Source organism: Salmo salar, chromosome 10, assembly GCF_965601325.2.
Source record: "Salmo salar chromosome 10, fSalSal1, whole genome shotgun sequence".
Lineage (NCBI taxonomy): Eukaryota > Metazoa > Chordata > Actinopteri > Salmoniformes > Salmonidae > Salmo > Salmo salar.
The window spans coordinates 76,467,102-76,539,190 of NC_138300.1; the positions used below are offsets into that span (position 1 = coordinate 76,467,102).

Consider the following 72,089-nt stretch of genomic DNA (forward strand, 5'->3'; position numbering starts at 1 on the left):
GGCGCGCTTCTTCACAAAAGTGGACCTCAGGAGCGCGTACAACCTGGTGTGTATCCGGGGAGGGGATGAGTGGAAGACGGCATTTAGCACCACTTCTGGGCACTATGAGTACCTCGTCATGCCGTATGGGTTAATGAATGCTCCATCCGTCTTCCAATACTTTGTGGATGAGATCTTCAGGGACCTGCACAGACGAGGTGTAGTGGTGTATATAGATGACATTCTAATATACTCCACTACCCTCGCTGAGCATGTGTCCCTTGTACGCATGGTGCTTGGTCGACTGTTGGAGCATGACCTTTACGTCAAGGCGGAGAAATGTCTGTTCTTTCAACAGTCCGTCTCCTTCCTAGGGTACCGTTTTTCCGCGTCAGGGGTGGAGATGGAGAATCACCGCATTTCAGCCGTGCGTAATTGGCCGACTCCAACCACGGTAAAGGAGGTGCAGCGGTTTTTAGGGTTTGCCAACTACTACCGGAGGTTTATCCGGGGTTTTGGGCAGGTGGCGGCTTCCATTACCTCCTTGCTGAAGGGGGGACCGGTGCGACTGCAGTGGTCGGCTGAGGCGGACAGGGCTTTTGGTCACCTGAAGGCTCTGTTTACCACGGCTCCAGTGCTAGCGCATCCTGATCCCTCCTTAGCGTTCATAGTTGAGGTGGATGCGTCCGAGGCTGGAATAGGGGCTGTGCTATCTCAGCGCTCGGGTAAGCCACCAAAACTCCGCCCCTGAGCTTTCTTTTCGAAGAAGCTCAGTCCGGCGGAGCGAAACTATGATGTGGGGGATAGGGAGTTGTTGGCTGTTGTCGGGGCTCTGAAGGCGTGGAGACATTGGCTTGAGGGGGCTAGACACCCTTTCCTCATTTGGACTGACCACCGAAATCTGGAGTACATTCGGGCAGCGAGGAGACTGAACCCTCGCCAGGCAAGGTGGGCCATGTTTTTCACATGCTTTGTTTTCACCCTCTCCTACAAACCAGGTTCCCAGAACGTGAAGGCAGACGCACTGTCCCGGCTGTATGATACAGAGGAGCGGTGCACGGAGCCCACTCCCATAATTCCAGCTTCTTGCCTGGTGGCACCGGTGGTATGGGAGGTGGACGCGGACATCGAACGGGTGTCACGTGCAGAACTCACTCCCCCCCAGTGTCCCATTGGGCGCGTGTACGTTCCGTTTGATGTCCGCGATCGTTTGATCTGTTGGGCCCACACATCACCCTCCTCTGGTCATCCTGGTGTCGGTCGGACGGTGCGCTGCCTTGCGGGGAAGTACTGGTGGCCCACGTTAGCTAAGGACGTGAGGGTTTATGTCTCCTCCTGTTCGGTATGCGCACAGTGCAAGGCACCTAGACATCTGCCCAGAGGGAAATTACAACCCCTTCCCGTTCCGCAACGACCGTGGTCACACCTATCGGTGGATTTCGTGACGGATCTTCCCCAGTCACGGGGAAACACCACGATCCTGGTCGTTGTGGATCAGTTTTCTAAGTCCTGCCGTCTCCTTCCTTTGCCCGGTCTCCCTACGCCTCTACAAACTGCGGAGACCCTGTTCACCCATGTATTCCGGCACTACCTGATTGAGGAGAATAAAAACAATCCCAAATGTATTTTTGATACTGTCGCAAAGCTAACTAAAAAGTAGCATTGCCCAAGTGAGGATGGCCTTCACTTCAGCAACGATGAATTCATTAACTTCTATGCTGAAAAGGTAATGATTATTAGAAAGCAAATTATGGACTCAGTTATCCTGAGTCTGCACAGAACTTTTATTATTATCATAATAAAAAAGTCCCCTTCAAAATCCTTCTGTTTAAAGCAAAATATATGTTTTTTGCAAGGGCTGTATCTCAATCGAGCATATCTGTTGATGTCAGCCTTCCCACATCTGCGGTGGAAGGTGTCAGAGCTACAGCGGTGTTTGTCAAACCAGGAGACATCATGAAAATCGGTCTTCTCACAAAAACGTCTGTAGCGTCCGAACAATTTGTGCTACTATGACCCTTCTATGGAAAGATGAGATACTCACGAATGCGAGATACTCCGTTTTGACCCACACAAGCGTTACGGTACTCATCTAAAGTCGGTACAGCCAATCTGCCAATTTTGTCTGTAGCATCTGAACAGTTTGGGCTACACACGAATATGGCCCCCTAATATGACCCCACAATTCTCGTCTGAAGGTAGCCTGGTACCATTTTAAAAAATGAATGGAGGGCCTCCCGAGTGACGCAGCGGTCTAAGGCACTGCATCACAGTGCTTAAGGCGTCACTACAGACCCAGGTTTGATCCAAGGCTGTGTCACAACCGGTTGTGACCGGGGGTCCCTTAGGGTGGCACACAATTGGCCCAGCGTCATCTGGGTTAGGGGAGGGTTTGGCCAAGGGGATTTTACTTGGCTCATCGCGCACTAGCGACTCCTTGTACCGGGCCAGGCGCCTGCTGGCTGTCTTCAGTCATAATTTGAACGGTGTTTCCTCTGACACATTGGTGCAGCTGGCTTCCGGGTTAAGCGGGCAGGTGTTAAGAAGCGCAGCTTGCCGGGTCATGTTTCAGAAGACACATGACTCGACCTTAGCCTCTCCTGAGCCTGTTGGGGAGTTGCAGCGATGAAACAAGATTGAAAAAGGGTGTAAAATATATTTTTTTGAATGAATGGAAGTACATACTGAGTTTACAAAATATTAAAAACACCTGCTCTTTCCATGACAGACTGACCAGTTGAAAGCTATGATCCGTTATTGATGTTACTTGTCAAATCCACTTCAATCGGATGAAGGGGGGAGACAGCTTAAAGAAGACATTTTAAGCCTTGAGACATTTTGATTTATTAGGATCCCCATTAGCTGAGGCCAATGGTGACAGCTAGTCTTACTGGGGTCTGACACATAACAAAAAAGACATTACAGACAAAAGACTTTACAATTGACATATACTACCGGTCAAAAGTTTTAGAACTCCTACTCATTCAAGGGTTTTTCTTTATTTTTTACTTATTTTCTACATTGTATAATAATAGTGAAGACATCACAACTATGAAATAACACATTTTTAATCATGAAGTAACCAAAAAAGTGTTAAACAAATCTAAATAAATTTTATATTTTATATTATTCAAATAGCCTCCCTTTGCCTTGATGACAGCTTTGCACACGCTTGTCATTCTCTCAACCAGCTTATGTGTGTTTCTATGGGCTAATAGCAGTCAGGCCAAATTCAATGTATAATCCAATATATTTTTTTTTATTTCTACAGGGGTCCTAAATTTCAAAATCAAATAGAAAAATTATCCATTGTATGACCATCTGAAAACAATTCCATATGTTAGCTTAGTAGAACCCCCCCCCCCCCCCACACACACACACACACATACATTTGAACTTACTCTACCGGATGTCCGTGGTGTTGGTAGAATTCTGAGTAATCAACTGATCAACGCATTCTCTACCGCCTTACACACTCCTGCCTGCATCTAGTTGATCTAGGTTGTAATCATTAGTCCAACAGTTGCAAACGAGAGTTTCTATTGGATAAATTCAAGTGTGTTTATCCCCGTTTCGTTCCTTTTCCTTCCGTTTAAATAAAGGTTTTTCAACAGAATCGGCGTAATGAATACACCCATGAGCACACGCAAACACAGTTCACTTTCATAGCAGCCACATACAAACAGCTCATTGTATATATCACTCCTTCTCGGATCTATCTACACGCTCTCCTCCTCTCACCTTTTCCCTTCGCTTGTGGACTTCAGTGCATGACACATCAGCTATCTATGACCAGGCAAAAAAAACTTTCCAAACCAAACCTTCATATCATGACCACTAACCGCTAAACACAGCCTACATCGATGTCACGTCATAGTCAACATAGCTACTAGAACTAACATGTTAGTAAACCTGCTACAATCATGCAGTACAGTGTACAGTCAGCAGCAAGCAGTTAAACCAAAGGCTTACCTTGACTTGGAAGAGTTCCAGTGTTGGATAGCCATAGTCAGCTAGCTAACATAACATCCCTCTATTTGAGCTGGGTGTTTGAGTAGGCTAACCTAGCTAACTGCATTCGACGCTAGCTAAGTAAGTGAAAGTAAAAAATATAGCTAGCTCTCTCTCTCGCTTCTCCTTAATTTTGGCAGAAATGAATTTGTTCGAAACTGTTGAAGTATTGCCTTTCTCTCTCTTTGAGTCAACTACTAACCACATGTTATGCACTGCAGTGCTAGCTAAATGTAGCTTATGCTTTCAGTACCAGATTCAATCTCTTATCCTTTGATTTGGTGGACAACATGTCAGTTCATGCTGCAAGAGCTCTGATAGGTTGGAGGACATCCTCCGGAAGTTGTCATAATTACTGTGTAAGTCAATGGAAGGGGGTAAGAACCATGAGCCTCCTAGGTTTAGAATTGAAGTCAATGTACCCAGAGGAGGACGGAACCTAGCTGTCCTCCAGCCACACCATGGAGGTACCCTACAGAGTGCTCTTGAGGCTATTGTATTCCTTCATTGCAAAACAATGTTTTAATCAATTATTTGGTGACGTGAATATATTTAGAATAGTTTTATCTAAAAAACATAGATGTTTCACTTTTTATTTTTATGAAATTCACTGAAGAGGATGGTACTCCCCTTCCTCCTCTGAGGAGCCTCCACTGCACAGCACTAAACAGTCATGTGTTTTTTCCGAGGCCTCACATTTACATTACATTTTCCAGTATGAGCGCATGGTCCTACCATGTCTTGAAGGGGATGAGATGGCCTGGTTTGAATTAGACAACTGTTCTGTTAAGGTGACCGTCAGCGCTGCGGTCGCCTCTTGATTTCGTTAACCAGCCCTCAGCACGTCTCACATTAGCATTGTCCGACTTGGAGAATGGGATCATGAGGCCTTTCTGGATCCAAAACGAGTTGGCCCAGTGGCCCTTTTGTTTTTGTAAGACATCCCACTTCTTTTTGGGATCTTTGGGATCTCTTGGCTTCAATCTGATGTTTAAGTTTAGGGCTCTGGGGGTAGGATGTACTGTAGTAGCACATTGCTGAATACAGTTAGTAAATTTGTGTGTTTCATTTGATATTGTTATTTTAAGCTGATTAAGGCACTTTCTCATTTACAGCAACAGAGAAGAAATTCACTTCTCTGTCACACTACTCTTTAAAAAAAGTTTTAAAAAATGAACTTTTGCCTCTGGAGGTGCTCTCGAGGCAAAAGGGGTCCTCCAAATGGACAGAGATATTGCCCAGAAATTACCTCTCCACACCCATGAGCAAAAGCATGAATGTTTTTGCCCATATTGCATAATAAACACATATACAGCTGTGTTTACACAGGCAGCCGAATTCAGATATTTTTTCACTCATTGGTCTTTTGACAAATCACATCAGATTTTTTTCAGAGCTGATCTGGCTGGTCAATTAGTGAGATAAAAAAGGTCAGAATTGGGCTGCCTGTATGAACGCAACCATGGTAGCCAAAATCGGATGTACACCGTTAGCTAGATGTCCATAGTAGATATTTAACAGAGATGAATCCATAGATGACACTCCCTCCAGCTATCAAGAGGGATAGATAAATGGATAGGCAACACTTTATTTCTAAAATGCTTTTTATGCAATTGTAATGATTTGTACTGAAGTGAAGTTCAGCAAAAACACTTGCCTATGCATGCTGCAGTATATACTGTACAATATACTGTTCGATGTACATTGTATGAACAATTTATTTATCTAATCTTAATCTTTTGGGCAACAAAAGAAAGCAGTCTTATAACAAAACAATTGAAACAGAGCATGATGGTAATACCATCTTGAAATAATACAACACTCTAAATCCATGCCAGGGGACATTTAAAAAAAATCTTAACTGAGCTTAATGTTGAATGAGCCTGGAAATAACCCTCTCATGATTTTAGTATTAGTTCTTATTGCTTTGAGTAACTTGGCTAAATGTAAATTAACATATTTCTGGCCTGGAAGCCATCTCAATTTGCCAAAGGAGGTTATCTCCAACCTCACTGTGGTAAAACAAAATATTTGGAGAATCAGTTGAAATTACACCATTCTTTTTTAGTAACTGTAACAATCAAGTGTACATTTTCTGGAAACACACATGGTTATATTGCCGCATTCTTTTGCAACATTTCAACATTGTGTATCAATAAAAATACTATCTTAAATTCAAATAAAGATGCAGCAGACTGGAACTGTTTACATTTCTTGGGGCTCAGTTTTCTAACTAAGTCAATCCAAAGTATTCTTCCTTCTTCTCAAAGTAGTAGTGGAATCGGGTTATGGCGTACCTGCAGATAGAGGATAAGAGATGAAAGACCTTGAGGTGTTCCATGCGTACCATAATAAGGCTGGGATTCAATCCAAGGTGCATTATGGCGCATCGCACTAGACAGCCGACAAGTCGCCGTTTAAAGGCATTTCACGGATATCTTATTCACGGTAAATGCATGTCGGCTCATGTGTAAATGACCTTAAAACGTATGTTGTAGTGCTCTGCTTTATAAAGCACCTTGGATTAAATCCTGGCTTAAATCTAACTCCCCTCATGAACACACCTGCATAAACACAGGTGGAAAGACATTGACAGAAAAACACATTTCTTTGTTTACCGTCAACAGTTTAACATAGTGAAGTACAGTTAAATAATCCACACTAACATGAATATGCCGTAAAACACAAAGAAATGAAACATCTGGTGTTTATTCAAAGAAAATGTTTTCACCTGCTCTGCTAATTAATATTTAAATCATGGATTTACATGCTAATGAGTAAAAAGATTATAAATATATATATATTTTTTTTTAAGTGTTGCATTGCTCTGCGAACTACCGTATATCCATTCTGTCTAAAGCATTTGGAACTGTATAGGAGATGATTCGGGATCAGTCCCAGTTTTGTTTGGCTGGCCCGGATTGCCTTTTCAGCGCTTTTCTACACTCGTGAACTGTGCTTCAGACTCCAGCGTAGAGACTTATTCATCAACACCAATGTGGTGTGTTGCCATAATGCTTGCTTTCAGGGGAGGAAAAAACATTATTCATTTGATAACCGTTATCACAGTTCTTTTAGTGACGCCAGATTTAAAAAAGTAGCTTGTTTCAGTCATGGAAAGGAAGCAATTCAGTGAAAGCACTTTAAATCTTCCTCATTCTACGCTGCCTTTCCTTTCGAGGGGGGGGGGGGGGGGGGGGGCATGAGAGAGCACTTATTTGATTTTGACAAACGACAATGATGAAATAAAAATAACATGTTTACAAAGATTGGGATTTATACCAAATGTCATCCTACATTTCATATCCTGTAAATAAGCTGATGACACTTGACAATCAAATAATCAAACAATACTGATTAGGAATATATTACACATTTTCTTTATTCCACGGGCAATTTCTCCCTCTTACTTTGGACAAACTGTTTTACAAATTGTTTTTCAAAATGTATAACTGCCTTCATTTTGTTGGACCCCTGGAAGAGTAGCTGTTGCCTTGGCAGTAGCTAATGGGGATCCATAATAAATACAATAGCATGTTGTATCTTCACAGAAGTTGTCCCAAAATGGCATTGCTTTGTGTACTTGCCTTTCATAACATTAAGTTTGTTTTGACTTTCAACATCTGAACAAAGTGCAGTTTCTTTAAAAGCCTAGACATATTTCAAAAGTTTACCAAGAGTAAAGTGGTTTTGTATTTGTTTGAACCATGTTGTTCAACACTTCAACACATCTAATGTCTGTGTGTGCTCTTGCCGTTGGCTATTGTGCTTGTCTTTGAAACAGAGTGAAGTTTCAAAAGAACGGAAAATGGAGACATAAAGGACTTTATCGTTAACTCCTCAATGCCTGCTCAGTATATAGTGTGAGCGTTACTGGACAGCGCCTTACCTCAGTGATGAAAAGACTCATTTAGACACAAGAGTTGTATTACATAAAGCTCTATTCCAGTTCTATTCCAGTTCCTCGACTTACCCATTAGCCTTCCCTGTAGCTCAGTTGGTAGAGCATGGTGTTTGCAACGCCAGGGTTGTGGGTTCGATTCCCACGGCGGGCCAGCACAGAAAGAAAAGTATGAAATTGTATGAAATGTATGCATTCACTACTGTAAGTCGCTCTGGGTAAGAGCGTCTGCTAAAATGTGTGCATTTTGTTTTGTTGTATTTGTTTGTATGAATCTTTCACTCTGTTAAACTTGATCGTTTGGGCCTGAAATTGGCAATGACATGATGGAAAGGATGGTCAATTGTTTCCGTTGTTCAATTTGAGAAAAAGTTATTTATCTGAAAAATGTAGAACTTGTTTTAGAGTCGTCATCTGACTTCTAATAGTAACTTGGTTCTCAACAGTTATTGTTGAGAACGAATGATTACAAATATTTTTTCCGTTGAGCCATCTGTTGTAATTTGCAGTTTTTTCCCTTTTGCTTAAAGATTAGATACGTCTATGGTTATATGATGTAGGCGTACCGTTTGACACGTGACCTCATTGACCACATGAAGCGCACTAAAGAAAACCTACATCTAACTTCTCCAACAGTATTAAATGAAAATGAAATTAGAATAAAATAAACCATATCATCTTACAATAAAATCTAAAATAAAAACATTTTCCTATTTACTATTTAGAAAAGGGGGGGGGGGGGGGGGGGGCAAATCCACACACTGAAAAGCAGGTAAACCATTCCACAATGTGCTTTTGTGCATGTCTCCATTTTCTTCACTCAAACCATTCCAAACAGTGGGCCTCTTACTCATTTCCTCATAATAATGTCTTCGTCAAATTGGCTTTGGAAGCATGGAATAACCGCTGCCTTGCCAATACATCCACAAACTCAACCGCTGCCTAGCAGATACAAGTGAAACAAAAAATAAATAAAGTCAATATCAACGGTAGGGTGGGAGGCAGGGAGGGTGGAGTTCATGCATTCCCATTGCGGCTCCCCAATATCACATGCACATGTGGCTTTGGTTAAGTGTGAGGCCTAGCAGTTGCCTGTCACTCGTTGAGTAGTCAGCAGAGACTCGTCTCAAAGGGATAATGCAACAAGTAAATGGGCATAGAGAGAAACACCCCAACAAACCTCCATCGTGAGGACCCTCCTTCTCCAAGTCTAGGACATAGGCTCTCTTTTGGAGGCTCTAGAGGGGGACATTACCCCTTAAGTGACTGGTGCAAACTCACTGTTGTTTTCCACCTTGTTATGGTTAACCTTAGATTTGGGATATAGGGATGTAATCTGACTCTTTCTACGCACATTGGGGCAACTTGTGCCTGGAGCTTAGTGGGGCCAGACAGGCTAACAGCCACATATGGCCGAACCAGGGGTGAGAGACAGACAGGGAGGACCAATGAGACTGGAACAATACTGGCTCTGTTCCATCTGCTCCTGCTGGATCGCATTTCCTCCAAAGTTCCGATATAAAGTGGTGGGGCCCCTGTCACTGATCCACAGAGCGGACAGCGAAGCCACACATAGGGGAGGGTGCCATGTGTCAATAGTGATTAACGTCAGCACAGTGGTGACTGCTGCTTCTGTGGGGTACAATGGGGCATTGGAGGAGAGGAATAATTTCTGCTCAGAGGACTATGCTGTTTATAATACATTTCGGTCCCCCTGAAAATACAAATATTTGTTACTGGGGCTAATGTGTTACCAGGTGATTCGATTAAAGTTACTGCATTGTGCAATACTTGTTCTTATTTCTCATAAAGGTTGTGTGAGTGCTGGGCGGCAGGGATCTGACGAGAGGAACGGCTATTCATAGTAAAGCTATGTAAACCCTTGTAGGTTTTACTTTGTATCAGCATTTAGAAGCAACGCACTGGGCACAGACATCAGTTCAACGTCTAGTTTTGATTTACCTTTGGTTGAGTTGTCAAATAATGTGAAACATGAAATCAACAAAGCAATTCACCATGCCGTTGGATTTAGGTAAAAAGTTGAGTGAAAAAAATACAAAATGCCCTGATGCTGATGACTTTTTACAAATCCAATCAGTTTTCCACATTGATTCAATGTCGTCATATACATTTTGGGGGGGTTGAAATGACGTGGAAACAATGTTGATGAACCAGTTTTGCCCAATGGGAATATTGGTCACATTCAAGACTCTAGAGATACAGGTCACTCACCTTTCAAAGTCAAAATCAATGGAGGAATATCTGGCCTGCAGGATTGCCCAGAGACCCCATAAAAAGTTGGAGGCCTGCGAATAGATGGAGAAAAACAGAGGGATAAGGAGAAAGCGAGAGAAGCAAAAGTTAGGACACAGGTTGCCTGCTTGTTCAGGCCAGGGTTGCACTTGACCTCATCTTCTGTATAAATCGAATGCTTTACCCTGTAACTAAAAATGTTCTATTACTATTGAATAGATTTCAGAGTCTTGTCCATGGCTTTGAGGATGTACCTCTTATGGTGAAAGATTGTGTGCCCACCGGACAGAAATGTAATGAGCTTTCTTATGCCGCGTCCCGGGCGAATCACGATGGCAAGACAGAAACAGATGCCATTGTTTTCAATGAGACGTCGACGACAAATTCTGCAACGGCCGACAGAAAATACTGCCCACTGCGGCTGGACGGAATTTGAGGCAAGAGCTGAAATAGAGGCCCGGACTCTAACTTGCAAGAGGTGTATTGTTTTGGGATGTCATTTAGGAAACATTTTCATGACAGGCTTTTGTATACCCATAAACCACATGTGAATTGTGGTTTTGCTTTCCCTGTGTTTTGCTTCTGAAAAATATGGGGGAAAGTCTATAGGTTCCCACGCTTCCATACATTTCTGTTGTCATCCCCCTTATTGTAATTCTCTATGGTGGGACCACTAATCATTTCCTAACGAGTTCCAGGCAGACCTCTGTGCTGTGGCCGAATGATATAATCACATTTTTATTTGATAATCAAATAAAGGGTGGAATGAAATACTGGAGCAGTATGTGGTTTCCCCTCTCATTTTTTTCCTGCCACATTTTCATATGTAACGTCTCTCCTCAGTTCTAGATGGAGATTGAGTGCAGTTTTTTTTGTTGCTGTGATTAATAACATTAAGATGCCATTGGCCTAACTCTAAGCAGAGATGGCCAATGACAGGGAGCTATTCAGAAAAGCCCAGAGACGAAGCATGCTACTAATACGAAATAGAGGAGTCATCCCAGTCACAGTCTTTCGGTACCTGGGAAGGGGTTCCCTGATGGGGACAAAGAAGATTCAGATTAACTTTATTATACCACCGGGGGGGAATTCCTTTGGTCATGTGCTTAAAAAGACGGTACATAAAACATGAAAACACAGAAACGACACAATGGAATTCATTCAAAGAGCGATAGCTACACATTGAAAGTGAAAGTGCAATATGCTGTATACTCGAGGGACCATCAGACTATCTATTATACAGCCTAATGGCTGTTGGGGAAAACATTTGTTCCCATATCTATCTATTTTGATTTTCTTTTGAAAAAGTATTTTTCCCCTTATCCGGCTGCTGCTGTGACTGAGTTTTGAGTAAAGGGGATGAGTACTGTCCTGTTAAATACTTTCAAGTTTTAGGAGGATGAGTTTTGTGTACAGGTTGGTGGCTGATTCTTGATCTATATATCTATATCTATATATCTATTTCCAAACATGCATATATGACCAAAGGACTGCACACTGCAGGACAGATTTATAGAACATTTGTTAGATATGGCAGTCGATATTAAAAATGTTCAGTTTGCGTAAAAAAACATTCTCTTTTGCAATTTCTTTATCGTAGAGCGAGTTGTAGAGAACCCAGTGTGACTTGGCTCGCTCTGTCTGGGCTTAAGGTGGGGAGAGGAGCAGTGGAGAAGCTCCCATCCCAAGAACATTTGCGGAGAGCCACTCCTTAGTGATGCCACAGAGACAATTTGTCTATTAAAGGGCTCTAGGAAATATCAAAACATACCCCAGCAGTTCAGGGGGCATCAATATCAGTTCTTTCTCTTTTTGTGATTGATGAAGGGCAATTCCACAGAAATTGATAACGGTAACAAACCATACAACTCTATGCACAAGGACTACTTTGAGCAATTTTCATCGAAAAATTCACAAAAACACAGTTACTGGAAGAACTGTGCAGATGCAAAGTTTGGTAAGAGAATCGCCCTTTTCCATCTAGAAAAGAGGAATACCTATGTAAGAATGCTGTTCATTCTACAGCTCAGCTTCAACACCATAGCGCCCTCCAAGCTCATCACTAAGCTCGGGGCCCTGGGTCTGAACCACACCCTGTGCAACTAGGTCCTGGACTTCCTGACGGGCCGACCTTAGGTGGTGAAGTTAGGCACCAACACCTCTGCCACACTTATCCTCATAACTGGGGCCCCACAGGGGTGCGTGCTCAGCCCCCTCCTGTACTCCCTGTTCACCCATGACCAGGCCGCCTCCACGACGGGATAAAAGGGGGCTTAGACCCTCAGTTGAAACTTGTGCCCCCTTAGTTTTGGCTTTAGTCCCTATATAAATAGCAAAAGTGTTTAAATGATTGAGTGAAAATCTGTATCTCCGCTGCACTGTGTCAGCACAATGGATAGAGCATGCCGCGGTGTGTGTAGGGGGCTATGGAAAGCCACTGGGGTGGTTAGGTATGACTCCTTTGGGGAGGGGAAAAACATTACTCATCTGTGATAGTCTAAGTGAATAACGTGGTTCACCTGTAATATTTGATTTTGATTTATAAGGGCGGGGTCAAGTTTACTGTTGAAGTTGAACTCAACTCTACCTCATGCCCCACCACTACAGAGTTTAGTTAGTTTCTTAGCTAGCTGTAAAAACGTTAGGGTTACTAGCCTTAGCCTATTTAGCTACCTCAAGCCAACTAATCTGCCACTGCCACGATTGATATCAAAAATTGGCTTCACCAAAGTACCTAAACAAAGCCAAAAGGAGAAGGAGAGCAGTGGTAGAAAAAGTACCCAATTGTCATACATTACTAAAAATATAGATACCTTAATAGAAAGTTACTCAAGTCAAAGTAAAAGTCACCCAGTAAAATACTACTTGAGTAAAAGTCTAAAAGTATTTGGTTCTAAACCTAAGTATCAAAAGTACATGTAATTGCTAAAATACACTTACATATCAAAAGTAAAAGTAGAAGTATAAATTATTTCAAATTCATTCTTTTAAGCAAAGCAGATGGCACCATTTACAAAAGATGCATTTGTGTTTAGTGAGTCCGCCAGATCAGAGCCAGAAGGGATGACCATGTGTTGTCTTGATAAGCGCGTGAATTGGTCCATTTTCATGTCCTGCTAAGCATTCAAAATGTAACGAGTACTTTTGGGTGTCAGGTAAAATGTATGGAGTAAAAAGTACATTATTTTCTTTCGGAATGTAGTGAAGTAAAAGTAAAAGTTGACAAAAATATAAATAGTAAAGTACAGATATTCCCAAAAGCGACTTAAGTAGTACTTTAAAGTATTTTTACTTTACACCACTGAAGGAGAGCGATGAGCGACATCAAACCACAGAGGCCGCTGCCAAGCCCAGCAGCAATGATGTTGCTGAACTCCAGCTAGGTCCGCGTGCAGAGCCTACCCACCCATCCAGAAGTGCCGCCAGAATAATGGCTCCACAGCCCCCTCCGCCTCCGACTGTTCCTGACAATCTTGGAACCTAGGAGGCAGCCCAGGTTAGCCTAGAACCCCACCCTAGCCGCAGGTTTTCTGTCCAAAAATTGTAATTTAATAGCAACTGGTTCATAGGAAGTGTGGCTGGAATACTTGGTTACTGCAGAATTCAATATAATTCCATGCAAGAACCCAAATGACATCCCTAGGTATAGCTACATATCAGTATGTTTCATCATAGAAATAGATACATTCTGTTATGGCTTTCTTGGTAGCCTATTGTTTTTTGTGGATGTAAATGGAACTGTATGGAAGCGTATTGTGCCATATCCCAATATGTTGCTGCATGGTTTCCCATGTTTGAAGTGGACTTACACGACTATTTGTTTGGCGAGACAGTAGTGCATGGCTGCATCTCACTTTAGTAGTGGTTGTTTGGATCTCCATTCGACTTTTGTTGACTGTGTTTGTTCACTGTTAATCGAATTAGCCTAAATATAGATTGTGTCATGCCTTCATCAATCTGATATTTTGTTTTACTAGGCCTACTTGGTACCGCTGTTTTGTTCGGTTCACATTCATTCGTTCGCATTCGCAGTTGTGTCGGTATTCTAAGCCAGTGGTTCCCAAACTTATTCCCTAATTTTTTAATTTTTTTTTGGGGGGGGGAACTGTTAGGCTTACAACTTACTCTTGAAAGTTGTAATAATAGAATGCACTAGCAGAATCCTCTTGTCATGTCAGTTATTTCATACCTTAGAGTAAGGTTTCCCAAAATTGGTCCTAGGGCCCCACCGGGTGCACGTTTTGGTTTTTGCTTTAGCACTACACAGCTGATTAAAATAACCAACTAATCATCAAGCTTTGATTAGTTGAATCAATCAATGTGTAGTGCTAGAGTGTCACGGATCCCTCCGGAACTGTGTCATTACGCACACCTGGTCACCATTCCCACTGATTGTAATTGTATAAATGTGCCCTTTGGTTCACCATTGGGCTGTCGATTATTGTTCCGTTGTGCCTGTGAGTACCTGTGCCTTGTTGTTTCGGTTCTCGTGCCGCCTGTATTGTGCAGATGATTACAGGTCTCGTCCCGTGTATTTATTCGAGGTACTCCTTGCTCTTTTGTTTGGGTTTCAACCCTGTGTTTTGTTACGTGTTTGTTTGGTCTTCGTACCAGTGCCTTTACATGGCACGCTGTAATTTGGGTGGGGGGGACTGAGTTAGGGAAACCTTGACTGAGTTAGGGAAACCAGGACTGAGTTAGGGAAACCAGGACTGAGTTAGGGAAACCAGGACTGAGTTAGGGAAACCTTGCCTTGAAGAGCTATTTTGAAATGTCAGCTAATGTTTTTTAGCACATAGATTTTGTTGTAATGTTTGAGTCACGAAAATATCACATGATTGTTGGTCAGGGAGGTGACCAAGAACCCAGTGGTCACTCTGACAGAGCTCCAGAGTTCCTCTGTGGAGATGGGAACCTTCCAGAAGGACAACCATCTCTGCAGCACTCCACCAAACAGGCCTTTATGGTAGAGTGGCCAGACAGGAGCCACTCCTCAGTAAAAGGCACATGACAGCCTGCTTGGAGTTTGCTAAAAGACACCTCAAGAACTCTGACTATGAGAAACAAGATTCTCTGGTCTGATGAAACCAAGATTGAACTCTTTGGCCTGACTGCCAAGCGTCACGTCTGGAGGAAACCTGGCACCAACCCTACGGTGAAGCATGGTGGCGGCAGCATCATGCTGTGGGGATGTTTTTCAGCGACAGGGACTGGAGACTAGTCAGGATCGAGGGAAAGATGAACGGAGCAAAGTACAGAGAGATCCTTGATGAAAACCTGCTCCAGAGCACCCAGGACCTCAGACTGGGGAGAAGGTTCACCTTCCAACAGGACAACGACCCTGAGCACACAGCCAAGACAATGCAGGAGTGGCTTTGGTACAAGTCTCTGAATGTCCTTGAGTGGCCCAAACAGAGGCCAGACTTGAACCCAATCAAACATCTCTGGAGAGACCTGAAAATAGCAGTGTAGCGAAGCTCCCCATCCAACCTGACAGAGCTTGAAAGGATCTGCAGAGAAGAATGGGATAAACTCTCCAAATACAAATGTGCTAAGCTTGTAGCCTCAAACCCAAGAATACTCAAGGCTTTAATCGCTGCCAAAGGTGCTTCATCAAAGTACTGAGTAAAGGGTCTGAATAATTATGTAAATGTAATATTTAAGTTTTTTCTTTTTAATAAATGTGCATTCATTTCTTACCTGTTGGGGCTACAGGTTAGCAATGAACCCCGAGACGGGATTGCTAACAAGGCTGGAAATTCAAAACATAAAAAATCTAATAATTTCAATTTCTCAAACAATCAACTATTTTACACAATTTAAAAGATAAACATCTCCTTAATCTAACCACATTGTTCGATTTTCAAAGAGGCTTTACGGCAAAAGCATAAAGTTAGATTATGTTAGGACAGTACATAGCCACAAAAGTACAAACATCCATTTTCAATTCAAGGTCAGGCGTCACCAAAAGCAGAAACCAGCTAGAATTATGCACTAACCTTTGTCAATCTTCCTCAGATGACACTCCTAAGACATTATGTTATACAATACATGCATTTTTTGTTCCATCAAGTTCATATTTATATCCAAAAACAGCATTTTACATAGGCGGGGAAATTCAGATTTTTTTTCTTCTCTCAAATGCTTCCGGTGAACAACGTTACAAATTACAAAATTACTATTCGAAAAAATTGGTAAATTATAATATTGTCATTCAAATAATTATATTTTAACATTTCGTAAACGCTACTGCATTGCCATATTTCAAAATAACTTTACTGGGAAATCACAATTTGCAATAAACCGGGTGCTGTGCTAAGAACAATAGGCTAGGCTATACAGGTTAGCACCATCTTGTAACCATGTAATATCAAAATTACTATTGTCAATATTCCCTTACCTTTGATTATCTTCATCCATTGGCACTTCCAGGAATCCCAGGTCCACTACAAATGTGGTTTCTTTTGACAAAGTTCATAATTGATGTCCAAATAACTCCAAGTTGTTCCATGTTGTTAGCGCTTCGGTGGCTACTCAAAAGTAGCGCGGGCGGGGGGGTGGGAAGTCACGGCGAAAAGTTTAAAAATAATCTATTTACGTTCGTTCAAACATGTCAAACGTTGTTTAGCATCAATCTTTAGAGCCATTTTATCAGTAATGTTTCAACCCGACGTCTCCTGTGTCTTGAAAAATGTATTTGAAAATTGTCTCGCGTCACATGATTGAGCAGGTGCAAGCAATAATGGAAGTGACGACATCCCAGGGAGGTCAACTTCCCTTCCTTGTCATCCGGTCTCTGTTGATCATAGACGCTTCAAACAACTTTATAAAGATCGCTGACATCTAGTGGAAGCCGTAGGAGTTGCGAAATGAATCCTTTCTCACTCTGGTATCTATAAAACAATGATTAAAAAAAATAGTACAGCCACAAAATTCTTTTTTTCTCTCAGGTTTTCTCATATGAGTTTTGTTATACTTACAGACACCATTCAAACAGTTTTAGAAAATTCAGAGTGTTTTCTATCCAAATCTGGTAATAATATGCATATCCTAGCTTCTGAGTTGGTGTAGGTGGCAGTTAAAAATGGGCACATATTCTTTTCAAAATTCTCAATACTGCCCCCTAGCCCCAACAGGTTTTAACACCTGTTTTTGCTTTGTCATTATGGATTATTGTGTGTAGATTGATGAGGGGGAAAAACAATTTAATCAATTTTAGAATAAGGCTGTAACATAACAAAATGTGGAAAAAGTCAAGGGGTCTGAATATTTTCCGAGTGCATTGTACTTATTTGGAAATTGTGGAACAATGTTCTGTGCAACCTATGTGACTATCACAAAAATATTATTGCAACAGTCTAGACAATTTCCATAACTTAATTAAACACCTTATACCAGGTGTTCCGTCAACATTCTTACAACATTATAGGAATGTCTTCTGGGAAGAAATGCATTATGGGAATGTTCTTGTTTCATCAGGTGAAAGTTTTCTGCACCCTAAAATAAACATTTTAGAATCATCCGCACAACTGGACAGTTTTTGTGTTTTGGGAAAATATATTTTGTGATGTCCCACCATTATGCCTAATTTTTAAGATGGAACATGGTTGAAAAATGTATCTATGCCTTCATTTTCCAAAAATATAAACTCTTAGCTTTTATTTGACACCCAATTTGATATGCTCCTATGAACTTCACATGTTGGTGCTCATGGGTCCTTTACATGGAAATGCCATGGACAAAATAAGCTTCCTTTCAGTGGACCTATACGGTTTCCAATTAACTGACATTGCACTCTAAAAACACTGGCAAACTACAAACAGCCTGTCAAATAACTAAAGACCTTAGTATAGGAGGGATATTGGGATTTTTCTAGTCATATCTCGAAATCAGATTTAAAGGTCCAATGCAGCCATTTTTATCTCAAAATCAATTAATTTCTGGGTAACAATTAAGTACCTTACTGTTATTGCTTAAAATCAAAATGGTAAAAAAACAAATTGCTTCTAATCAAAGAGCAATATCTCAAGCAAAAATGTTGCTAGGACTGTCTGGGTGTGGTCTGAGAGAGGCGTCTAATTGGATGAGCCTAAAGGGAGGGATATGTAACCTGAAAACTAGCTGAAAACAGACAGGTTTGAAACTCTCTATGTTATTGGTCTATTAACTTATAACGCCTGGTGATGTCGTCAGGAATGCCAAAACTCAATCCCACCCAAACAGGCTGAAATAACAGACGGCCTTTTCAAACAGCTCTTACACTAAAAGAGTATTATCATAACTTTCACAATTTCACAGTATTATTCCAACCTCATAGTGTGGAAATATATAGAAAACCCTCCCAAAAAAAATCACATTTTTGACTGCACTGGGCCTTTAAATGAAAACCAGCTACGCCAAAGTTTTTTCTCTTGATTGTTTTGATCAACAAGCATATCCACCATCTCTACGCCAGACTTGTAAATTACTTGGACTGGAAACTTGACACAGCCATTAGTTGTCAGTGAGTGAGTGACTTCTCCCACTTCACCAAGCCAGAGTTCTTGGTTTGTCACTGAAATCTGATTTCAATCAACAAGATGTTATCTCTGCTCTTATTCATTTCCAGGCCATAATTTTTTCTTCCTCCCTCCACGTTTAGAGGAAAAGAAAATGCCTTCTCATCATTTCTGGGCTATTTTGAGAGACATCGACACTACCCCAAAGATTACCAAGACAATCTTGCATATTTTGTTGACTTATGAAAGCAGCATCAGTCTAGTCCAGCTCCACTCGAGCCTCCAACGACTGGAAATTGTGGTTGTAAAAAAAAAATACATCTCGGCTGCTGTCTGTCATTTTTCCTTGCAGTGGTTTCAAATCAACTCCGATAGAGTCTGTCAAAACGCACAGAGCGGTAGGTCGATCATACTTTGGTTTTTGGGAATCTGGACCCGTAAACGGACATAGTTGGATGTTAGTTTGAATTTTGAACTATAGTGAAATTCAGGCTCCCCTGCACAAACTACTACTTGTCTCTGCATCAACAAATACTCATTAAATGGATGTGTCAGCCAATGAACACAAAAAATATATATGCGAATTAGAAAGTAGATATAAAGTATTTTGCTGTGATTGTCTACTTAGACTATTGTGAAATATCAATGCCGGATAATGGGTACTGTGCCATTGACTCTCACCAGTGAGAACTTGCAGACTTGAACATAGAGCTTCTGAACCTCTAGTTCTGTAACTGTGGCCTCCAGCCCCACACTGTGCTTGTAGCTCTCAAGGTAAGCAGTCAACCAGTCCCTCTGCAGTTCAGGTCTGGGATACAGGCTGTAGTCAGTGTCACTCGTACCTTGGTGATGGATCAAACACACAGATACATGATAACTTGTCAAACCATAGGGTTTTATTTCACACCTTAAAGGCACATTTTACTCATAAATGTAACTTGTTAGTTTATCTTTTCTATACATTTGGGGTGGAGGCATATACTGTAGATGGACAAGGATCGTATCTTGACATTAGATTTAGAGATCTGAAAAAATACTTCTTTAGAGGTCTGAAAACAAACTTTGAAAGTGTAATGTCCATTTAATGAGCTTGGTTAGTACAAGTTCAATGTTGAGGGCGAAATTAAATATTGAAATACATTTAAATAAAATCATTTTAAGTTTTCTCTCTGATTCCCCGTCTGTGAGAGAAAGCTCAGTGACAAACAACAATAGCCACCACACCTGTCAAAAACTTGATTTACTCATGTGATTTTGCAGTTTACACTATACCGCTCTCAGCTAAGGCTCCAAATAGAACCAGCTAACGTTAGCTAGCTAGCTAAGAAGCCCTTTAGCAAGCGCTTTAGATCAATGCCTGAGACTGATGGGGCTAACTTCTTGGCTAGCGAGATTAAATAGTCTACTGAGGCCTTCTAGCTAGCTATCTAACGTTAGCTCGTGCAAACTGCAAAACCACCTAAGTAAATGACATTTTTGTACTGGCTATTTTTGTTGGGTTTGTTTGGTTTTGCATAGTGACATTGCTAATCTATTTTTGGCATTAAACTATGCAGTTAACCCGGTCCAGGTAATGAAAATAAGTCTCCAGTTCCTCTGAGACACACAGAAATAAAACAACCAGTCACGGATCAGGGGCCACTCCCTATGAATTATAAACTGAAGTAACGCACCTGCAAACTCATTGAAATGGTTGCCTATGTCGAAGGCCTGGTAGTTAAAATCAGCATACTCATAGTCAATGAATCTCACCATGCCTAAAGGAGGAAAGATTAATGTAGGATTAATGCAGCTTATTACGATGACACACATGCACATTAGTAAACTGTTCTTTGGCATTTCAGTAATAGACGTATTTGAATCCAGATCTGGCTTTCAAATACTTGTAAAAAATCCATTCAAATACCTTACCTGGGCCTGTTGGAGCTTGCCTGGCTTAATAAATCAAAGTCCCAAAACTGTCAACTCCACCCACCAGGCAGACTTCAAGTATTTGAAACCCAAGTCTTTACTCTATTCATGTTGCTATAATTGATAATGTGCTCTGAAAGCTTTAACAAATAATAATTTTGGGGGTGCTTATATTTGTCGTGTTACACACTTGTACAAGTGTTCATCATTCCAAGTTTGTAATGGAAATGTGCTTCTTGCGAATCCAAACTCCCCCTGAGACACCCGGATGGAGTGGGGTCATGGCCAGGGTCACCGTTGTCCAGCGACCCTGGAGCAATTGGGGTTAAGTGCCTTGCTCAAGAGCATAGAGACAGTTTTTTCAACTTGTCGGCTGTGAGATTTGAAACACCAACCTTTTGAGCTTAACCTCGAGGCTACCTGCCGCACCTTAGTCAACACCCAAAAGTCAATGCTAAATTTCCTCAATTAGATACAATGAAATTATTTTCCATTTTACTTAGATTATGTTCCAGTATCATAGGCTTTTAGTTTGTGCTTTACTGTTACAACTACAAAGTCCCTGACAAGATTCAAAGAAACATGAATCATTTCTTTATCATAATCGTGTGCCTCACATGCATCATAACAATGCCGCAAGATTGAAATGACATTAGGACATAAAAAAATGAAAAGGGGATTAAGGGAATAGGGTATAGGTTTAGTATGCATAGCAACATAAAGGAAAGCTGTGGGATAGATCAAGACCGTTTTGTGAACCACATTTTGTCAAGGTTTGTCCTACAATCAGACCACTTTATGGAAATAAGTGAAATCGAAGGGACATCAGAGTTTTTGAGTCTAAAATATGGCAAACTTGTATTCTTACCGACACTGATGGTCTGTTGCACCAGATTGGCAGAACAAATGCTATACCTAAACAGTTCAATTCTAATGAATCCAGTTATACCTCATGCCCCATTGCTTTTTTAACTACTGTACCAAATGAACTCGCTTGGATCACTTTTAATGTCAGTGTTGCAACTTCAATTCCAGGCACTAAGACACATCATACACCCTCACCCACCCTCTTTGTTGTCGTAGATGATGTTTTTAGTCAGGAGGTCGTTGTGACACAGCACGGTCGGCGAGCCGATCTGAGAGAGGTGTCTTTTCAGCGTCTCCATTTCATCTGACAGGGTTTCGATGCTAGGGATCTCTTGCAGAAGCTTGGAACTATGTGGGCAAAAAAGTCAATAAAATAACAGTTATGCATTGCAGGCACTGAAAGTATCATCACATTCAAATGTATTTCATGCTATTACACATGCTGTTTTTACACAGATGAAGGAAGGTATAATGTATATTATAATGTACTAAAGATGCATGTGCTGCAGCCTTTCTTGTCACCGGCTATTTTAATTCTGCGTCATTAAGACACGTGATGCCAAACTTCCAACACATGTCCTTCGCCATTAGGGGCGATAAAGTCCTAGACTACTGTTACTCTACCCACAAGCAAGCGTACAATGCCCTCCTCCCTCATCCGCCATTCGGCATGTCAGATCATGAGTCTGTATTCCTGCTTCCCTGTTTACAAGCAGAAGCTCAAACAGGAAGTACCTGTGACTCGCCCGTTGAGAAATGTCATCAGAATCAGAGATTATGCTTCAGGACTGCTTTGCTAGCGCCGACTGGAATATGTTCCGAGACTCCGCCAATAACATTGACGAGCTCACCACCTCCGTCACTGGCTTCATTAGGAAATGCATCGGCGACGTTGTCCACAGAGTGAAGGTTCGCTGCTTCGGAGCCGGACAATATTCCTGGGCACATTCTCAGAGCATGTGCAGATCAGCTGGACTGAACTTCTCCATCTGCAACTGGATCCTGGGCTTCCTGACGGCCCGACTGCCACACTGCCCCTCAACACGTGGGCCCCACTGGGGTGTGTGCTTAGTCCCCTCCTGTACTCCCTGTTCACCCGCGACTGTGTGGCCACGCACAACTCCAACACCATCATCAAGTTTGCTGACGGACACAACGGTGGCAGGCCTGATCACCGGCGATGATTATACAGCCTACAGGGAGGAGGTCAGTTACCTGGCAGTGTGGTGCTGGGACAACAAACTCTCCCTCAACATCAGTGAGACCAAGGAGCTGATAATGGACTACAGGAAACAGAGGGGCGAGCATACCCCCATTCATATCGATGGGGCTGCAATGGAGGGGAGCTTCAGAGAGATTGAAAAGGTTTGTCATGGGCCCTCAAATCCTCAAAAAGTTATACAGCTGCAGCACTGAGAACATCTTGACTGGCTGCATCACTGCTTGTTAAGGCAACAGCACCGCCCTCGATCGCATGGTGCTACAGATGGTGGTGCGGACAGCCCAGTACATCACTGGGGCCGATCTCCCTACCATCTAGGACTTCTATATCAGGTGGTGTGAATGGAAGGCCTGGAAAATCGTTAAAGACTCCAGCCACCCAAGCCATAGACTGTTCTCTCTGCTTCCGCACAGCAAGAGGTACCGGTGCATCAAGTCTGACACCAACATGCTCCTAAACAGCTTCTATTCCCAAGCCATAATTCTGCTAAATACTGTAGCTGACATAATGGCTACATGGACTATCTGAGTTGACCCTTATACTGTATTTTATTTTTTATTTTTGCACTGTCTCTATGCACACTCACGCACACTGACACTCCAACACACACATAGCCTGCACACACATTTATGCAGACTACACACCTGCACACACACTCACACACAATCATCATTTATGCTGCTGCTTCTCTGTTTATCATGTATCCTGATGCCTAGTCACCTTACCCCTATACATATCTACCTGTATCACTCCAGTATTCCTGCACATTGTTAATATGGTACTGGAACTGACGCTGTATATAGCTTCTTACTTTCTTGTGTTATTCTTATTGTTTTTGTTCTACCTTTTGTTATTTTTAGTGCTACATTGATATTGATTACTGCATTGTTGGGTTTGGCACGTGCAAGGCATTTCACTGTACTTGTTCATGTGACATTAAAACTTAAATCTTCAAACAGTAAACAGTATATAGTACATGTGCAGGGCTCAGTGCCTTCAAGAGACTTGACCACTGACTGAATACTGATATTTTAAAAGAAAATATACTATATTGGACTTATTTCCATGTTTCAAGTTGTTGTATCACATCAAGTTCATGTTGGCCATTAATCTATCAGTAGTCTTACAGCAAAAATAACTCTGTGCACAGTACAAATACAGAGACAAATAAAGTCCATTACTTCCTGTGCCTGCAAAGACTTGAAGAAAGACTAGAAGAGGAAAACGTCTGGCCCGGCCTTTTATTCTACCAGGGGGAGAATTACTTAATGCAGTAGTTCACCAACCTGTAGATGCATTCTCCAGGCCTGCATGCGTTTACATCAAAACAAGTTGTTTATGACACTAGACAGCACAACATATCATCCGGAGAGGTTACATGCCTTCACAATGTTTTGTTTTTCCTTCTTGGGAAAGCTCTATCAATCAACAAAGGTCTTATTTTTACGGACGCCACTCGAAAATGCACCTGGGAAACGCTGTGTAAGCATTGTGCCGTTCAAAATAAAAAAATGTTTGTCTCTTTTCAATCGCCAAAGAAAAAAAATCCAAGAAAGTAATTTAAACACTGTTCTACCTATTTATGCAAGGGGACAAACAGTTGTGGTACTATTATACACAGTTGTCGACATAATTTAGTGGGGTCTGTTAGGAACGTACAATAAAAGCAGAGACGTAGGCCGTTGTTTACAGTCATGACAGAGCTCTTTTCCCCTCCTACACTATTTTCTCAGCCCCACAATCACTCATTTGGATGGAAGATTATCTTGTTCAGCTCCGTTTAATAATTTTTCATTGTAGTTGCGAATGGACACTTTGCTCATCACTCATAAAGGCTTTGGGCCCTGTTCAAACTGTTATCTGTATTTCTGGGATATAGCCTACACTGTAACACAGTTTTGTTCTTACAACATGTGTTCTTGCAATTTTAGAATAACCCTATTTTTTCTTAGGTTTTTACTTTCCCAGAAACTCTTTTAAAAATAGCCTAGTACAGGGGGTGGCAGGTAGCCTATTGGTTAGAGCATTGGGCCAGTAACTGAAAGGTTGCTGGATGAAATCCCTGAGCTGACAAGGTAAAAATCTGTCATTCTGCCCCTGAACAAGGCAGTTAACCCACTGCTCCCTGGTAGTCTGTCATTATAAATAAGAATTTGTTCTTAACGGACTTGCCTAGTTAAATAAAAAATAAAACAGTATAAATATTCGTATGATATTAGTATTTCATTCATATATTAGCTCTTGATAGGCAATTTATTTGTATCTCAATATCATCAATATTCATTAAAATATGTCATATTAAATGTGGTTAGCAAATTCCATATCTCTTTAAAAATGCAAACTCATTTTTTATTCTGTTTGCAGAATAACAGTACAGAAGAAAACAAATGTTTGTTCAAAGGCACAATCCATGGTAAAAAAGAAAACGGGATTAATTCCGATCAATTATTCTATCTTGAAAATAAATTCAAACAACAAAAACAAGCTCCCAAACATTTTACATCGCAACACCACTCTGCTATCTTGAACTCCCCCCCCCCCCACTTCTCTTGCCCAACTCCTCTGCCTTTCAGACACAGGCGGTCGTGAAGTATGCTGCTAGTCTCCCGGCTCCCACTCCTCTCATTTCTTTCAGTGAAGTTTCTAGAGAGCTAGCTACAGTAATTAGAGGAATTTCCTCCTCTGGCGGCTCGTTATCAATGCGCCTTATTTACAGCTGATTACCAGCTCCAGTGGAGCAGCAGTGATTATGGCAGTATTGTGTGGTTTGTGTTGAGTGTTAAATGGGAGAATTAGCAGGAGGGCTTTGAGCAGAGCAGGAGGCTGCTCTCTCCGGCTTCGGCACTCTCCTCGGAACTGTAGTGCAGCTGTATGTCTCCTTTCCTGCTTTCCTCTCCTCTCATGTTCTCTCCTGTCCTGCTCTGTCCTGTTCTCTCCTCCCCACTCCTCTCCTGTTCTGCCCTCTTCCCCCCTCTCCTCAACACCACAGATGTATCTCCTCTCCTGTTCTCTCTTCTCCTTCCTCTCCTCTGCCTCCCACCCCAGCGGGTGACTGTCTGACGCTGACTGAGGGGCTCTTCTGCAGGTGCAGCCTCTTCCTGCTCCCCCTCTACCTCCGTTTCCTCGGAAGACACTCTTTCACAAGCACTTTTACATTCCCCAAGTACAAAAGTCTCTCTGATGCTTTTGTGTGTTGTCCGGTTCTCAACCTCTCCCTCTGTGGCTCCTTTTATCACACACAAAACCACATACAAACAAACATTCAAAGCAATAATTTGAAATGTATATTTTATGGACGATTGACCTGTAAGAGCTAATAGATTGGAAGAATTCCTTGTATAAGTGGAATGCCTTACAATGAGAGATGTGAAAAATATAAACAAATTTGTTCTGCACAGAAATCACCCATATTTGATTATGACATGCACTATGTATACAAAAGTATGTGGACACCCCTTCAAATGAGTGGATTCAGCTCAGTGACTTTCAACGTGGTACCGTCAGAGTAGCCCCTGGTAGAGTAGCACCGGTCAACTGTAAGTGCTGTTGCTGTGAAGTGAAAATGTTTATAGTAGCAACAACGGCTCAGCCTCAAAGTAATAAGCCACACAGCATCACAGAACGGGACCGCAGAGTGCTGAAGCTCGTAGTGTGTAAAAATCGGCGGCCCTCGGTTGGAACACTTACTACAAACTGCTTCTGGTAGCAATGTCAGCAAAATAACTGTTTGTCGGAAACTTAATGAAATGGTTTTCCATGGCCGAACAGCCGCACACAAGCCTAAGATCACATTGCGCAATGCCAAGCGTTGGCTGGAGTGGTGTAAAGCTCGCATTGGACTCTGGAGCAGTGGAAACGTGTTCTCCGGAATGATGAATCACGTTTCACCATCTGGCAGTCCGATGGACAAATCTGGGTTTGGCGGATGCATTGTGCCAACTGTAAAGTTTTGTGGAGGAATAATGGTCTGGGGCTGTTTTTCATGGTTTGGGCTAGGCCCCTTAGTTCCAGTGAAGGGAAATCTTAATGCTACAGCATACAATGACATTGTAGACGATTCTGTTCTTCCTACTTTGTGGCAACAGTTTGGGGAAGCCCCTTTCCTGTTTCAGTATGACAATGCCCCCGTGCACAAAGCGAGGTCAATACAGAAATGGTTTGTCGAGATTGGTGTGGAAGAACTTGACTGGCCTGCACAGAGCCCTGACCTCTACCCCATCCAACATCTTTGAAATTAATTGTAACACCAACTGCGAGCCAACATCAGTGCCCAACCTCACTAATGCTCTTGTGGCGGAAGTAAGTCCCCGTAGCAATGTTCCAACATCTAGTGGAAAGCCTTCCGAGAAGAGTGGAGGCTATTATAGTAGCAAAGGGGGGACAAACTCCATATTAATGACAATGATTTTGGAATGAGATGTTCGACGAGCAGGTGTACACGTACATTTGGTCATGTAGTGTATAAACATGCATTTAAATATTGATCTAGACATCCAAACAGTGGAGGCTAGTGAGGGGAGGACGGATCATAATAATACCTGAAATGGAGTCAATGGAAAGGCATCAGACACATGGAAACCATATGTCTGATGTATTTGATACCATTCCACCTATTCTATTCCAGCCATTTCCACAAGCCCATTCTCCCCAATTAAGGTGCCACCAACCTCCCGTGCATCCAAATGTCTGGAGACAATGTTCAACCTTTTAGTGGAGCCTTTCTGCACTGCTAAAAGTTTTTTTTCTTTTAAGTCAAATCTATTTGTTCTTTTTGTGTCCTGTGAAAATCATTTTCAAACTTAATTGTTGATCAACTTGTCCAGGTTTGAAAATGTATCACAATATAGCCCCATCTATTGGACGTCCGACTGCGGTGCATCTGTGGTTAAAGCTGGTGGACAGTACACTCTGCAAAATGAAGAATGCCCTTTCTATAATGAAATGGCCTACAGGTTAGCAATTTCCTATACATACTTGGCTTGAACATCGTCTTATTTGCTTCTAAGATTATTGAAAATTGTTTGCTTATACTTCCATTATCATATCGTAAATACCACTTCCTGTGTCATGCCACATCATGTGTATATCTAATAAGAAGCATGAGCTGGCGCACACCCAGAGAAATGATTTTGTGTAGAGGTGCTGACTAACGGCGAGTAAACTGTAAACTAGCAAAAATAAATAGAGAGTCGCACACTATATATAAGCTTCCTGTAATTTATCGAGGTAAACCACCAACGTTTCAGGCATCGCTGTGCCTTCTTCAGGGTAACGTGGTGAACGCTTGAGCCAGGTTATGTAGACAAACAGTGCAATTAGTGCAACCAATGACAATAGTGAGGGGGGGTGTCATAATTACTAGGTTGATGAGACTGAATTGAGTGAAACCGTTACAAGACAATAGTTTACAGCATGTTGAATATATTAGGCTATTGTTATCATATGGCAACATAAATTAGATATTGTACATAATATTAGCATCAACATACATTACTGTTGAATTTTATTTCATATACATTGATTTGTTTCCATTACATTTCATTTTTGTTACATGTAATCTTTTGGTTCAACCATAATGCATAATAAGCACGCTGATAGGCTGTAGAAATCTCTTCAGTGGGTCCTATGATTGAGTGTAGTCTGGCCCAGGAGTGTGAAGGTGAACGGAAAGGCTCTGGAGCAACGAACCGCCTTTGCTGTCTCTGCCTGGCCGGTTCCCCTCTTTCCACTGGGATTATCTGCCTCTAACCCTATTACAGGGGCTGAGTCACTGGCTTACTGGTGTTCTTCCATGCCGCCCCTAGGAGGGGTGCGTCACTTGAGTGGGTTGAGTCACTGACGTGGTCTTCCTGTCTGGGTTGGCGCCCCCCTTTGGGTTGTGCCGTGACGGAGATCTTTGTGGGCTATACTCGGCCTTGTCTCAGGATGGTAAGTTGGTGGATGAAGATATCCCTCTAGTGGTGTGGGGGCTGTGCTTTGGCAAAGTGGGTGGGGTTATATCCTGCCTGTTTGGCCCTGTCCGGGGGTATCATCGGATGGGGCCACAGTGTCTCCTGACCCCTCCTGTCTTAGTCTCCAGTATTTATGCTGCAGTAGTTTATGTGTCGGGGGGCTAGGGTCAGTCTGTTATATCTGGAGTATTTCTCCTGTCTTATCCGGTGTCCTGTGTGAATTTAAGTATGCTCTCTCTAATTCTCTCTTTCTTTCTCTCTTTCTTTCTTTCTTTCTCTCTCTCGGAGGACCTGAGCCCTAGGACCATGCCTCAGGACTACCTGGCATGATGACTCCTTGCTGTCCCCAGTCCACCTGGCCGTGCTGCTGCTCCAGTTTCAACTGTTCTGCCTGCGGCTATGGAACCCTGACCTGTTCACCGGACGTGCTACCTGTCCCAGACCTGCTGTTTTCAACTCTCTAGAGACAGCAGGAGCGGTAGAGATACTCTCAATGATCGGCTATGAAAAGCCAACTGACATTTACTCTTGGGGTGCTGACTTGTTGCACCCTCGACAACTACTGTGATTATTATTATTTGACCATGCTGGACATTTATGAACATTTGAACATCTTGGCCATGTTCTGTTATAATCTCCACCCGGCACAGCCAGAAGAGGACTGGCCACCCCTCATAGCCTGGTTCCTCTCTAGGTTTCTTCCTAGGTTTTGGCCTTTCTAGGGAGTTTTTCCTAGCCACCGTGCTTCTACACCTGCATTACTTGCTGTTTGGGGTTTTAGGCTGGGTTTGAGATATCAGCTGATGTAAGAAGGGCTATATAAATACATTTGATTTGATTTAGAAAGAATATATTCATTTATAAGAAGGAGAAATGTTCATAAGAAGGGCTTGAGATCAATGTCAATATTCAGACCACTAGGGGTCAGTGTTTTAGACAGGATATCCTGTAGGCCTCCCTGTGTAGTAGTAGGGTCTCGATGTTACCTCCTCTCCTAGGTAGAGTAACAAATCAAATCAAATAGCATTAGTCACATGCGCCGAATACAACAGGTGTAGACCTTACAGTGAAATGCTTACTTACAAGCCCCTAACCAACAATGCAGTTGAAAAAATATGAAGAACAATAAGAAATAAAAGTAACAAGTAGTTAAAGAGCAGCAGTAAAATAACAGAGTCAGAGTCAATGTGCGGGGGCACCGGTTAGTCGAGGTAATTGAGGTAATATGTACATGTAGGTAGAGTTATTAAAGTGACTATGCATAGATGATAACAGAGAGTAGCAGCGGTGTAAAAGGGGGGGGGGGGGGGGGGGGGGGGGGGGCAATGCAAGCAGTCTGGGTAGCCATTGCTCAATACCTGTGTATTTCAGGGAGGAGATAGAATGGTTAGCTCCAACAAAGTGAGCTGCTACTGGAAAGTTAACGTTCTTACACCTGCTTAAGCTTTGGTGTTCAGCTATGCATTGTTTTAATTGTCTTTTCGTTTGTCCTATCTATGCTTTCCCACATGGACAGGTGATGAGATAGATCACTCCTTTTGTCTTGCATGAGATGATACCCCTAACAGGGATTTTCTGACCTGTATGTGGGTGTCTGAAGAAGGATGTTTATGTGGTGCTATTGCATTGGGTGCATGAGCCACATTCGTAGTTCCCATTTGGAATGGGTGTCAGGAGTGTTAGAGTGGGCTCAGGGGGCAGGTCAGATCCCACAAAGCTATCCCCAATACTGTGGCCATGCTTGTAGACCACCAGTAACTATGGCACACCCCCTCACTATTGTCATTGGTTGCACTAATTGCACTGTTTGTCTACATAACCTGGTTCAAGCATTCGTGACATTACCCTGAAGAAGGCACAGTGATGCCGAAATGTTGGTGGTTTACCCGATAAATTACTGGAAGTTTATATCAAGCGTGTGCGACTCTCTTTATCTAAAATAGAACTTATATGGGATGTTACACACAAAAAAGTTAGTTGTCTGTGTCCTGTCATAGCAATGTTAAAAAGACTACTAGAGGCACACTGACTCCATCTCATATGTATGCAGGAAGCTGCTCCTATCTTATCATAGGGATCCCAATCTCTCCATCGTACTTCTATGTTAAATGGATGACCCACTCCACAGCTAATTGCCTTGCCCTCTCCCACCAAAACACAAAAAAACCCAGAAAGAACATAGTGTGGTGATATTCTTTCAATGTGAAAAACTAAAGCAGACCTAGTACTTTGGGACTCTAGTTTGACTCGAGTTTGCATGGACTTCCGACCCCTCTTAGCAAACGTAAACAAGGCAGAACATTTGACTGATAAGGGAGAGAGCGTTTCAAGGAAACCGAGCCAATGTCTGCTTTTATTTGTAGTGTCTGGAAGTTCCATCTCTCTTTTCACCCTGTGACCCTGGCTAAGATAGCACAATGTCATTACCACAGGCGCCACTCCCCCACCTCCTCAATGGGCCAATCACTTCTTCTCATCTTGGTGTCCCCACATAGCAAGAGAGAGTGGACTAATGCTGCGTTCATAACAAAGTAGGAAGCTAGTAATTTCCACTTGTTCAGTCTTAAAGCTACAATATGTAACTTTTTGGGCAACCATAGCAAATTCACATAAAAATATGAGTAATAGATCTTTCATTGAAAGCAAGTCTAAGAAGCGGTAGATCTGTTCTATTTGTGCTATTTCTGTGCTTCCCTTTCTGTAGTTTTGTTTTTGTGTCTTTTACTTTGGTTGTACAACAGCTGAAATACAATATTTTTGGTTATGGAAAATATGTTTCACACCGGTTTAGATGGTACAATGATTCTCTACACAATGACTGCTTGTTTTGTCATACAAACTGAAATTAGGCGAACCATTAGAATTTTAGCAACCAGGATATGGCTGAGCGATTTCTGCATAGTGCTTCCTAAAATACGAGTTGGATGCATTCACATGCTTTGAACCCATTGAGAAACACAAATTGTCTGATGGCAAACAAGGTGTGTCAACCCTAATCTAAAAGTACACATTAAGCTCACAAACAAATTATAGTGTTTAAAAACCATATTAATAGATTGCTTTTTCTAAATAGTGTTTTGTTGTTGCATTTAACTGCCGAAAATGCTGTTATCGAGGTATTTCCTTAATATGTGATGTCAAGAGTTCAGCATGTAGGATAAATTGGAGCTCAGGTATGATAGACTTATTTACCAATAGTAATTACCAGTTGGAGGGACATTCAACTGGATTTTTCCCAGCTGTATGTGGTAAATACCACCTTCCCACTTGGTTATGAACACAGCATAATAGCAACAGTAACGACTGGCTAAATGAGTCAGACTTCACCATCAATACAACTCATAAAGGAAGAGGAAAGTGAACGACTATTACAAATCTTTGGTTTACAAAAAACATTTAACAAACAATAAAATGTCTAAGTTTCTAAGTAGATAGGGTTGTGTTAACTCACCTATGTGGCGCTGTTGTGTTGCTCAGAGCATTATGGACAAGTTTGAGAAACTGGGCCATCTTCTTCCACAGAATATTCTCCACAGGGTTGTCCGATTCAAGCTTGATCGAGTGGATTTTTCCCATTTCTGTCGCAATCAATCTACAGAAGGAAAAAAAAATTGTATAATTGTATAGCATAACTACAAATGAGACAGAGCCAAGATATTGCACACAAAAAAAAGCGACTTCACTTCTTGACCTGTTTCACTCGGCTTGGACCCAGACAGCAGCTCTGCCCACAATTAAGAAGGTAAGAGACCTTATTCTAAAATCTCTGTGAGGTACTGTCTGTTTTCCAGCCGAGTCTTAATGGTGAAAGATCTCTTGTCCTCCTCATCCACAACATTTTGAGGTTCAATTTGGCAGAACTATTTTCCTATAATGATTAATCTGGTCGGTGAACAGTAGGATTTAACGAAATTGATCCAGAGTTGACCTACAATCACGTGTAGAACCTAAGGAAATTGGTTCAGAGTTAAAATTGATCAATGGGAGTAAAACCTAAGGAAGCTGGTTTAGAGAACCTAAGGGAACTGGTTCAGGGGATCAAAGGAAATGTATCTAGGGAGTAAATCTAAGGAAACTGATTTATATGAAATAATAGGCATAATATATATAATTAAATACAAGCACAATATACAGTATATAACTGATTTGCACACATGAGAGGTAGTGAATTGAAGAGTGAACATATTTAATGAGGTCGGTAAAAGTAAGTCAGAAGGTTGAAGGTAATACACAGAAATTTGACTGTAACTGTTTGGTTGATATTAGTACAGGTTGAGTCCAACAAACATACTCTTTACTCTGGTACCCACTGATAAATCCTTATCCAGACCCAAACCTTACATAAAGTAAAAACAAACAAACACACACATGCACACACACGTACACACACACGTACACACACACGTACACACACACAGCCGCCAGCCTGCCAGCCAGCCAGCCAGCCAGCCAGCCAGCCAGCCAGCCAGCCAGCCAGCCAGCCAGCCGCCAGCCTGCCAACCAACAGGTGCTACTCTAAAGAAACCTTCTAAGAACCTGTGAAAGCCTTCACATCGTTTTGTTCTCTGATATCTCAGCGACCCTATCCTGTCCTCTGATACTCCTAAAAAACACACGTCGATCCAGAGCATCTCAAGGAAACGGGGTGACATGTCAATGGGTGACATGTCTGGTGAGTACACAGGCCATGGAAGAACTGGGACGTTTTCAGCTTCCGGGAATTGTGTACAGATCATTATTATGCATTATCAATGAATGAATGAACCTCAGAATCTCATCATGGTATCTCTGTGCATTCAAAATGCAATTGTGTTCATTGTGTTACATCTGCTCCTGCCATGCCCTCTACTGCTCATCCTGTGTCTCTTTGACCTGCCGCCACTCCCCCAGTGGTCTCGCCCTCTCTCTCTCTCTCTGTTTGTGTGATTGTGTGGGCGGAGACAGGTGTGCTGGAGTCAGAGCAGATCCATACCAGCTGCAACCTGTTCCATAATCAAGCCATCTACAAATACTCAGTTCTGCAATTTCCACACTGCCAGATAGTAATCTCTGCTCAGCCAGTCTACGTCTCTAGCCATTTGTTACTATTTAGAGCCTGTTATCCTGTTGTGCCTGTTTTCCTTGCCTAACACGGTTTTCCTCTCCGCTTCAGTTCTGGCCGCTCTGACTCTGGTCCATGTCTCCAGTCCCACGTCTCCTCATCCTGCTACTCTGCCCTGGATTCCCCACTCTACTGCTCCCTTGGATTCCCCTCCGGACCTCCTTACCCTGTCCCAACCCCTCTCGCCCCAGCCTCAGCCTCCGCACCTGGTTTCCTTCAACCCGTCCGAGCTTCCCCTGGCCTGCACTCCATCTTCCCCGTGTTTCAATAAATACCTTGGTTACTTCATCCCAGTCTCCTCGTCTGAGTCTGCTCTTGGTTTTCCCTGTTCCACTCCGTGTAAACACATTGTCCGTAGCTTTTTGCTCCCCACATCATAATCCCACCGCCACCATGGGGCACTCAGTTCACAACGTTGACATCAGCAGACCACTCGCCCACACGACGCCATACACGTGGTCGTGAAGAGGTCAGAACAACACCTATTAACCCTCAGGAGACTGAAAAATGTGGCATGGGTCCTCAGATCCTCAAAGTTCTACAGCTCCACCATCGAGGGCATCCTGACTGGTTGCATCACCGCCTGGTATGGCAACTACTCGGCCTCCGACTGCAAGGCACTACAGAGGGTAGTGCGTATGGCCAAGTACATCCCTGGGGCCAAGCTTCTTGCTATCGAGGACCTCCAGGACCTTGTACCTTATACCAGGCGGTGTCAGAGGAAGGCCCTAAAAATTGCCAAAGACTCCAGCCACCCTAGTCATAGACTGTTCTCTCTGCTACCGCACGGAAATGGTACTGGAGTGCCAAGTCTAGGTCCAAAAGGCGTCTTAACAGCTTCTACCCCCAAGTTATAAGACTTCTGAACAGCTAATCAAATGGCTACCCGGACTATTTGCATTGACACCCTTCCCCCACCCCCATTTATTTACGCTGCTGCTACTCTCTGTTTATTATCTATGCATAGTCAATTTACCTCTACCTACATGTACATATTACCTCAATTACCTCGACTAGCCTGTGCCCCCGCACATTGACTCTGTACTGGTACCCACTGTATATATCCTTGTTGCTGTTATTTTTCTATTTTCTTTTATTAATATTTATGCATTTTTTTGTAAATACTTTCTTAACACTTATTTTTCTTAAAACTGCATTGTTGGTTAAGGGCTTCTAATTAAGCATTGCACTGTAAGGTTTACACCTGTTGTATTCGGCACGTGACAAATAAAATGTGATTTAATGAGGCTGGTTGGACGTACTGCCAAATTAAAATGACGCTGTAGAGAAATTAACATTACATTCTCTGGCAACAGCTCTGGACATTCCTGCAGTCAGCATGCCAATTTCACGCTCCCTCAAAACTTGAGACATCTGTGGCATTGTGTTGTATGACAAATTTCACATTTTAGAGTGGCTTTTTATTGTCCCCAGAACAAGGTGCACCTGTGTAATGATCATGCTGTTTAATCAGCTTCTTGTTTAATCAGCTTCTTGATATGCCACACCTGTCAGGTGGATGGATTATCTTGGCAAAGGAGAAAAGCTCACTAACAGGGATGTAAACAAATTTGTGCACAACGTTTTTGAGAAATAAGATTTTTGTGCAAATGGAACATTTCTGGGATCTTTAATTTCAGCTCATGAAACATGGCATGGTTCCTCAGATCCTCAAAGTTCTACAGCTGCACCATCGAGAGCATCCTGACTGGTTGCATCACCGCCTGCTATGGTAACTGACCAACACTTTACATGTTGTGTTTATATTTTTGTTAAGTACAAGTATTCACACCCCTGAGTGTTCGAATCACCTTTGTCAGTGATTACAGCTGTTACAGTCTTTCTGGGTAAGTCTCTAAGAGATTTACACACCTGGATTGTACAAAAGCTCTGTCAAATAGGTTGTTGATCATTGCTAGACAACCATTTTAAAGTCTTGCCATAGATTTTCAAGCAGATTTAAGTCTAAACTGTAACTCGGCCACTCAGGAACATTCGTTGTCTTTTTAGTAAGCAACTCCTGTGTAGACTTGTGTTTTAGGTTATTGTCCTGCTGAAAGGTGAATTCATCTCCCAGTGGATGGTGAAAAGCAGACAGAACACCGTTTTCCTATAGGATTTTGCCTGTGGTTAGCTGTATTCTGTTTATTTTTATTATATATATATATATATATATATATATATATATATATATATATATATATTTAACCCCCTTTTTCTCCCCAATTTCGTGATATCCAATTGCGATCTCATCGCCTCAACTCCCCAACGGGCTCAGGAAAGGCAAATGCTGAGTCATGCGTTCCCCAGACATGACCCACCAAACATGACCCATACATAACACTTTGTATTAAGGAGAAAAAGTTAATTGCTTTGCCACATTTTTTTGCAGTATTACTTTAGTGACTTGTTGGAAACAGGATGCATGTTTTGGAATATGTGTATTCCGTAAAAGCTTCCTTCTTTTCAATCTGTCAATTAGGTTAGTATTGTGGAGGAACTACAATGTTGTTGATCCAGCCTCAGTTTTCTCCAATCACAGCCATTAAACTCTGTAACTGTTTGAAAGTCACCATAGGCGTCATTTTTTCATTTGTGTTCTTCAAATCTGTACCCTAAATGTACAGTATGTGTAAGTCATTTAGAACTTTTCACAGATACCTATAGATGGCAGGCTGTGTGAGCAGTGTGTCGTCCAACACGGCCCCCCTCACAAACTCGTAGCAGATGCCGTTCTGGAAGCTGCAGTAGATCTGCGGGCCGCAGTTGTGAGTGTGGAGTATCTTGAACATCTCCACCTCTCTCTCCCGGTCCACATAGAGCTCTGTCATCCTCCCGTACACACGAACCAGCACGGCCCCTGACTCCTGGAGCGAGCCCACGAAGCAGCCCATCAGCTGGTTGGTGATGCCCTCTGTGAACACCTGAACACAACACAACAATATCAGGATAGTGTCGATAGCGGTAACAATCTTTTCAATTTTTTGACCCCTTTTTCTCCCCAATTTCGTGGTATCCAATTGGTAGTTACAGTCTTGTCCCATTGCTGCAACTCCCTTACGGACTCGAAAGAGGCAAAGGTCGAGAGCCGTGCGTCCTCCGAAACACAACCCAGCCAAGCCGCACTGCTTCTTGACACAACGACTGGAAGACCCATAGGGCGGCGCACAATTGGCCCAGCGTCGTCCGGGTTGGGGGAGGGTTTGGCCGGCAGGGATGTTCTTGTCCCATTGCGCACTAGCGACTCCTGTGGCAGGCCGAGCGCAATACACGCTGACACGGTCGCCAGGTGTACGGTGTTTCCACCGACACATTGGTGCGGCTGGTTTCTGGGTTAAGCGGAGGGGCATTGTTTCAAGAAACAGGAAGCCAGCCGCACCACAGGAGTCACTAATGCGCGATGGGACAAGAACATCCCTACCGGCCAAACCCTCCCCTAACCCGGATGACGCTGGGCCAATTGTGCGCCGCCCCATGGGTCTTCCGGTCGCGGCTGGCTGCGACAGAGCCTGGACTCGAATCAGGATCTCTAGTGGAACAGCTAGCACTGCGATGCAGTGCCTTAGACCACTGCACCACTCGGGAGGCCCGGTAACGTTCTTGACTCTCATCCTCATATTAACCCCCTCATGAGCCGTTAGTTCCCTGCTCTGAGGTTTCACAAATAGCGCAAGCTCAGCTGTGACGTCACAGCCCACCCATGTGTATACCTGTTTTCTAGGGCTGGGAATTTCCAGGGACCTCACGATATTATATAAGATTCCGATACAATATGTATTGTGATTCTCACGATTATGTATGTGTTGCGATTTGATACTGTGATTATATTATGATTCGATGTTCCAAACATATTGCTCACCATATGTCTGATGCAGAGGAACAAGAGAGAGCCATGAGAAAACGAGTTTTGATCAGTCATGGAAATAAAACTGCTGAAAGCAAATTGGCTTCCTATTTAAAAAGAAGATGGAGAAAGCTATAAAGAAAACATACTGGAGTTTTGGTGCAGGTACAGCCAACTAGTACAAAATATAATATTGCGAGATTGTCGAAACGATACAATTTATTGTAAACGATTATATCCCAATATGTAACTGTATCGATATTTTCCACCCATCACTACTGTCTACCTGTTATGTGTGAGTGTCTCCCACTCCTCCTGTTTTAAATCAGATTATATCACTTTTACGCATGATGTCTACATCAATGATGTTTTGTATGTTTATGGTGATAGGCCTGTGGACCCATTATCTCTGTTCCTCAACAGTCCAAAAATGTATAAAAATATGAATGAGGAAAGAGAGGAGAAAAGCACACAAAAAGATCTGAATAAATCCAAACAAAGGTCGGATTTACTGCATGAGATTAAAAATGGAAAGAAGTAGAGGTTTGCAGTGCTGTGGATTGTTCCATGTGGGCAAATACAAACTAAAACATTAAATATAACACGTGTATCCTAACATCAAGTCATAAGTTCCTGTTTAAAGTAATTGCATAACACTTAAATTGGGCCAGCATTCATATTGTGTTAAAAGTTATGGTATTTTGACAGGTCGCAATAGTTTATGACTTCCAACTTTACACTACACAATAACAATGTTATGATGATTGAGCCCATGATTAACCAAAGAGAGACAATCCCATCTCTTATTCAAAGCAGGTGGAGACTCGTCCAGGGAGGGAGAGGGGTATGGTCCTACTCATTAAAGGGATGGTTCACCAAAATTCCATACCATTACCGTCAAGAATTTGTTCTTAACTGCCTTGCCTAGTTAAACAAAGGTTAAATACAAATAAAAGAAATACAAATTCCCTGCAGAGAGTGGCCAGATAAACAAAACCATAGCATTGACTGCTGTCTTACATTGTCCATAGACTGCTTACAGGGTAAGGAAATGAATATGTAATTCTGTAATTTGAGTGAAATATCCCTTTAATTTGAGGAACTATTAAAATGAAACATTAAAACACCCTGCTTGTAAGCATTTATAGTCACTCCAGTGTATTATGTAACTGATTGGGACAATTTCAAGGACAAATCCTACAGGCCACTTTCATTATTGAGCACCGACTGGAAAATGTTCAGTGATTATGATGTGGTCATGGTAAGCAATATCAGACCCTCCACATGCACATCAATGCACATTTGTTTCCATTCACTGCCTGCTCCAACGTTCTCTCACTCCCACTGTCCCCCAAGGGCTCCTCAAACCCCCGAAAGGGACTGCATCTAACACAATGTTTCATCGAGAGTGGCAGAGAACAAACATGGTCACCTTGACATTTGATGAAGTATTCATAGCGCTGGATTGAGAGCCAATTGAACAAACATGCCACAGCTAACACAAGATAGACTATTGTAATAAAATACGGCAGGCTTTTCTCATCAACCCGGTGTGGTATGTGGGACAAAGAGAGCAAACCCATAACCTATTCTTGAACATGAAGGACCATGCATTGACAAACCGTTTGTGTGGAGGTGTATTCTAGCGAGAATCTGCCTTTTGTTGGATAGCAATCACAAATGTTGTTGCAAACTTGAGTTGACTCTTAGAACAATTGTTAGCTGGCCAGTATACACAATATTTGGTTCTGGGCTTGCACAATGTGGTGAGCACCATTCACCAATGCCACTGTAGCCTTCATGCTGTTGTGAACTCACATTTGATGGAACCCATGCTTTGTTTAGTTTAAGACTTACTAGATCCAACTTTAAAATAACATTTAGTTGTATTCCTGTTCCCAAAACACGGGTTTTGGTTTAAGGAGAGGTGTTTGCCTCGTTTGAATAGATGTCTTTTTTTATGAAGTTTAAGAGATGATTATACTATCTGTTCCGTACTTCAACAGAGGTATGAGAACCACTAAATGAATTGGATGAATTGGAGTGCTGTAATAATTCTTCCATCTTTGCCACGGAAAAAGTACATTAAGTCTAGGTAGTCCCTCCCGGTTTCAGGATGTTTTATTCAGTTTCGTGTCTAATGAACACAACCCAGTCAGTGAAACTAGATGTCTTGGTCTAAGCTCTGTGGAGGATCATTTCTCTATCCAACTGACTGAAAAGTCTCTCTCCCCAATTCATTCTGACTCATATCTATTCAACTTGGCCTCTGAATTATGTCGAACCATGTCCGTCTAGGAGTTGAGATTGACAGGGCAAAGACATTTGAGCCAGACAGAAAAGCTTCAATTCAATCCAGAGAGTTTGAGAGGCTATGCTGCCTACTTTTTGAGAATTTCTCGGAGATGTCTATATATCCACTTTTCTGTCGTTTCTGAACAGCTTTGTCTTTATGAACCAAGAGTGTCTATTTTTGGTTTAATATTTTTTTGCTCAGAGTCCCCACAAACCTAGACACAATAGTGATTGAGAGGGCTTGAGGGGGAAATCTGGGGGTTAGCGTTCATCTCTCTGTGTGTTTGAACTAGACCTGTTCTAGATTGAGAGGTCAGTCCCGCTCCACTGTGACCCTGACAAACATAGATCCTATTTCTCTGGGAGATTGCCCCACTGTTTGCACACACGAATGGAGACCTTAAGAGAAGCTATGTTAGCTGAGGACAGACGTTCTACGTGATTCCTATGGTTTTCTATGACCTTATTGCAGAAGTTGTTACCTCTGAGTGTCTGGTTGAAGGTTGAGGAGAATGTTTTTTCATTGAAACATGTTCAAGGTCTGATGCACACGAGAACAAAACTAGGGGTTAATACTACTCACTTCTCAGAATACTAATACCTCTCGCTTACATTCCAACGGGCAAAACTGTTTCAAATTACAGCATTACAACATCATTTCAACCAGTTTTGCCCATTGGCATTCTGATGTGACAATTTGATACCTTCATCTTGATGTCCTGTGGCTTCCACTGGGGCCTCAGTCTCCCGAGGAGCTCTAGGACACCGCCGCGAGGCTTCTGCTCATCCACACACACATCCAGGTGCAGGAGCTGACCCCTGGGGCATTTAGAGACACCATCCATGACCCCCTGAAGCAGGGTTACTACTCAAGATGGGTCAGGGTCTGGAACTAGGTCAGAGGTAGACAGCCCAAGCTGGTTAAGTAGTATTTAGACCACGTTGATTGGTAGCCAAACCAAGTTGAGTGGTAGTCCAACCAAGATAGTGTAGTGGAGTAGTATTTAGAACAAGTTGAGCGGTGTTCCGACCAACTAGTAGGAGTAGTAGTAAGTCCCAAGTTGAGTGTTGTTCAACCAAGTGATGTAAAAGTGATGTCCAAATATTCTCAGTCCAACATGCACTTTTCAGACAGTGTTCAGACACAGCGTTGTCTTGCGGTGGTGTGGGCCCAGTCAAACTGTCATTATGTGTGCTAACTTGTCACCTATTTGTCCAGTCGTGTGTCCAGTGACTCAGCACACAACACCAGCTGGCTTATCAAAGCACAATGTTCCTCTGGGCATCTCCACGAATCCAGGTTCAGTTAGTTTGTGGGGGTTACACATTAACCATCAAACTCACAGACACTCGGCACCAAAGCTAAAACATACTATAGATATGGGCTAAATGTTAACAATTTGTGTGGCCGCCTGTCTAGAACATGTACCTTTGACTGCAGGCGGAAATCACTAATATGCTGCAGATTGTGTGTGATGGGTGAAGAAGATTTTTGATAGAGTTGGCTGGGGTGATTGCAAAGACGTTTTACCAAGAGTAAATCTGACTAAATCAAATTTTAACAAATTGTGCCGAATACAACAGGTGTAGACCTTACAGTGAAATGCTTACAAGCCCTTAATCAACAACGCAGATTTAAGTAAAAAATAGATAAGTATAAAATAAAAATAACAAATAATTAAAGAGAAGCAGTAAAATAACAGTAGCGAGGCTATATACAGGGGGTACCGGTACAGAGTCAATGTGCGGGGACACCGGTTAGTCGAGGTAATGGAGGTAATACAGTATGTACATGAAGGTAGAGTTAAAGTGACTGTGTATAGATAATAGAGAGTAGCAGCAGCATAAAAGGGGGGGGGGGGGGACAATGCAGATAGTCTGGGTAGCCATTTGACTAGCTGTTCAGGAGTCTTATGGCTTGGGGGTAGAAGCTGTTAAGAAGCCTTTTGCACCTAGACTTGGCACTTCGGTACTTCCTGCTGTGCGGTAGCAGAGAGAACAGTCTATGACTAGGGTGGCTGGAGACTAGGGTGGCTGACAATTTTTAGGGCCTTCCTCTGACACCGCCTGGTATAGAGGTCCTGGATGGCAGGAAGCTTGGCCCCAAGGATGTACTGGACTGTATGCACTACCCTCTGAAGTGTCTTGCGGTCAGAGGCCGAGCAGTTGCCATACCCGGCAGTGATGCAACTAGTCAAGATGCTCTTGATGGTGCAGCTGCAGGACTTTCGGATCCTTACAAGGCACCCGACCTACGTCCCCGACATCTCCGTCTCTTTCTCATGCGAATCACAGGGATTTGGGGCTTGTCGGGTGTCTGAAGTAAATCCTTTGCATCCAACTCGTTCGTCCAGTATGAGGTGAGTAATCGCCGTCCTTATATCTAGAAGCTATTTTCGATCATTAGAAACGGTGGGAGAAACATATTGAACAAAATAAGTCTCAAATAACGCAAAAGAAAACACACACAATAGTACAATTGGTTAAGAGACCGTAAAACGGCAGCCATCTCCTCCGACACCATTATACATGGTATACTGTGGTGTTCTTTAAAACTTATTTAAACATCACATCATTTAGCATCCTTTCAGCATGACTAATCATGCTAGTTCACTGCCATGGAATATGTTAAAGGGGAAGTTTTTGCTACTTGATGTTAGATGGTTCGGTTTTCTGTTTGAAAAAAACCTGAACCATGCATTACAGTTTCTCCTTTTAGGGTGAGGAGTCATCTAACATCAAGTTGTAAAAACCTAAACTTTCCCTTTAACATTCTACCATATTGAATAACAGTCTGTTTACATTTTAAATTATTCAGAACGTGGTCCAAAGTTCTACATTTACATAATTACAGTAATTGCTTAGAAGTCAAGAATGTGCTGATAATCATGAATTCAATGTTTTCTAGGCTTTTAGACGCAAATTAAATTCAGTTGTCATCAAAGGGCATCAAAGAAGTTGTGTACTGAGAGATATGAGTGTATACATAAATTATTTAGAAGAACAGTATAAAGGGTACTGGAGGGGCACAGACAGACAGACAGACAGACAGACAGACAGACAGACAGACAGACAGACAGACAGACAGTTTATTTTCTGTCTTTCCTTCACTTTTTCTCACAGACTTTCACTTCGTCACTACCCACCCTCTCATTGAGACGTTGATCAATGAGATTACAACCTATATTCACCCATTCAAAAAGGCAGCTGAAAGTTAGCTAAATTTCCAATTTGTTATCATGACTATGCTTTCAACAATCTAAAAGCACAACCAAATTCCAATGGAAAAAACGCTGTCTGATTTTTGGTTTAGTTCTCACCCAAATGTCTTTCGATGCGTTTTCAACCATTTAAAAGCACAGCAAAGTTCAAATGGGAATATGTCAGATATGTTGTTTATTCATACAACAGATTGTTATCACTGTGCTTCATCTAGCAGAACCAAATTACCTGGAATGCAGTTGAGATCACATTAAAAGACATTGTGCAAGTGATCAATGCCGTTCGAGATGTTGCACAGATTATTACAGCAGTTGTGAAGATCTCCACAAACCCGTGACGACCTATGCATGCCATGATATCTTGAACATGCACACTTTATATGATTACATAAGAAGACATTTTTAGTTACAGTAACCTCAAAAGGTGGCCATGAATGTGTTACGCATTTCAAGGTTTAATGTTACATTTGTTTGTAAGATAGCCCTAACTGTAGGCTATTAACTGTATTACAAAAGTAATATTGAGTTGTGTTTAGTTGACAACGCAACCAAATCTCATATACAGTTGTGGCCAAAAGTTTTGAGAATGACACAAATATTTATTTCCACAAAGTTTGCTGCTTCAGTGTCTTTAGAAATTTTTGTCAGATGTTACTATGGAATACTGAAGTATAATTACAAGCATTTCATAAGTCTCAAAGGCTTTTATTGACAGTTACATGAAGTTGATACAAAGAGTCAATATTTGCAGTGTTGACCCTTCTTTTTCAAGACCTCTGCAATCCACCCTGGCATGCTGTCAATTAACTTCTGGGCCACATCCTGACTGATGGCAGCCCATTCTTGCATAATCAATGCTTGGAGTTTGTCAGAATTTGTGGGTTTTTGTTTGTTCTACCCACCTCTTGAGGATTGACCACAAGTTCTCAACGGGATTAAGGTCTGGGGAGTTTCCTGGCCATGGACCTAAAATATCTATGTTTTGTTCCCCAAGCCACTTAGTCTACACTTTTGTCAAGATGCTCCATCATGCTGGAAAAGGCATTGTTCGTCACCAAACTGTTCCTGGATGGTTGGGAGAAGTTGCTCTCGGAGGATGTGTTGGTACCATTCTTTATTCATGGCTGTGTTCTTAGGCAAAACTGAGTGAGCCCACTCCCTTGGCTGAAAAGTAACCCCACACATGAATGGTCTCAGGATGCTTTACTGTTGGCATGACACAGGACTGATGGTAGTGCTCACCTTGTCTTCTCCGGACAAGCTTTTTTCCGGATGCCCCAAACAATCGGAACGGGGATTCATCAGAGAAAATGACTTTAACCCAGTCCTCAGCAGTCCAATCCCTGTACCTTTTACAGAATATCAGTCTGTCCCTGATGTTTTTCCTGGAGAGAAGTGGCTTCTTTGCTGCCCTTCTTGACACCAGGCCATCCTCCAAAAGTCTTTGCCTCACTGTGCGTACAGATGCACTCACACCTGCCTGCTGCCATTCCTGAGCAAGCTCTGTACTGGTGGTGTCCTGATCCCGCAGCTGAATCAACTTTAGGAGACAGTCCTGGCGCTTGCTGGACTTCCTTGGGCGCCCTGAAGCCTTCTTCACAACAATTGAACCGCTCTCCTTGAAGTTCTTGATGATTCGATAAATGGTTGATTTAGGTGCAATCTTACTGGCAGCAATATCCTTGCCTGTGAAGCCCTTTGTGCAAAGCAATGATGATGGCACATGTTTCCTTGCAGGTAACCATGGTTGACAGAGGAAAAACAATGATTCCAAGCACCACCCTCCTTTTGAAGCTTCCAGTCTGTTATTCGAATTCAATCAGCATGACAGAGTGATCTCCAGCCTTGTCCTCGTCAACACTCACACCTGTGTTAACGAGAGAATCACTGACATGATGTCAGCTGGTCCTTTTGTGGCAGGGCTGAAATGCAGTGGAAATGTTTTTTGGGGGATTCAGTTCATTTGCATGGCAAAGAGGGACTTTGCAATTAATTTCAATTCATCTGATCACTCTTCATAACATTCTGGAGTATATGCAAATTGACATCATACAAACTGAGGCAGCAGACTTTGTGAACATTTATATTTGTGTCATTCTCAAAACTTTTGGCTATGACTGTACTTCAGGAAGTATTCATACCCCTTGACCTTTTCCTAATTTTGTTGTGTTACAAGGTGGGATTAAAATTGATTTAATTGTAATTTTTCATCAATTTTCTACACAAAATACTCTAATATCATAGTGGACAAACATTTTTACATTTGTAAAAACGTATTAAGATCTAAAACATTAATATTTATTGATTACATAAGTACAATACACCCTTGGCAGCGATAACAGCTGTTAGTCTTTCTGGATAAATCTCTTATAGTTTTGCACACCTCAATTGTACAATATTTGCACATTATTCTTTAAAACATTCTTCATGCTCTGTTAAGTTGGTTGTTGATCATTGCTAGACAGACATTTTCAAGTCTTGCCATAGATTTTCAAGCCGATCTAAGTCAAAACTGTAACTCAGCCACTCAGGAACATTCAATGTCATCTTGGTAAGCAACTCCAGTGTATATTTGGTCTTGTGTTTTAGGTTATTGTCCTGCTGAAAGGTGAATTTGTCTCCCAGTGTCTGTTGGAAAGCAGAATGAACCAGGTTTTCCTCTAGGATTTTGCCTGTGTTTAGATCGATTCCATTTATTTTTATCCTAAAAAACTCCCTAGGCCTTACCGATGACAAGCACACCAATAACATGATGCAGTCACCACTAGGCTTGAAAATATGAAGAGTGGTACTCAGTGATGTGTTGGATTTGCCCCAAACAACTTTGTATTCAGGACATGAAGTTCATTTCCTTTGCCACATTTTTTGCAGTTGTACTTTAGTGCCTTATTGCAAACAGGATGCATGTTTTGGAAAATATTTTGTATTCTGTACAGTCTTCCGTCTTTTCACTCTGTAATTTAGGTTAGTTTTGGAAACAGGATGCATGTTTTGGAATATGTGTATTCTGTAAAAGCTTCCTTCTTTTCAATCTGTCAATTATGTTAGTATTGGCTGTCAACAGCCTTTAGAAACGTGTTTCATCATTCTCCTGTTACTGGGCAGAAAATAGGAGCTCAGTCAATGAGTGGACTGCCTGAGGACAAAGGACTTGGTGATGCTAGAGCCCGCCAGCACGCCATTCCTTCTTTTTCTTCTTGAATGAATACGCTATTGTCCGGTAGGAATATTATCGACATTCTATGTTAAAAAGACCCTAAGGATTGATTGTAAACAACGTTTGACATGTTTCTACAAACGGTAATGGAAATATTTGACTTTTTGTGTCTGGATTTACGCTCGCGCGTTATGCCTTTGGATAGTGATCTGAACGCACTAACAAAACGGAGGTATTTGGACATAAATATGGAGTATTTCAAACAAAAAGAACATTTCTTGTGGAAGTAGGAGTCCTGGGAGTGCATTCTGACGAAGATCAGCAAAGGTAAGAGAATATTTATAATACTAATTCTGAGTTTAGTTGACCCCAGAACTTGGAGGGTATCTGTATAGCTTGCTTTGATGGTTGAGCTATGTACTCAGAATATTGAAAAATGTGCTTTCTCCGTAAAGCTATTTTAAAATCTGACACAGCGGTTGCATGAAAACCTGTTGGGGCTAGGGGGCAGTATTTTCACGGCCGGATAAAAAATGTACCCGATTTAAACTGGTTACTACTCTTGCCCAGAAACGAGAATATGCATATAATTAGTAGATTTGGATAGAAAACACTCTAAAGTTTATAAAACTGTTTGAATGGTGTCTGTGGGTATAAGAGAACTCATATGGCAGGCCAAAACCTGAGAAGATTCCATGCAGGAAGTGCCCTTTCTGACAATTTGTTGTCCTTCTAGGGCATGTCTATCAAAAATACAGCATCTCTGCTGTTACGTGACATTTTCTAAGGCTTCCATTGGCTCTAGGAAGGTGCCAGAAAGTGGAATGAGAGCTCTGCAGTCTCTGGGCGAAAAACAGCAGGAGTTTTGTGAGTGGTCAGGCAGGGAACACTGACACTGGAGCGCGCGTGCACGAGAGGACTCCATGTTTTTCTTTCTCTCTTTGAACGAATACAACGTCGCCCGGTTGGAATATTATCGCTATTTTATGAGAAAAATCGCATAAAAATTGATTTTAAACAGCGTTTGACATGCTTCGAAGTACGGTAATGGAATATTTAGATTTTTTTTGGTCACGAAATGTGCCCGCGCATCACCCTTCGGATCCTGACCTCAACGCATGAACAAAACGGAGGTATTTGGATATAACTATGGATTATTTCAAACCAAAACAACATTTGTTATTGAAGTAGAAGTCCTGGGAGTGCATTCTGACGAAGATCAGCAAAGGTAAGAGAATATTTATAATACTAATTCTGAGTTTAGTTGACCCCAGAACTTGGAGGGTATCTGTATAGCTTGCTTTGATGGTTGAGCTATGTACTCAGAATATTGAAAAATGTGCTTTCTCCGTAAAGCTATTTTAAAATCTGACACAGCGGTTGCATGAAAACCTGTTGGGGCTAGGGGGCAGTATTTTCACGGCCGGATAAAAAATGTACCCGATTTAAACTGGTTACTACTCTTGCCCAGAAATGAGAATATGCATATAATTAGTAGATTTGGATAGAAAACACTCTAAAGTTTATAAAACTGTTTGAATGGTGTCTGTGAGTATAAGAGAACTCATATGGCAGGCCAAAACCTGAGAAGATTCCATGCAGGAAGTGCCCTTTCTGACAATTTGTTGTCCTTCTAGGGCATGTCTATCAAAAATACAGCATCTCTGCTGTAACGTGACATTTTCTAAGGCTTCCATTGGCTCTAGGAAGGTGCCAGAAAGTGGAATGAGAGCTCTGCAGTCTCTGGGCGAAAAACAGCAGGAGTTTTGTGAGTGGTCAGGCAGGGAACACTGACACTGGAGCGCGCGTGCACGAGAGGACTCCATGTTTTTCTTTCTCTCTTTGAACGAATACAACGTCGCCCGGTTGGAATATTATCGCTATTTTATGAGAAAAATCGCATAAAAATTGATTTTAAACAGCGTTTGACATGCTTCGAAGTACGGTAATGGAATATTTAGATTTTTTGTCACGAAATGTGCCCGCGCATCACCCTTCGGATCCTGACCTCAACGCATGAACAAAACGGAGGTATTTGGATATAACTATGGATTATTTCAAACCAAAACAACATTTGTTATTGAAGTAGAAGTCCTGGGAGTGTATTCTGACGAAGAACAGCAAAGGTAATCCAATTTTTCTTATAGTAAATCTGAGTTCGGTGAGGGCCAAACTTGGTGGGTCTCAAATTAGCTAGCCTTGATGGCCGGGCTATCTACTCAGAATATTGCAAAATGTGCTTTCGCCGAAAAGCTATTTTAAAATCTGACACCGCGATTGCATAAAGGAGTTCTGTATCTATAATTCTTAAAATAATTGTTATGTATTTTGTGAACGTTAATCATGAGTAATTAAGTAAATTCACCGGAAGTTTGCGGTGGGTATGCTAGTTCTGAACATCACATGCTAATGTAAAATGCTGGTTTTTGATATAAATATGAACTTGATTGAACAAAACATGCATGTATTGTATAACATAATGTCCTAGGAGTGTCATCTGATGAAGATCATCAAAGGTTAGTGCTGCATTTAGCTGTGGTTTTGGTTTTTGTGACATATATGCATGCTTGAAAATGGCTGTGTGATTATTTTTGGCAGGGTACTCTCCTGACATAATCTAATGTTTTGCTTTCGCTGTAAAGCCTTTTTGAAATCGGACAGTGTGGTTCGATTAACGAGAGTATGGTCTTTAAAGTGGTGTAAAATAGTCATATGTTTGAGAAATTGAAGTTATAGCATTTATGAGGTATTTGTATTTCGCGCCACACAATTCCACTGGCTGTTGACTAGGACGCAAACGTCCCACCTTGCCCAGGGAGGTTAAGGAGAAGTATATCTATAATTCTTTCAATAACTGTTGTAAATTTTATCAACGTTTATGATGAGTATTTTTGTAAATTGATGTGCACATTCACCGGAGGTTTTGGTGGGAATACATTTTCTGAACATCACGCGCCAATGTAAAATGGGGTTGTTGGATATAAATATGAACTTTATCGAGCAAAACATACATGTATTGTGTAACATGAAGTGCTATGAGTGCCATCTGATGAAGATCATCAAAGGTTAGTGAATATTTTAACTATATTTTTGGTTTTTGTGATGCATGTCCTTGCTTGGAAAATGGCTGTGTGGTTTTTCTTGTGAAGTTTATGTCCTAACGTAATCTAATTTTATGCTTTTGCTGTAAAGCATTTTTGAAATCGGACAATGTGGTTAGATTAATGAGAAGTTTATCTTTAAAATGGTGTAAAATAGTTTTTGCTGTTTTGTATTTCGCACCATGCTATTTCACTGGCTGTTGAATAGTGTGTCCCGCAGGTGGGACGGTCACGTCCCATCTAGCCCATAGAAGTTAATATTGACTGCTATTGATGTAAAATATTACTAGGTCTTTAAGAGTTTATTCGGAAGATAACAGCTCAATAAACACTCTTTCGTGGTGCCCCGACTTTCTGGTTAATTACATTTACATGATTAGTTTAATCAGGTAATATTAATTACAGAGAAAGGATTTTATAGAATAGCATGTCATATCACTTAATCCGGCATAGCCAAAGACACGACATACTACAGCGACTGAAATGACTGCAACACTTAACATAGAGCTGCAGTTAGTTTTAGAGTGGGTTGCAAGGAATAAGTTAACCCTAAATATTTCTAAAACTAAAAGCATTGTATTTGGGACAAAACATTCACTAAACCCTAAACCTCAGCTAAATGTTGTAATAAGTAATGTAGAAATTGAGCAAGTGGAGATGACTAAACTGCTTGGATTAACCCTAGATTGTAAACTGTCATGGTCAAAACATATTGATACAGTAGTAGCTAAGATGGGGAGAAGTCTGTCCATAATAAAGTGGTGCTCTGCCTTCTTAACAACACTATCAACAAGGCAGTGTCCTACAGACCCAAGTTTTGTCGCACCTTGACTACTGTACAGTCGTGTGGTCAGGAGCCACAAAAAAGGACTTGCAATTGGCTCAGAACAGGGCAGCACGGCTGGCTCTTGGATATACACAGAGAGCTAATAATAATAATATGCATGTCAATCTCTCCTGGCTCAAAGTGGAGGAGAGATTGACTTCATCACTACTTGTATTTATGAGATGTATTGACATGTTGAATGCACCGAGCTGTCTGTCTAAACTACTGGCACACAGCTCGGAAACCCATGCATACCCCACAAGACATGCCAAAAGAGGTCTCTTCAGTCCCCAAGTCCAGAACAGACTATGGGAGGCGCACAGTACTACATAAAGCCATGACTACATGGAACTCTATTCCACATCAAGTAACTGATGCAAGCAGTAAAATTTGATTTAAAAACATACAAAAAACACCTTATGGAACAGCGGGGACTGGGAAGCAACACAAACATAGGCACAGGCACATGCATACACACACATGCACACTATACACACATTCACATGGATTTAGCACTGTAGATACAGTTGAAGTCGGAAGTTTACACACTTAGGTTGGAGTCATTAAAACTCGTTTTACAACGACTCCACAAATTTCTTGTTGACAAACTATAGTTTTGGCAAGTCTGTTATGACATTTACTTTGTGCGTGACACAAGTAATTTTTCCAACAATTGTTTACAGACAGATTATTTCACTTATAATTCACTGTATAACAATTCCAATGGGTCAGAAGTTTACATACACTAAGTTGACTGTGCCTTTAAACAGGTCTGGTTCATCCTTGGGAGCAATTTCCAAACACCTGAAGGTACCACATTCATCTGTACAAACAATAGTACGCAAGTATAAACACCATGGGACCACGCAGCCGTCAGACGCGTTCTGTCTCCTAGAGATGAATGTACTTTGGTGCGAAAAGTGCAAATCAATCCCAAAACAACAGCAAATGACCTTGTGAAGATGCTGGAGGAAAATGGTACAAAAGTATCTATATCCACAGTAAAATGAGTCCTATATAAACATAACCTGAAAGGCCACTCAGCAAGGAAGAAACCACTGCTCCAAAATTCTTAAAATAAAGTGGTGATCCTAACTGACCTAAGACAGGGAATTTGTACTAGTATTAAATGTCAGGGATTGTGAAAAACTGAGTTTAAATGTATTTGGCTAAGGTGTATGTAAACTTCTGACTTCAGCTGTATGTGGTAGTGGTGGAGTTGTGGCCTGAGGGCACACAGTATGTTGTGAAATCTGTGAATGTATTGTAATGTTTCTAAAATTGTATAAACTGCCTAAATTTTGCTGGACCCCAGGAAGAATAGTCTCGGCAGCAGATAATGGGGATCCATAATAAATACAAATACATTTATGAGCTGAAATAAAAGATCCCAGAAATGTTACGTACGCACAAAAAGCATATTACTGTCACGTCCTGACCATGGTAAGCTGTTATTTTCTATGGTAGAGTAGGTCAGGGCGTGACAGGGGGCTTTATTCTATGTTTTCTATGTCTATGTTGTTAGGTTCTAGTTTTGGTATTTCTATGTTGGTTTGTTTGGGATGATCTCCAATTAGAGGCAGCTGGTCCTCGTTGTCTCTAATTGGAGATCATACTTAAGCAGGGTTTTTTTCCACCTTGTTTTGTGGGATCTTGTTTTTGTATTGCTCAGTGAAGCCTACAGAACGTGACGTTCGTTTTTCCTTTGTTTATTGTTTTGTCTAGTGTTCTGAGTATAATAAATATTTATCATGAGCACTCAACACGCTGCACCTTGGTCTACTCCTTACGACGATCGTCACAATTACTCTCAAATGTTGTGCACAAATTTGTTTACATGCCTCTTAGTGAGCATTTCTCCTTTGCCAAGATAATCCTTCCACCTGACAGGTGTGGCATATCAAGAAGCTGATTTAACAGCAGGATCATTATACAGGGGTACCTTGTCTTGGGAACAATAAAAGGCCACTAAAATATGAATTTTTGTCACACAACACAATGGCAAAGATGTCTCAAGTTCTGAGGGAGCATGGAATTGGCATGCTGACTGCAGGAATGTCCACCAGAGCTGTTGCCAGAATGTTCATTTCTCTACCATAAGCCGCCTCCAACATCGTTTTAGAGAATTTGCCCAACCAGCCTCACAACCGGAGACCACGTTTATGGCATTGTGTTGGCAAGCGGTTTGCTGATGTCAACGTTGTGAACAGAGTGCCCCACGGTGGAGTTATAGTATGGGCTGGCAATCACTTGGTGAAGACTATAGGACAAAAATCAATTGAATGCAACAACCATGTCTCTGTCACTAAAACTGGCTACTCCAAAATTAACTTTTAAGGCACCCTGGGAAATATGCAAATAAGGCTTTACACCCTGTTAAAACAACACCCCAAAATCTTTTTAGAGGTACATTTTTGCCATCTAAAAGGAACAGATGGTTTTGTCACACTGGTGCTACCCTAAAAAGGTATGCTTTTGTACCTGTCCCCTAAGGTACACTATTGGCTCTTATAAGGTACAAACCGCAAGAGTACAATTAAGTACCTATAACTAAAGGTACAAAGGGCATACCTTACAGGGTACCATTACAGTGACAAGTGTTTGTACCCCTATAAGAACAAAAATAATATAACAATTCTGAGTGTATGTACTGTATCGAGTTTGTAATGAAAATGTGTAGGCAATGTTTATCCAATCAACTGGCTTGACTGTCAAGAGTTGGAGAAACACTACTACGTGTAGAGCAGACGAGGATTGAAACGTTGAGGTCATGTTGTACTGTACACTTTTCTGTCATCCTTTGCCATAGCTTTAAACATTGTTCGTCATTGGAGCGCCATCCAAACCACAGTCCATGAGGTCACCCACAGAAATGTCTCTAGTCTAATACTAACAGCAGCTTCTACAAGGATGTTGGGTTGTTTCCCAAATGGCACCCTATTCCCTATATAGTGCACTACTTGCCCAAGGCTCTGGTCAAAAGTAAGACGCTATGTAGGGACTAGGGTGCCATTTGGGACTCATACTTAGCCTCTGTGAAGCAGCGCTGCTTATTGGCAGAAGAGGCCATATCCCTCACCACAGCTGGGGGTGCTTAGCATAGAACAAATGTAGTCTTAAGCCTGCTCCGGTAACACTCTTATATTTCCCCCATAAAATTGTATCATTCCTGGATTATATATTCCATGTTCAGAAAACGTTTTACCAGAGACTTCCTCGGACTGTGAATGCTAATAAATGTGAATAGTTGGATACGCGGAAAGCAATACTGTGGTTGGGCTGTGTTTATCGAGCATGGCAGTGGGTTAAGTGCTGAAATCATCTGTCGGAGACCCAGCCACCATAACCACGTAACCAGATGAGTCCCAAATGTAGTTTTATAATGAGTACTGGATAGTTAGGTCTGGCTACTGAATCATTCCACCTCAAAAAGCACAAGAGGATTTCGACACCCACCATCTCAGATTGTTCCGAAATGGTTTCTGTAGATGGAAACAGAAGCATTCCAGCAACATTTTGCTGAAAGATAATTAGAACAAAGAAATTATGCCAATTGATGCACCGAAATTGGCTATTTCAATTTGTTGGATTCATGTAACGTTCAATAAATATAGTACCCAACTTGGACCAAGCGTCTTCTTAACAATGATTTTAATAAATGGTCAAAAGCCACTCCCAGACCCCCCAAAACCAAGCACACCCTAATGGCCAGTATCAGTCCTCTATGTTTGACAAGTATTATGAAGCTGTGGCATAGTGTATTGTTTATTTGTATTTATTATGGATCCACATACTCTTCCTGAGGTTCAGCAAAATTAAGGAAGTTATACAATTTTAAAAACATTTGTAACGCAGACGGTTGGTTTAATAATAACATGGAGTTACAAAACAAGAGACACATCTGGACATGAAAACTGAACCAAGACTGCCTGACGCTAGGGATTGCTAGATAAAGGGGAAGTAATCAAGGTGGTGATGAGGCGCAGGTGAGCATAATGATGGGTTGCCAGGACCGGTGGTTAGTAAACCGGTGACGTCGAGCGCCGGAGTGGGAGTAGACGTGACAGTAACCCGAAGGTTGAAATCTCTGCGAAGGTGGAAATCTCGGATGATGTTGGGATCTAGAATGTCGTCCACTGGAACCCAACACTGCTCCTCTGGACCATACCCCTCCCAGTCCATCTGGTACTGGAGCCGACCCCCACGACGTCGGGAGTCCAAGAAGGATCTGACGGCATAGGTGGGGCATCCCTCGATGTCCAGGGGAGGTGGAGGGGTGTCGTGGGGGATGGTTTCAGCTAGGGGACCAGGAACCACCGGCCTGAGGAGGGAAACATGAAAAGACGGTGAGATCTGGTAATTAGTGGGGATCTGTAATCTATAGGTTACCCCATTGGCCCTCAGGAGGACTTTGAGAGGCCCCACAATCCGGGGGCTCAACTTCCAGCAGAGCAGGCGGAGGTTTCTGATGGAGAGCCAGACGTGAGCACCAGGATGAAACACGGGAGCCTCACTGCAGTGGTTGTCCACCTGATCATGGTCCCCAGCTTCTCCATAAAGGCTTTCCAGACCCGCGACGTGTGTTGGAAGACCTGCTGGAATAGTGCCTCAGCGACCTGGAGAGAGCGGTAGGTAGACCAGAGAAAAGGATAAAACGGCAAGATTGAGAATCTGTCACCAACAACCAGAATAATGGTAAAACCATCAGAAATGGGGAGATCCATAACAAAGTCTATGGACAGATGTGACCAAGGGCGCTGAGGGAAGCGAAAGTAGTTCACCTGCTGGAGTGTGCCGGGAAGATTTGGACTGAGTACATACTGAACATAAGTTGACATAGTGGGCGACGTCCTTCGCCAAGGTGGGCCACCAGTATTTATCGGAGAGGAATTGGATGGTGCGGGTGATACCTGGGTGTCCAGCGGCAAGGGATGTGTGTGCCCAGGTCAACAGCCGATCTCTCACCTCCTTGGGGACGTAGATGCACTCTGGAGGGCAGGTGGCAGGAGCTGGTTCTCTACAGAGCCTGGCAGATGTCCACATCATGTCCCAAAACATGGGACCAACGATACGGGAGGACCGCTTGATGGGCTGGAGGACACTCCCAAGACCCTCCACAGACGTGGAACCACAGGGTGCGGGAAAGCAGGTCCCTCGGCATCCTGGTCCCCAGGCGATGATTCTCATCCTTGACCAGGAGATGGTGGGGTTATGGAGTTGAAGCCATGGGAGGCCGAGGATTACTTTGTATATGGGTGCGGTGGTGAAGGGAAGGCTTTCCTAGTGCTTGGGTCCCACGTTGAAGGTGAGTGGTGCTGTGACATGAGTAATTGTGGTGGATCCCAATGGTCACATATCCAGAGCTTGGACAGGAAAAGGAGGAGAGCGGGTATGAAGTTAAGTTCAGGGAGGAGGCGAGGGCCTGGTTGATGAAGTTCCCAGCGGCACTGGAGTCCACTAGAGCTGTAGAGACAGATGAGGGACAGCCAGCAAAAATGAAGCCAGAAAGGGTTTGGCGGAAAGTGATGGAAAACTCACGCCTACCTTGGGAGATGGAAGGTCACAGGGCCACCCCTCTGTTCTAGTGGACCCCGGCTTAGGACGCACCGGGCACCGCTGAAGCTGGTGTCCCTCCTGGCCGCAATAGGAACAGAGTCCCAGCTGTCTCCCATGACGTGGAGAGGTGCGTGGCCCCCCACCTCATGGTTTCAGGCTCTCCCTTAGGACAGCCAAACGAGGGGTGGAGTGGCATGGTGGACACCAGCGCTCTCGAAGAAAAATAAAGTCACTCACCTCCCTCTCTGCACTCTGGAGGATGGTCGAAGACCGCATCCTCTCCTCTCTCCCAGACGGCCGTAGCCCACTCCAACGCCTGTCCAGTCAGCAGGGAAATGACCGTGACAACCTTGGACCTCTAGGGGGTGGGGGCTCCCGTCTGACAGGTGAAATAGAGGGAGCACTGGAGTAGAAAGCCACGAAATTTCGATAGAGTACCGTCATACTTCTCGAAAGGGAAAGTCGGGCATCGCTGACCTGGGCGGACTGCTGGGTAGGCTGGGGGACTGGCTCACTGTGATGACCCGTGGTAGGAGGCCCTCCGTCAGAGGTATGGAGAACTTTGCTGGTGGTGTCAAGGCGGTGGCGAACACGTAGGACATCCTTCATGGTCGTACCCAGTAGACTAGATTAACCTGTTGCTCTACCATTTGGAAGATGGTGTAATCATTTGCTGCTTCCATAATTTCTGAGACAGAATCTGTAATGTAGACACAGGGAGTCAGGAAGTAGGTGCAGATGGTGAGTTTAATAATAACGAACATGGAGCGCTACAAAACAAGAAAAGCTTCTGGACATGAAAAGTGAACCAATACTGCCTGAAGAGTGATGCTAGGGAGTGCTGGATAAAGGGGGAAGTAATCAGGGTAGTGATGAAGTCCAGGTGTGCCTCATGATGGAGCGCAGGTGTGCGTAATGAGGGTTGCCAGGTGTGTGTCATAATGGGTTGCCAGAGCTGAGTACATTTTCTTTGCAACAATATCTTTTGTTCATTATGAAAATAAATTGTGTGGTCATCCTCACAATTCAAGCCAGTCCTCCATGAAAGCAATTCAGTTTGTCCTGATACTGTATACTGGCCATTGCGGTGGGCTTGGTGTGGGGTTTGGGGTGGTCCGTGGGTAGCTTTTGACCATTTAGTTGGATTGTTAAGAAGAGCTTTGGTCCAAATCCGATGTTGGGTACTATATTTATTGAATATTATATGAATCCCATAAATTAAAATAAGCTAATTTACTGCACCCAAATTGACCAAGTTCAAATTGTCTTTCAACAAAAATAATGTTGCAGGAATTATTATATTATCTGTTTCTCACTACAGAAATCCATTTCAGAAGAATCTGAGGTTGTGGCTTGCTGAAATGAAACGACACGACTGTTTTTTGTTCTAAGTAGGGGCTATTAGCACTACATGCTTCAATGAAATAGACCGTTTTGCACTGTGAGATAATAATGAACTAAGATATGTATTTATGGGCCTATTAATATGCACAAATGCAGGATAAGCAACAACACCTACTCCACACACAGTCTCCTAACGTAATCCCTGTTCACCTATGGCTGTGTGGCTAAGTAAACTCCAACTCTATCACCAAGTTTGATTTCATTTTACAGTAATAATTGTCTGCATGATGAGTGTACTTTGGATATGCCATTTAATTCATTTAGAGATGCCCGATAGAGCATACGATGGCATGACATTTAGCTTAGCAGCCAGCCTGCCCGCCCGCCCGTGTGTTAATCCTGCCTGTTTTATTAAATATGTATGACTGGGCATCTGACCTTGGTTTCGGAAGAGAACATAAATCATTTCATCTTCAAATGAAAAGAATGTCTGATAGTAATTATAGGGAGAGTGTTAATTACATATTCACTTTCATCTCTGATCACAGTCTAGCCTCAATGCTGCTCAATCCCTCGTTTGATAAAATAAAGCTAGTCAGAAAAACATTTCCCTTAAGCTTGTTCACTTACAGTGCCTTTTTCCTGACAAAGAGCAATACTCACATACAACAATTCAAAGTGGTTTACTTTGGAACTGTTCACTGTGTAACTACACTATTTAGTTTATAACATATTTATAAGCATTTACTCACCCATTTACCATTGCTATGTTAGAGCAGTAGGACACACACACACACACACACACACACACACACACACACACACACACACACACACACACACACACACACACACACACACACACACACACACACACACACACACACACACACACACACACACACACACACTCTTTCTACAGATGTCTCACTATACAGCCCTACTAGAGCAGGGCATCCAGACCTGTGTTGAATGCTGTTCGAATTTCAGTCAGGGGGTGCAAAGAAATGTCCCCCTCCTCTCGTATTGGCTTGTTATCTTTGTGTATGAAAGAGATTTACATTGAGATGGTAACCTAAACTGCCATGTTCTATCACGGAGCAGCAAAGCGGGACAGCTGAGGGAGGAAGGAGCAGCTGTCTCGGGGGTATTGATGCTCGTTCACAGACCAGGATATGGATCAGCAGCACAGGAGTATATGAAATTAAGTACACAATCGCCCACTTTACTAGAGGAAGCCAGAAACACACAGGAACATTTGAAACAAACATGGGCTTGGAAAGAAATAAACAAAATAAAATATGTAGACTTATAAAAACACCAGCTGAAAATTGTATCGGTTTCTAGAGGTGATGTGAGGCTGCATGTGAAATTGTGTTTGTACGTGTGTGTGAGAGAGAGAGCGAGAGAGCGAGATAAAGAAACAGGATAATGTGGACCAGAGTAAAGAGACAATGAGGATTTGAAATGGCCTATGAAGCTATTTCATGTGATGACTCTTGGTCACTTATTAATAACCAAAAAGCCAAACAGTCAAAGTCCATATACATGAGCAGGCGACTAGATGTACTATCTGTTCGTATGTACTTTATTAACAAAAGCTGTATGAACAACCTGTGATATAATAGACTGTTTTGTACCAAAGTCAAGCGAGTTGCTGTTATCTGTCTTTAATGTGCAATGATGTCCTTAGACTATGTCCATTGGCTGTAAGTAAGTTACTGATTGTGACAGTGTTTAAGCAGGATTCAGGTCCCATTCCCAGAAACACAACCATTCCATTTAACACACGGCATGGGCCAACTAACAAACCGGCTGTTTAATGTTTTATTGCAGATGTCAAGTCAGGACATGAGGCTTGTCACATGCATATCAGACAGTGAGTGTTTTTTTTCTCAGGGCTCAATAATTGGAGAAGAAATAGGCTACTGTAAAACCTTTTCCAAAAATCCAGACTTGTCAAATGTTAACTGTGTTAATGAAAATGGCTTACTATTTCAGATTTTCTGTTAAAGTTTTTACTGTACTTGGATGCCAAGCCGTAGTTACTCGTTGAAAGTCATTATTACCGTATCTAGTATTCAAAAGAATACCCCACAGTCAGTTACTGTAAGCAGTTAGAGCAACAATCCAGAAGCCGAAATGCAATTCAGTCGCTGTGTTAGCATTGATGCCGAGAGGAGAGCCAAGGAAACATATCATTCGGAATGTTAGAATGAAGGAAAGAGAGGGAAGCGAGGGCCTTGTATTCGGGGTTGAAAACCTTTGTTCAGAGGTTGGTTCTGGGGGAATAGCACTAAGTGGAGGAGACATGATGTATTGGTCTTTCAATAGTGAGGAGCCCAGAGGACAGACTGCCAAGGGAAGGGGAAGTCTGCACAAAGCCGCACTGAAAATGTGTTATAGTTCCTCGTTGTCAAAATTGGCTTTGTTTTTGGAATTTTCGATGCTCCCTGATTCTTAGCAACCTGGGAATGTCATATGTGGCAAAAGGGGGTTACTGTGATGTGTATACGATGTGTCAATCTCATGCTATTAAGCCTCCCCTTACACGCTCCCCAAACCGGATGCGTCGTGTGCGCGAGCATTGCAAAATAAATGTACACATACAGTTGAAGTCGGAAGTTTACATAAACCTTAGCCAACTACATTTAAACTCAGTTTTTCACAATTCCTGACATTTAATCCTAGTAAAAATTCCCTGTTTTAGGTCAGTTAGGATCACCACTTTATTTTAAGAATGTGAAACGTCATTATAATAGTAGAGAGAATTATTTATTTCAGCTTTTATTTCTTTCATCACATTCACAGTGGGTCAGAAGTGTACATACACTCAATTAGTATTTGGTAGCATTGCCTTTAAACTGTTTAACTTGGGTCAAACGTTTCGGGTAGCCTTCCACAAGCTTCCCACAATAAGTTGGGTGAATTTTGGCCCATTCCTCCTGACAGAGCTGGTGTAACCGAGTCAGGTTTGTAGGCCTCCTTGCTCGCACACGCCTTTTCAGTTCTGCCCACACATTTTCTACAGGATTGAGGTCAGGGCTTTGTGATGGCCACTCCAATACCTTGACTTTGTTGTCCTTAAGCCATTTTGCCACAACTTTGGAAGTATGTTTGGGGTCATCGTCCAGTGTATGTATGTAAACTTCCGACTTCAACTGTACATGTTATTCAATCATTGTGCGTGTGACAACGAGCATCTGCATTGCCAGGCGCTAAAAATAGGAGTTGCTTATAAACTCAGCAAAAAAAAGAAACATCCCCTCACTGTCAACTGCGTTTATTTTCAGCAAATTTAACATGTGTAAATATTTGTATGAACATAAGATTCAACAACAGACAAACTGAACAAGTTCCACAGACATGTGACTAACAGAAATGGAATAATGTGTCCCTGAACAAAGGGCGGGGGATCAAATCAAAAGTAACAGTCAGTATCTGGTGTGGCCACCAGCTGCATTAAGTACTGCATTGCATCTCCTCCTCATGGACTGCACCAGATTTGCCAGTTCTTGCTGTGAGATGTTACCCCACTCTTCCACCAAGGCACCTGCAAGTCCCCAGACATTTCTGGGGAGAATGGCCCTAGCCCCCACCCTCCGATCCAACAGGTCCCAGACGTGCTCAATGGGATTGAGATCCGGGCTCTTTGCTGGCCATGGCAGAACACCTATGTTCGGATTCACATTTATCGTCCCAGGAGTGAGCGTTAAACCGAGGCCTGTCAATGGTCAGCTAAGAAAAAACAGGAGCACGGAAAACCATGCTGGTTGACTTGACAAGACGAACTGGCAACAGCCAAACAGGGAACACCGGAATAAATACCCAGGGACTAAATGGGGAAAACAGGTGACACCTGGATGTGGGTGGAGACAATCACAAAGACAGGTGAAACAGATCAGGGAGTGACAACCACATGGCCACTAATTCGCTGCTACTGTTATTGTGACTATAATAGTAGCAGTGTAGAATGCCCAAAGTCACTACTGTAGTAGTAGTAGTCTTAGTATGAATAGTTAATGTAGTAGCTGTAGGACTGAAGCAGTAGAAGTTGTAGAGGTTTTGTACGAGGAGGAAAAATAACAACTGAGGGAGTTTGACTTGAGAGCTGAGGATGTCCTAATATGGATTGTGTATCTTTGATCTGCACAAACTGATCCATAAAACACAACTCACAAATATGTGAGAAAACTCACAAATGCAAAGCAAGTCACAAACGTAATTCAATTCACAAATACGGATAACGTAGGTCACAAAAGTAACCTGTGGTGTCACAAATGTTGTCACATTCACAAAAACATATGACCACTGCAAAGTAGTTTGCATGGTAAGAAATGTTTATTAATCAGAAAAAAACCTGTCTTGAATGTATTTGCTAATCATCATTTTTATTTGTTTGTGAAACTATATGGCCATGTGATTTTTATTTAAAATTTGCATTCTATGTATATTTGCATTTTATAGTTACATTTTAATAGAAATCTGTGTCCATAGTCATTGCTAACGTAGCTCTAGTGTTTTGACATCCGGCTCGAAATGCTGTTTCGAAAACAGTGTTGAATGGTCAGAACAGCATTTCGAGCCGGATGTCAAAACACTAGCGCTACAGTTTCAAGTGTGAGTGTCGAGCGTAACATCCTTAGAAAGTAGTCTTCTGTCATTAGCCTAAATATTGGGGGGTACTTCCCCCTAAATAAGTTATTAGAGCGTTTACGTCCAGTCTCAAACCTGAGACTAATTAGTGCACATTTCACCATTGGTTTGACAGCCAATTAAAATATGTATATTTATTTAGTACTACTTGGGTCCATGGTGGTATGGTCGCCATATTTGGACCCAGAGGGATTTTAATTGCTAATATACACTTAAACATCAACACTGCATTAATATGAACATTTCTGTGGTCACAGTGTTTGGTCAGGGTCAGTAGAGGGTAAAACCTAGCTAAAAAATGGACAGCAAACTCTTTAATTGTTGTTTTGATGTTTTTATCTCTTTAAAAGTTTCGTATTTACAGGGTGACTGAAAAAAATCATTGCAAGTCCCTTTTGAAAAATACTTTACATAGCAATGGCAGTATATGTGTGTTCTTGAAATATTAACGCCGCTATGTCTTGCTCCTCTAATTGAAATGACTGGACTTTCGTAAAAAGTGTACCTTCATTTCTTAACAGTTTGATAATGTACTGGAAAGGAAAAACAAAGGGGATGATGGACACCACTCAGCAGACAAAACATTTAGAAAACATTTACAGTGGAACTTACTTTTACCATCAAGGCACTCTTGAAGAATAAAGGGAGGAACTAATTGATTTAAAAACAAACGGCAAAATGTTTTGGCTTGGTATAGGCCTTTGTCAGGGTGTAAAGGTTTGAATGCCCTCATGGGGCTCTATAAATCACCTTTGAGCCACCAATCTCAACTCTGGACCTCAAAGCCAGTTCCACTGCGTTTTTTCATTGTTGAAAAAATATATATATATTTTGTTGCAATATTTGAGCAGGATCCCAATTTCAAACTCTACAAAAGTGTTTAAAAATCTAAAAACCGGCAACAATGGGTATTGACAGAAAAATTATGTTATGTAGTTTCTTGCAATAGCCCTCTGTGACTTTGAAGAATATTTCTCTCAAAACTGTGATTCCTAAAAGATGTGTCTGGAGATTTGGTCAGCAGATTTGTCAAAAATCCTAAATGAATCAAGAATGAGCAGGGTCAACTATACTATACGGACCCCTTATTCATGTCCTCATTACATTTACTGCAACAAGACCACTCATGGTCTGTAAAGTTCTCTACTTTTGATTCAAACAAACAATATTGGAATCACCACGGTCACAACCATTCACCGTCAACTCCATCTGCCTGATAGATTAACATAGAATATACATTTAGGTTCAAATATGGTACATTTAATTAGGTTTTAGAGTGAGGACAAACTGAATTGCTACTGTGTATACCACTTGAATGAAGAAACACGCAATTTCTGTCATCTCCGTAAAAACCTCAACTCTGTCCGATTGCTGTCTATCAACTCCGTCAGAGTGCTGAAAGATCTAATAGATCTTGGGGATTTTCAAATCAATCATTTCCCATATTTTACAAAGGTTTTTATTCAATTTACATTTGAGTAAAAAATATGTCTGTTTTGAGTATCTTGTTGTCTACTCAACTCATTATTCTTTTGTCAATGTTCTGAAGAAAAAAGAATTCACACTTCAACATATGCCTAAACAATTGAAGTATTTGCTGTGCTAGAACTAATGGATCATGTTTGCTTTATAAATGTTATTTTATGTTCTACATCTAGGAAAACATGCCAAAATGCTAACAACATTTTCCCTGGAGCATTTAATAGTGTTATAAAACAAAACAAAAACAAGTTTGGAGATCAGTATTACATATCTGAATAATCAAATGTTGAATTAGACAACTTGATGGACAATAATTGTAAAATGTAAATGCCTTTTATGGTGTCTGATGGAGTTGACCTAAATCCAGTTAGTTGCATTTTATGATAAAATAGAGGTTGTTCCTTTACACGGTGTGATAGCTGATACTTTGGTCTCTCAAAATATCTGACAAATATTGTTCATATTTAGACAAATACTTGTCCGCCTTTCAAGAATCCCTGAGCTCTATAAAACAGCAACATTTTCTCTGTAAAATATAATGAGTATAGCTATAATACTATCAAAAATGTTTTTACATCAAAGAGCCATGTGAGAGGTGCTTAAAGATGCAGCCAGGAAAAGGTTTTGGAGTGTGGTAGGAACCTTTTAAAAGTGGTAGGAACTTATATCTGTTCCAGAGCTTGTAATGGAATACAACAAGAAAATGGGTTGAGACTTGAAATTGAGCTCAGGTGCATCCTATTTCCATTGATCATCCTTGAGATGTTTCTACAACTTGATTGGAGTCCACCTGTGGTAAATCAATTGATTGGACATGACTTGGGAAGGCACACACCTGTCTATATAAGGTTCCACAGTTGACAGTGCATGTCAGAGCAAAAACCAAGACATGAGGTCGAAGGAATTGTCTGTAGAGCTCCGAGTCAGGATTGTGTCGAGGCATAGATATGGGGAAGGGTACAAAAACATGTCTGCAGCATTGAAGGTCCCCAAGAACACGGTGGCCTCCATCATTCTTAAATGGAAGAAGTTTGGAAACACCAAGACTCTTCATAGAGCTGGCCACCCGGCCAAACTGAGCAATCGGGGGAGAAGTACCATGGTCAGGGAGGTGACCAGGGAACCCAATGGTCACTCTGACAGAGCTCCAGAGTTCCTCTGTGGAGATGGGAGAACCTTCCAGAAGAACAACCATCTCCTGCAGCACTCCACCAATCAGGCCTTAATGGTAGTGGCCAGACTGAAGCCACTCGTCAGTAAAAGGTACATGACAGCCCACTTGAAGTTTGCCAAAAGGCACACAAGGGACTCAGACCAAGATTCTCTGGTCTGATGAAACCAATATTGAACTATTTGGCCTGAATGCCAAGTGTCACGTCACAGAAATCTGGTACCATCCCTACGGTGAAGCATGGTGGTGGCAGCATCATGCTGTGGGGATGTTTTTCTGCATCAGGAACTGGGAGACAGTCAGGATCGAGGGAAAGATGAACGAAGCAAAGTACAGAGAGATCTTTGATGAAAACCTGCACCAGAGCGCTCAGGACCTCAGAGTAGGGTGAATGTTCACCTTCCAATAGCACAATGACCCTAAGCACAGAGCCAAGATAACACAGGAGTGGCTTTGGGACAAGTCTCTGAATGTCCTTGAGTGGCCCAGCCAGAGCCCCGGACTTAAACCCGATCGAACATATCTGGAAGACCTGAAAATAGCTGTGCAGCGACGCTCCCCATCCAACCTGACAGAGCTTGAGAGGATCTGCAGAGAAGAACGGGAGAAACTCCCCAAATACAGGTGTGCCAAGCTTGTAGCGTCATACCCAAGAAGACTCGAAGCTGTAATCGCTGCCAAAGATGCTTCAACAAAGTACTGAGTAAAGGGTCTGAATACTATTGTAAATATTATATTTCTGTTATTTATTTTTTATATATTTGCAAACATTTCTAAAAAACAGTTTTTGCTTTTTCATTATGGGGTGATTTTATGTGGATTGATGAGGAGAAAAAAACGATTCAATACATTAATAAGACTAACGTAACAAAATGTGGAAAAAGATGAGGGGTCTGAATACTTTCCGAATGCACTGTATATCTACAGTGGCAGGAAGAGGGGAGCCAAGAGTGTGCACCAGGGTGTGTGGACTGATTTGAAAGCAGGTGAAGTTTAAAGGGCGCAAGAGAGGGTGTGTGGTGTGCATTCGGAGTAGATGCAGGGCAAAGAGTGGGAGATGTGTAGAAACCTCCTTTGGGTGCTCTGCAGAATGGAGCAGTGCTTCCAGAAGTTCCATGACACGTTGTAGGCTAAATGCAAACACTAAAGTGACAGTGTGAAATATGCATTTGTCATACAAATATTTTATTGTCTCTGATCAGTTGTGTTTTGTATCTTCATCTGATTCTATCTAATACTTGTTGCATTCACTGAATAGTTGTCAAAATACGCTAATATTTCTACATTTTGTGTCAGACCTGGTCTATACTAAATCGTATTGAGAAAGGTTACCAACATTTGGAAAGTCTCTGACTAGTTGTTTTCATTTTTACATTGTTACAGAAGTAAGAATTGTTGTCAATCAAATAGCTTACTTTGTGTGGGTTTTGAAATACTTTCTGAATATTGTCCTCTGGTAAACATTTTGAATAATTGTATTTATTTATATGTAAATAATATGTATAGTATAATATATTATACTTGGTACATTTTGAGTGAGTCATTTAGTCAAATTTACTACAATTGAAATACTCTACGTTTTTTGCTGTTGTGTTAATCGTTTTCAATGGTGAGTGTCTAGACAATCGAAGACAAAAATCGGTGTTATACCCATTAACATGAATGTGGTGTCATTAAATAAGAGGTTGTGTTCTGTAAACGTAAGTTAATTTGTAATTCTCATTTGTTTTTGAGCTATGTGTGAGACGATGAGCTTTATCTTGAAAATTCTCAGTAACCTACAGCAGCATTCTAGAATTCTATTGGGGTCTAATGGGTTGAAATGACATATAATCATATATTCTAATTAGATAGCTATATCGATACTTGACTGTCAAATTGTCACCCAAGATTGATGTATACAACAGAGTCAGACGACGGGACCAAAACCCTCATTTCTCTTCGAGCAGCAAATAAGGAGTTGTTTACAGGGAAGAGGAACGCTGCAAAGCTGGGCTGGGAGTAAGTGGTGGAACGGTATGGGAGTCTATCCTAACCACAACAAATGAAACTTTTAACGTAATAAATAATGGATTAGTACTATAGTAAATGTATTATACTGGTCAACAGTCTGGCGTGTAAGGAAATGGGTTTTTGGCTCACACCTATCTACCATGTATTTGTGACATCAAGTTTGAATTAGGGAGGGTAATATATTTACTGTCAGTTGTTTGTTTATATGTATGATTACTAATTATGTGCAAATGCTTTGTAATTATTTTATTGATAATAGCTCTGAAAATGGGGCCGGAGAAAGCTCACAGGTGGGCAGGCCTCAAAGAAGTGGGAGAATTTAAAGAAGAACTGTCACGTCCTGACCAGCAGAGGGCGTATTGCTTAGTCTTGGTCAGGATGTGGCAGGGGGTTTGTGTTTGTTAAATGTTGGGTTGATGATTGGGACTTCCAATTGAAGGCAGGTGTGTATAGTTGCCTTTGATTGGAAGTCCTATATAGGTGTGTGTGTTTGTCTTTGGGGTTGTGGGGAATTGTTCTGTGTGTAGCCTTGGGCCTTACCAGACTGTTTTTGTCGATCGTAATTATGTTTGTTATTTTGGGTGTTCATTTTGATAGTTAATAAAAGTCAAGATGAGCCTGCACATACCTGCTGCGTTTTGGTCCTCCTCTTCTCTCCAGTACGACATTTTTAAGGATGAGTACGACTTATTTTATGACAAGAACAAAGTAATAAACATTAAATGGGTCATGGAAATGTTAATGTCATTGTTTTTTATCTTCTAAACTTTTGTTCTCTAATATTGGTTCAATTAATAAAATACTGAAACTAACTATGATTTCCACAGAAAGTTACAATGTTAAAACCTAAAATGTTATGCATGCCAACTTGAAAAATGCTCAAACAATATCATATTGTCTTGTTATTGACCCTCGTGATGGGACTTGAAAAACCCTCCTACCGTAACAGGGACAAAACAGGGAGAGGCCAATGCTGAGACCTGGTTAAAACGAATGCACGAGGCAATTGGGGAAAGGGACTCTATTTCAACACCTGTCCTGATTGCCTCGTGCAATGTAGTCCCCCACCTCAGCAGCAAAAGAGGTAAACCAGCCCCCTCCCGGCCCTCCACCCCAGGCAGATCTCAGCAAACCCTCCCCATTTCACCCCATCTACCCCAGTGCAGCACAACGAAGCATCAGCTGATGCAGACAGCCCCAGCACCGCCAAGCGCACGCATGGAGCCGACAGAATGTACACCCTTAAGGTTAGGGAGAGTGAAAGGGATGAGGCCACTCCTAGAATCCCACACAGAGAGGCTCCATGGTGTCCTTGACAAAATTGCAGATAAAGTGAAATGCAATGTAGTTTAATGTCATTATGTTCTGTTTACAGTCCTGTAAGCTGTTGCCTGCATACATATGAAATGTTATAACAAAATATTTTTCATACAATTGTTAATAATAACTCAAATGAAAGTGTCTGTCTGTAATTGTTTTACATGTTTAATCATCTAGGCTAGTTACCGTATACTTTCTATGAATTCGTTTTGCATAAGTGCCCAAAAGTGTTACCCATAGAGAAGACGCAATACCACTGGATGAACAACAGTAGGTTATGGAAATAAAACTTCATTTAGAGTAAAACATTTTTAGACCTTTCAGAATGAGGCTAAATGGTAATGCAAAAACTACAGCTTGATGAAACGGGTAACTTATGCAAACAAGTGCTCTGGCACCCCAATGGTGGAACAAGCTCCCTCACGACGCCAGGACAGCGGAGTCAATCACCACCTTCCGGAGACACCTGAAACCCCACCTCTTTAAGGAATACCTAGGATAGGATAAAGTAATCCTTCTAACCCCCCCCCCCCCCCCTTAAAAGATTTAGATGCACTATTGTAAAGTGGTTGTTCCACTGGATATCATAAGGTGAATGCACCATTTTGTAAGTCGCTCTGGATAAGAGCGTCTGCTAAATGACTTAAATGTAAATGTAATGTAAATGATATGCTGCAGGCAGACTGATGGGGGCAGTTCTACAGTGACGGTGGAGGGCCCACAGAGGCCCTGCTGCAGGTGGAGGCAGCCCTCAAGGACCAAGCCCAGGCTGAGGCTGAGAAGTAACACCTCCCAGCCTGCAACTCAGAGTGGAGTGCTGCCAGGAGAGGATGGGTCTGTTGCTCCACCAAGAGGTACTGACATCATGGTGCACAGAAAAACTTTGTGCATGTTTGACATTGCAGTCGGCAGTGCAGACGACTACCGACTGATTGATCTACAAATCACCCTGAATCATAACTACTCTTTTATTATTTGTAGATAAGTCAGTAACAATCAACAATATACCATGGATTTGATGTTCTCGACCACGGCCATTGTATTTACTAGCCTTAGGTTGATGGTGGCAATGTGTACAGGCCCTAACATGCTGAAGGATATCATACACTAGGGGGCGCTAACTCAAGCTTAAATAACATTAATTGTTGCCTCATATCAACTAGTATGGATAGAAGTACCAATTTGTAAGTCGCTCTGGATAAGAGCGTCTGCTAAATGACTTAAATGTAAATGTAAGTAACTTTGAAGCAGTGATTTCCAGTTTGATCGGCAAAAGGCCAGGGTGGGTACAAGCTTTCATTCCAACCAGCAACTCACATCTCTGATTCAACAACTTAAAGTCTTGACTGGCGACTTTGACAAAGGTGAATCTGGTGTGTGACGGAATGGTTGGATTGAAAGCTTGGACCCACACTCAACTTGTTTTAGAGGTAACGTGTATCAAAAATTTCAGGAGTACACAGGTACAGTGAGGGAAAAAAGTATTTGATCCCCTGCTGATTTTGTACGTTTGCCCACTGACAATGAAATGATCTGTCTATAATTTTAATGGTAGGTTTATTTGAACATTGAGAGACAGAATAACAACAAAAAAATCCAGAAAGACGCATGTCAAAAATGTTATAAATTGATTTGCATTTTAATGAGGGAAATAAGTATCTGACCCCCTCTCAATCAAAAAGATTTCTGGCTCCCAGGTGTCTTTTATACAGGTAACGAGCTGAGATTAGGAGCACACTCTTAAAAGGAGTGCTCCTAATCTCAGTTTGTTACCTGTATAAAAGACACCTGTCCACATAAGCAATCAATCAATCAGATTCCAAACTCTCCACCATGGCCAAGACCAAAGAGCTCTCCAAGGATGTCAGGGACAAGATTGTAGACCTACACACGGCTGGAATGGGCTACAAGACCATCGCCAAGCAGCTTGGTGAGAAGGTGACAACAGTTGGTGCGATTATTCGCAAATGGAAGAAACACAAAAGAACTGTCAATCTCCCTCGGCCTGGGGCTCCATGCAAGATCTCACCTCGTGGAGCGCGCTAATAGCGTTTCAATAGGTGATGTCACTCGCTCTGAGACCTAGACGTAGTTGTTCCCCTTGCTCTGCAAGGACCGTGGCTTTTGTGGAGCGATAGGTAACGATGCTTCAAGGGTGGCTATTGTCTATTTGTGCAGAGGGTCCCTGGTTCGAGCCCAGGTAGGGGCGAAGGAGAGGGACGGAAGCAAAACTGTAACACAGGCACCGTTTTAATCAGGAGAATCTCCTCTTTGTAATTATGTAAGTCTGGGCAGCGAGCCCGTTTGTCATCGATCGCTAGACCAGAAATATACGTTTTAATTTTTCCCCTACTTTTTCATTACGCAGACATAAGCACAGTTGCCACCGTCGAGGTGCGGATGTTTACTTTCCACACAAATAGTTTTTCTCCAGTTTCGTCCGGCGAACAGATTGTAGTGGTAAAATAAAAAGAGATACATTTTTTATGGAATTCTAAGCATCACTCCAGTCAAAACAGGCTCTGCAAACATTCGATTCCATTAATTTGCTATGGGCTCGCTCTAGTGTTCCAGTTTAGCCAACGTTCTTAAGCCATTTTTCAGCCTTGGGTGAATTTTGACTCATTCTATTGTCCAGCCGATAGATAGCCAGAGCGAATTTACGAAAGCACCCGAATGTCTGTTGAGAAAGCACAACGACTATACTATTTAGCTAAGCTAAGAATGACGAGAATAATCAAGTCAATAAACGTTGGGTAGTTAGATAGCCTATAGTTAATATACTGGCAAGTTTGATGTATAACTACTAACGTTAGGTAGCTAGCTAACATACTGGTACATACTGCTGTAATGATATGCTATGTGGTTCATAAGGACAGCGTAGCTAACAAATTGTCAGCCAACAACGTGTAAGGTAAGTTATTTGAAAAGTCATTACTTTATTACATTGAGTAGCAAGCTACCCCTTGGTCGTTAGGGCAAATCTGGTCTGTGATAGGAGGGGGGGGGGGGGGGGGGGGGGTTCACACCTAGCTTGGCTATTAGACTATTCTTTAGTAAAGGTTGAATAGTCTATTGTTCAGCTATTAGCCCTCCTCCCCAACTTGCAACAAATTGCTGTTCCCAGCTCATTCCTTTCCCTCTTCCACAAGTCATCATTCATCATTCTCAGTGGCTCGCTTGTGGGCGTGCTGGCAGGATATGGCAGCATCTTCGGTTGCGTCAAGAATTCTGCATACAGTAGCACATTTGTATGAAGGTGTGGTTATTCACAGGCAAATTGTTATATGCTATGGAGGTACATTTTGTCTTTTTGTCGAGAGCAAAACCTTTTTTATTTTCAATCAAAAATAATTGTTCTGAAAGCAGTCAAAGCGGACAACTACAAAGATGGCATCTCAGGTAAGCAGCACTGGGCTGTATTGACGTATGCTAAAAATGACATCTGCTGCTTTAAATTGAAAGGTCATATCTCAGTTATTGTTTTCATATCTATAAAAAATAAGCTGTTTTCTTTACTTTCAGAGAGCGAGCTGACCAAGTGGTCGAAAATGTAGATATTGCCAGATGTTCACTGTCCGAGGAACAGGCCGTGGAAGCTTTATTGCTGGCTTTATTGTGTCCATAACCAGAGGTAATTAAACTGTTCTGTGTTCTTTTTCTCCATCTCTGCCTGTCTTGTTGTACATGGAACCTGTCTCACATGCATTAATTAAAAAACCCTTGAGATGTCAGCTGCTAATTTTCAGATTTACACCACATAAACACAGCTATTTTCACTGGACTATCTGTGCTATCTGTTGCTGCCAAGTCATGATTTCCCTGGGGGTTAGCCTTGCAATAACCAGACACATAGCCCTCTATATTTAAATGTTTCAGGTACACAGGTGTCTGCATCACATGCAGTATCTTCTATTGACATTATCTTCTATTGTTTCTGTTTTTCAGCATAAAGTACTCTGTAGCCACTTAGTGTGGACACCAGGTGAGACCACACACACACATTAACAGTCTCTCTTCTTCACTTCATCCCTCTCCACCTTCTCCCTAAATCCTCTAGGTTATATCAGCTGTTTTGGTGAACCCCTCCCGCATCTGAACTGGCTAACAGAGGGCACAGCATGATCATAGGTGCGATGTCACTTGGTCGGGTCAACAGGAAGTATTATTAAAATATATGCTTTACATGGAAATACAGTCCCCACCAAAAGTTTTGACAATGACACAAATATTAATTTTCACAAAGTCTGCTGCCTCAGTTTGTATGATGGCAATTTGCATATACTCCAGAATATTATGAAGAGTGATCAGATGAATTGCAATTAATTGCAAAGTCACTCTTTGCCATGCAAATGAACTGAATCCCCCAAAAACATTTCCACTGCATTTCAGCCCTGCCACAAAAGGAC

General features: G+C 41.9%; 1 protein-coding gene across 2 annotated transcripts; it reads right to left on the reverse strand.

Moving 5' to 3' along the window:
• Positions 1-5,558: 5,558 nt before the first annotated feature.
• zgc:113516 (Ethanolamine kinase 1) lies at positions 5,559-41,099 on the reverse strand. 2 transcript variants are annotated; one of them, NM_001141805.1, is given in 9 exon segments: positions 5,581-6,226; positions 6,228-6,287; positions 10,124-10,197; positions 19,324-19,484; positions 20,316-20,399; positions 21,620-21,768; positions 32,045-32,185; positions 36,356-36,618; positions 40,538-41,057. In NM_001141805.1, coding segments are annotated over 9 exon segments (1,080 nt in total). In that variant the 5' UTR covers positions 40,679-41,057; the 3' UTR covers positions 5,581-6,219.
• Positions 41,100-72,089: the final 30,990 nt, after the last annotated feature.

What these genes read in the sequence shown, in the direction of transcription:
- zgc:113516 (XM_082956568.1), bottom strand. Translation starts at nt 40,678, where the DNA reads ATGGATGGTGTCTCTAAATGCCCCAGGGGTCAGCTCCTGCACCTGGAT. An exon ending in ACACAGCCTGCCATCTATAG is followed by an intron (nt 32,186 to 36,355) that starts GTATCTGTGAAA and finishes TTCCTTCTGTAG; the next exon opens with ATTGATTGCGACAGAAATGG. An exon ending in CCATTTCAATGAGTTTGCAG is followed by an intron (nt 19,485 to 20,315) that starts GTGCGTTACTTC and finishes TCCATCACCAAG; the next exon opens with GTACGAGTGACACTGACTAC.